Source organism: Balaenoptera ricei, chromosome 4 (genome assembly GCF_028023285.1).
Source record: "Balaenoptera ricei isolate mBalRic1 chromosome 4, mBalRic1.hap2, whole genome shotgun sequence".
Taxonomy (NCBI): Eukaryota; Metazoa; Chordata; class Mammalia; order Artiodactyla; family Balaenopteridae; genus Balaenoptera; species Balaenoptera ricei.
Window position 1 is genome coordinate 25,428,613 of NC_082642.1, and position 72,089 is coordinate 25,500,701.

At 39.8% G+C, this 72,089-nt stretch overlaps 1 protein-coding gene across 1 annotated transcript; it reads right to left on the reverse strand.

The window, feature by feature from the left end:
- Positions 1-16,328: 16,328 nt before the first annotated feature.
- ACP3 (acid phosphatase 3) lies at positions 16,329-53,182 on the reverse strand. The gene is made up of 10 exons (XM_059921927.1): positions 53,051-53,182; positions 38,597-38,692; positions 35,778-35,864; positions 35,186-35,338; positions 30,795-30,893; positions 28,056-28,148; positions 26,604-26,736; positions 22,066-22,148; positions 20,017-20,120; positions 16,329-16,518 (listed from the first exon to the last, which is right to left on the reverse strand). The coding sequence occupies exons 1-10, from the start codon at positions 53,168-53,170 to the stop codon at positions 16,329-16,331; spliced, it is 1,158 nt and encodes a 385-aa protein (XP_059777910.1). The 5' UTR covers positions 53,171-53,182.
- Positions 53,183-72,089: the final 18,907 nt, after the last annotated feature.

Here is a 72,089-nt window from a genome sequence, read left to right on the forward strand (position 1 = left end):
TGACTTTTGACCTTTAGGCCTCAGCTCTTCCACTATAAAGTAAAGGTAATTGACTGAAGTATTTCTGGGGTCCTCTTTCAGCAATAACTTCATGCATTTTTCTACAGTTAAAATTATCGGGCCTCCCTTGTGGCTCAGTGGTTAGGAATCCGCCTGCCAATGCAGGGGACATGGGTTCGAGCCCTGGTCCGGGAAGATCCCAAATGTCACAGAGCAACAAAGCCCGTGTGCCACAACTACTGAGTCTGCACTCTAGAGCCCGTGAGCCACAACTACTGAGCCTATGTGCCACAACTACTGAAGTCCACGTGCCGAGAGCCCGTGCTCCGCAACAAGAGAAGCCACCGCAATGAGAAACTTCTGCACGGCAATGAAGAGTAGCCCCCGATCACCGCCACTAGAGAAAGCCCTCACGCAGCAATGAAGACCTGATGCAAACAAAAATAAATAAGTAAATTTATTTTAAAAAATTATCAATTGTTCATGGTGTCAGGGTCAAAGAGAATTCTGAATACTCTACTGCCATCATTAATTGGGTCTAAAATAAATGGAATATCAATTTTTACTCTTAGAATTTAATTTTCAGTAAATATCTTTTAGAGAAGAAACCTGAGCACATGTTGACTATGGTAAACATTATTAGGATAACTGTGTACTATTGCTATTTTGTACCTTTATTTACACATATCCCTTTGATAGCTGACCAGTCATGAAGCAGATATATGGGGTTGTTTTTTATGAGATGCTATTCATTATTTCATCTGGAAAGCTACTTCTCCCACCCAACACACACCTTAGTCCACTATAGTATATACATCGTAAATATCAGATTGCACCATCTCTAAATGTATGTCTAATTTTCATTGTAAAAATATGGGATTGCTAGTTGGTTTAGGCAATAGGAGAGGAAACATATTTCTAATCCTGGCAGCCCTGTCTACAGGACCCTAGTGCTCCATGGAACACAGTTGAAAATCACATATTTAGCCTAACCTTATCATTGTAGAGATGAAAAAAAATGAGAAGAAGAGAGATTAGATCATTTGGCTAAGACGAAGCAGATAATTGCATTTGGGTTGAAATACATGAAGTCTTATAAGTCTCATGAGTTTAAAACCAATGACTAAAAACTAAAACTAATGACTTCCAAATATAAATCTTCCCCAAACTCAAGGCTCAGATATCCAACTGTTTATTCAACTCATTCCCTGGGATATCTAATAGGCATTTCAATCTCAACAAGTCCAAAACTGAGCTTCTAGTCCCCATGCTCCCCACCAAACTCCCCTGCCAAATCTGTTCTTCCTACAGCCTCCCCCATCTCAGTTGATGGAAACTTCCTACTTCTAGAATCTCAGCCCCCAAATCTTGGAGTCTCCCTTGATTTCTCCCTTTCTCTCACATTCTATACCTAATCTGTCAGGAAATCCTGTTGGTTCTACCAAAAACTATATCCAGAAACCAATGATTCAGCCACCAGTCTGGTTTGAACCACCATCATCTTTTTTTTTTTTTTTTAAGATTTTTTTTTTGATGTGGACCATTTTTAAAGTCTTTATTGAATTTGTTACAATATTGCTTCTGTTTTATGTTTCGGTTTTTTGGCCACAAGTCATGTGGGATCTTAGCTCCCCAACCTGGGATCGAACCCACACCTCCTGCACTGGAACGTGAAGTCTTAACCACTGGACCACCAGGGAAATTCCCAACCACCATCATCTTTTGATGGGATCAGTACCATGCCCTCCGACTTGCTCCTAGCTTCTATCCTTTCTCCCTACAATCTATTTTCAACACAGTAGCCAAATGGCTTCAAATCAAATCATGCCACTCTTCTACTTAAAACAAAGTCTGCAATGAATGCTCATCTCACTCAGAATGAAAGCCAAAATCCTGATAACAGTTTACGAGGCTCTATATCATCTTGCCTTATTAACCTCTTGGACTTCCTCTCCTATACTCTCCCTTCACTTACTCTCTTTTGGTCACACAGGCCTTCTTGTTCCTCAAACATGACAGGCACTCTCCCCCTTACCACCTTTGCTATAGTTGTAACCATTGCCTAGACGTTCTTCTCACAAATCCCTGAACCAGGTAACTCCATCACCTTCCTTGCTCAAATCTTGTCTTCTCAACGAGGGCTTTCTATTTAAAAATGCAACCTATATGTCCTCTCCCCGCACCCATCCCCACTTGGCACTTGTGATCCTCACCTTCCAAAATACTTATTTATTATGTTTATTATTTATTATCCATCTCTCCTTCCCTCTAACAGAATGTATGCTTCATGAGGGGAGGAACATTTGTCTTTTTTGTTCATGAACATACCACAAGCACTTAGAACAGTACCTCACACATAGCAGGAGCTCAGTAAATATTTGTGGAAAGAATTAAAGATCTAGAACTTATAGGTTATCAACTCTTAGTTCAGTGTTTTTCTCATGATGTCAGGATGCCTCTTGGTACCATGAGAAGGTGAATATTAATCAAATTAGATCTTGGTGGCCCAGTGCCATTAGCACTGCAGATGGAGTTAATGTAAAGTTGGAGGGAACTAAACAGAATTGAGGAAGAAAGGAAAGGACTAAATGAAAATGAGGGAAGAAGGCAAGAGACAAATGATTCTTTAAGATGAATGTCCATGGATGACTTTCTGTATTTGGAAATTTATTTTCAATTTATTTTTGTCCATGTTGTCATATGCTTTCCCAATCTTTTCTCTTCCTTTGTTCCTTCCTAGATATGCAGTGAGCACACACCATATGGCAGGTCAGCTGTGTGTTGGGTTCTGGGGTTTCATGATCCCTGCTCTTTTTTCTTTTAACATCTTTATTGGAGTATAATTGCTTTACAATGGTGTGTTAGTTTCTGCTTTATAACAAAGTGAATCAGTTATACATATACATATGTTCCCATATCTCTTCCCTCTTGCATCTCCCTCCCTCCCACCCTCCCTACCCCACCCCTCTAGGTGGTCACAAAGCACAGAGCTGATCTCCCTGTGCTATGCGGTTGCTTCCCACTAGCTATCTATTTTACGTGTGGTAGTGTATATATGTCCATGGCACTCTCTCACTTTCTCACAGCTTACCCTTCCCCCTCCCCATATCCTCAAATCCATTCTCTAGTAGGTCTGTGTCTTTATTCCCATCTTGCCACTAGGTTCTTCATGACCTTTTTTTTTTTCCTCTTAGATTCCATATATATGTGTTAGCATACTGTATTTGTTTTTCTCTTTCTGACTTACTTCACTCTGTATGACAGACTCTAACTCCATCCATCTCACTACAAATAACTCCATTTCGTTTCTTTTTATGGCTGAGTAATATTCCATTGTATATATGTGCCACATCTTCTCTATCCATTCATCCGATGATGGACATTTAGGTTGCTTCCATGTCCTGGCTATTGTAAATAGAGCTGCAATGAACATTTTGGTACATGACTCTTTTTGAATTATGGTTTTCTCAGGGTATATGCCCAGCAGTGGGATTGCTCAGTCGTATGGAAGTTCTATTTTTAGTTTTTTAAGGAACCTCCATACTGTTCTCCATAGTGGCTGTATCAATTTACATTCCCAACAACAGTGCAAGAGAGTTCCCTTTTCTCCACACCCTCTCCAGCATTTATTGTTTCTAGATGTTTGATGATGGCCATTCTGACCCGTATGAGATGATAACTCATTGTAGTTTTGATTTGCATTTCTCTAATGATTAATGATGTTGAGCATTCTTTCATATGTTTGTTGGCAATCTGTATATCTTCTTTGGAGGAATGTCTATTTAGGTCTTCTGCCCATTTTTGGATTGGGTTCTTTGTTTTTTTGTTATTGAGCTGCATGAGCTGCTTGTAAATCTTGGAGATTAATCCTTTGTCAGTTGCTTCATTTCCAAATATTTTCTCCCATTCTGAGGGTTGTCTTTTGGTCTTGTTTATGGTTTCCTTTGCTGTGCAAAAGCTTTTAAGTTTCATTAGGTCCCATTTGTCTATTTGTGTTTTTATTTCCATTTCTCTAGGAGCTGGGTCAAAAAGGATCTTGCTGTGATTTATGTCATACAGCATTCTGCCTATGTTTTCCTCTAAGAGTTTGATAGTGTCTGGCCTTACATTTAGGTCTTTAATCCATTTTGAGTTTATTTTTGTGTATGGTGTTAGGGAGTGTTCTAATTTCATACTTTTACATGTACCTGTCCAGTTTTCCCAGCACCACTTATTGAAGAGGCTGTCTTTTCTCCACTGTATATGCTTGCCTCCTTTATCAAAGATAAGGTGACCATATGTACATGGGTTTATCTCTGGAATTTCTACCCTGTTCCATTAATCTATGTTTCTGCTTTTGTGCCAGTACCACACTGTCTTGATTACTGTAGCTTTGTAGTATAGTCTGAAGTCAGGGAGACTGATTGCTCCAGCTCCATTTTTCGTTCTCAAGATTGCTTAGGCTATTCGGGGTCTTTTGTGTTTCCATACAAATTGTGAAATTTTTTGTTCTAGTTCTGTGAAAAATGCCAGTGGTAGTTTGATAGGGATTGCATTGAATCTGTAGATTGCTTTGGGTAGTAGAGTCTTTTTCACAATGTTGATTCTTCCAATCCAAGAACATGGTACATCTCTCCATCTATTTGTATCATCTTTAATTTCTTTCATCAGTGTCTTATAATTTTCTGCATACACGTCTCTTGTCTCCTTGGTAGGTTTATTCCTAGATATTTTATTCTTTTTGTTGCAATGGTAAATGGGAGTGTTTCCTTAAATGCATTTCCAGATTTTTCATCATTAGTGTATAGGAATGCAAGAGATTTCTGTGCATTAATTTTGTTTCCTGCTACTTTACCAAATTCATTGATTAGTTCTAGTAGTTTTCTGGTAGCATCTTTAGGATTCTCTACGTATAGTATCATGTCATCTGCAAACAATGACAGCTTTACTTCTTCTTTTCCGATTTGGATTCCTTTTATTTCTTTTTCTTTTCTGATTGCTGTGGCTAACACTTCCAAAACTATGTTGAATAATAGTGGTGAGAGTGGGTAACCTTGTCTTGTTCCTGATCTTAGCAGAAATGTTTTCAGTTTTTCACCATTGAGGACAATGTTGGCTGTGGATCTGTCATATATGGCCTTTATTATGTTGAGGAAAGTTCCCTCTATGCCTACTTTCTGCAGGGCTTTTATCATAAATGGGTGTTGAATTTTGTCGAAAGCTTTTTCTGCATCTATTGAGATGATCATATGGTTTTTCTCCTTCCATTTGTTAATGTGGTGTATCACGTTGATTGATTTGCATATACTGAAGAATCCTTGCATTCCTGGAATAAACCCCACTTGATCATTGTGTATGATCCTTTTAATGTGCTGTTGGATTCTGTTTGCTAGTATTTTGTTGAGGATTTTTGCATCTATGTTCATCAGTGATATTGGCCTGTAGTTTTCTTTCTTTGTGACATCTTTGTCTGGTTTTGGTATCAGGGTGATGGTGGCCTCGTAGGAGTTGGAGAGTGTTCCTCCCTCTGCAATATTTTGGAAGAGTTTGAGAAGGATAGGTGTTAGCTCTTCTGTAAATGTTTGATAGAATTCACCTGTGAAGCCATCTGTTCCTGGGGTTTTGTTTGTTGGAAGATTTTAAATCACAGTTTCAACTTCAGCGCTTGTGATTGGTCTGTTCATACTTTCTATTTCTTCCTGGTTCAGTCTCGGCAGGTTGTGCATTTCTAAGCATTTGTCCATTTCTTCCAGGTTGTCCATTTTATTGGCATAGAGTTGCTTGTAGTAATCTCTCATGACCTTTTGTATTTCTGCAGTGTCAGTTGTTACTTCTCCTTTTTCATTTTTAATTCTATTGATTTGAATCTTTTCCCTTTTTCTCTTGATGAGTCTGGCTAACGGTTTATCAATTTTGTTTATCTTCTCAAAGAACCAGCTTTTAGTTTTATTGATCTTTGCTATCGTTTCCTTCATTTCTTTTTCATTTATTTCTGATCTTATCTTTATGATTTCTTTTCTTCTGCTAACTTTGGGGTATTTTTTTCTTCTTTCTCTAATTGCTTTAGGTGCAAGGTTATGTTGTTTATTTGAGATGTTTCCTGTTTCTTGAGGTAGGCTTGTAATGCTATAAACTTCCCTCTTAGAACTGCTTTTGCTGCATCCCATAGGTTTTGGGTCATCGTGTCTCCATTGTCATTTGTTCCTAGGTATTTTGTGATTTCCCCTTTGATTTCTTCAGTGATCATTTCGTTATTAAGTAGTGTATTGTGTAGCCTCCATGTGTTTGTATTTTTTACAGATCTTTTCCTGTAATTGATATCTAGTCTCATAGTATTGTGGTCAAAAAAGATACTTGATACGATTTCAATTTTCTTAAATTTACCAAGGCTTGATTTGTGACCCAAGATATGATCTATCCTGGAGAATGTTCCATGAGCACTTGAGAAAAATGTGTATTCTGTTGTTTTTGGGTGGAATGTCCTATAAATGTGAATTAAGTCCATCTTGTTTAATGTATCATTTAAAGCTTGTGTTTCCTTATTTATTTTCATTTTGGATGATCTGTCCATTGGTGAAAGTGGGGTGTTACCGTCCCCTACTATGATTGTGTTACTGTTTATTTCCCTTTTTATGGCTGTTAGTATTTGCCTTATGTATTGAGGTGCTCCTATGTTGGGTGCATAAATATATACAATTGTTCTATCTTCTTCTTGAATCGATCCCTTGATCATTATATAGTGTCTTTCTTTGTCTCTTGTAATAGTCTTTATTTTAATGTCTATTTTGTCTGATAGGAGAATTGCTACTCTAGCTTTCTTTTGATTTCCATTTGCATGGAATATCTTTTTCCATCCCCTCACTTTCAGTCTGTATGTGTCCCTAGGTCTGAAGTGGGTCTCTTGTAGACAGCATATATATGGGTCTTGTTTTTGTATCCATTCAGCCAGCCTGTGTCTTTTGGTGGGAGCATTTAATCCATTTACATTTAAGGTAATTATCAATATGTATCTTCCTATTCCCATTTTCTTAAATGTTTTGGGTTTGTTATTGTAGGTGTTTTCCTTCTCTTGTGTTTCTTGCCTAGAGAAGTTCCTTTAGCATTTGTTGTAAATCTGGTTTGGTGGTGCTGAACTCTCTCAGCTTTTGCTTGTCTGTAAAGGTTTTAATTTCTCCGTCAATTCTGAATGAGATCCTTGCTGGGTAGAGTAATCTTGGTTGTAGGTTTTTCTCCTTCATCACTTTAAATATGTTCTGCCACTCCTTTCTGGCTTGCAGAGTTTCTGCTGAAAGATCAGCTGTTAACCTTATGGGGATTCCCTTGTGTGTTATTTTTCCCTTGCTGCTTTTAATATGTTTTCTTTATATTTAATTTTTGATAGTTTGATTAATATGTGTCTTGGCATGTTTCTCCTTGGATTTATCATGTATAGGACTCTCTGTGCTTCCAGGACTTGATTAACTATTTCCTTTCCCATATCAGGGAAGTTTTCAACTATAATCTCTTCATATATTTTCTCAGTCCCTTTCTTTTTCTCTTCTTCTTCTGGGACCCCTATAATTCAAATGTTGGTGTGTTTAATGTTGTGCCAGAGGTCTCTGAGACTGTCCTCAGTTCTTTTCATTCTTTTTGCTTTATTCTGCTCTGCAGTATTTATTTCCACTATTTTATCTTCCAGGTCACTTATCCGTTCTTCTGCCTCAGTTATTCTGCTATTGATCCCTTCTAGAGTATTTTTAATTTCATTTATTGTGTTTTTCATCTTTGCTTGGTTCTTCTTTAGTTCTTCTACGTCCTTGTTAAATGTTTCTTGCCTTTTGTCTATTGTATTTCCAAGATTTTGGATCATCCTTACTATCATTATTCTGAATTCTTTTTCAGGTAGACTGCCTATTTCCTCTTCATTTGTTAGGTCTGGTGTGTTTTTTCCTTGCTCCTTCATCTGCTGTGTGTTTTTCTGTCTTCTCATTTTGCTTATCTTACTGTGTTTGGGGTCTCCTTTTAGCAGGCTGCAGGTTCATAGTCCTTGTTGTTTTCGGTATCTGTCCCCAGTGGCTAAGGTTAGTTCAGTGGGTTGTGTAGGCTTCCTGGTGGAGGGGACTAGTGCCTGTGTTCTGTTGGATGAGGTTGGATCTTGTCTTTCTTGTGGGTAGGTCCACGTCTGGTGGTGTGTTTTGGGGTGTCTGTGGCGTTACTATGATTTTAGGCAGCCTCTCTGCTAATGGATGGGGCTGTGTTCCTGTCTTGCTAGTTATTTGGCATAGGGTGTCCAGCACTGTAGCTTGCTGGTCGTTGAGTGAAGCTGGGTCTTGGTGTTGAGATGGAGATCTCTGGGAGATTTTCACCGTTTGGTATTACGTGGAGCTGGGAGGTCTCCTGTGCACCAGTGTCCTGAAGTTGGCTCTCCCACCTCAAAGGCACAGCCCTGATGCCTGGCTGGAGCACCAAGAGCCTTTCATCCACATGGCTCAGAATAAAAGGGAGAAAAAATAGAAAGATAAAAAAAGAAAGAGGATAAAATAAAATAAAATAAGATAAAATAAAATAAAGTTATTAAAGTAAAAATATAAAAATAATTATTAAGAAAAGAAAGAAAAAAAATTTTTAAGTTAAAAAAAAAACCTGACGGACAGAACCCTAGGACAAATGGTGAAAACCAAACTATACAGACAAAATCTCACACGGAAGCAGACACATACACACTCACAAAAAGAGGAAAAGGGGAAAAAATAATATATCTTGCTCCCAAAGTCCACCTCCTCAATTTGGGGTGATTCATTGTCTATTCAGGTATTCCACAGATGCAGGTACATCAAGTTGTTTGTGGAGCTTTAATCTGCTGCTTCTGAGGGTGCTGCGAGAAATTTCCCTTTCTCTTCTTTGTTCGCATAGCTCCCGGGTTCCAGCTTTGGATTTGGACCTGCCTCTGCATGTAGGTCATCTGAGGGCGTCTGTTCTTCGCTCAGACAGGACGGGGTTAAAGGAGCAGCTGCTTCGGGGGTTCTGGCTCACTCAGGCCGGGGGGAGGGAGGGGTATGGATGCGGAGCGAGCCTGCGGCAGCAGAGGCCAGCATGACATTGCAGCAGCCTGAGGCGCGCCGTGCGTTCTCCCAGGGAAGTTGTCCCTGGATCACGGGACCTTGGCAGTGGCGGGCTGCACAGGCTCCCAGGAGGGGCGGTGTAGATAGTGACCTGTGCTTGCACACAGGCTTCTTGGTGGCAGCAGCAGCAGCCTTAGTGTCTCATGCCCGTCTCTGGGGTCCGCGCTGATAGCCGTGGCTCGCGCCCATCTCTGTAGCTCGTTTAGGCGGTGCTCTGAATCCCCTCTCCTCGCGCACCAGGAACAAAGAGGCAAGAAAAAGTCTCTTGCCTCTTCGGCAGCTCCAGACCTTTTTCGGACTCCCTCCCGGCTAGCCGTGGTGCACTAGCTTCAGGCTGTGTTCACGTCGCCAACCCCAGTCCTCTCCCTGCGATCCGACAGAAGCCCGAGACTCAGCTCCCAGCCCCCTCCCACCCGGGCGGGTGAGCAGACAAACCTCTTGGGCTGGTGAGTGCTGGTCAGCACCGATCCTCTGTGCAGGAATCTCTCCTCTTTGCCCTCCGCACCCCTGTTGCTGCGCTCTCCTCCGTGGCTCCGAAGCTTCCCCCCTCTGCCACTCACAGTCTCCGCCCTCGAAGGGGCTTCCTAGTGTGTGGAAACCTTTCCTCCTTCACAGCTCCCTCCACTGGTGCAGGTCCTGTCCCTATTCCTTTTTCTTTTGCCCTACACAGGTACATGGGGAGTTTCTTGCCTTTTGGGAGGTCTGACGTCTTCTGCCAGCGTTCAGTGGGTGTTCTATAGGAGCAGTTCCATGTGTAGATGTATTTCTGATATATCTGTGGGGAGGAAGGTGATCTCCGCGTCTTACTCTTCTGCCATCTTCTCCCGGTACCCATGATCACTGCTCTTGAGGAGATCAATATCTAATGTGAGAACCAGATAGATAATTATGAGATGATGTGATAAATAGTAAAATAGCGGTGTAAAAGATATGCCATTTGAACAGAGAGAAAGTTGAAATGAACAAAAAGTGTTCTATTTGGAAGAGAGTTTGGAAAGTCTTCTGAGAAAATGATAAGATTTGAGCTGGCCTTTGAGGTAAATAAAATTTTGTCATGAGACAGAATGAATTGCACGAAAGTGTCTTTGGGAAATAATGAGCAATTGCCTGTGCCTGGAATATAGGTTGTGGCGAGGTAAGACCAGATATGTAGGTTGAGGTTCAGGTTTTAGAAGGTCTGGTTTATCATGGGGCAAATGGAAATCATCAGAAATTATTACACATGGAAGTGACATGGCCCAGCAAAACTGGAAAAAGAAAAGATGGTGGAGATATTCTCGGCCTGATAGCTATTTAAATGCCTTTAACAAGATATTGAGGGCTCAGCACTGGAAGTGCGGCCCTGAGAATGCAGATGAGGGAATTCAAGAGATACTGCTAAAGTAGAATTGAAAGGCTTTGTCATGGACTAAATATACTGGTAAAGGAGATGTTGTGGTCAAGGCCACCCCATGGGTTCCAGGTTGGGTGAATGAGAAGATGATTAGGCTGTGAAGTGAGATTTAAAGCACATTAGAAATGATCCATATGGAGTAGAGGAGATAATAAAATTTGTTTCAAATGTAGGATTGAGATGTGTTAGTATCCTGGTAGAGATGATCAGTAGGCAGCTGGAAAAAAACAGGTCTAGAATTCTATATATAGATACGAAAATAAGGATTAGAGAAGTAGAAGATAGAGTCCTGGGTAATACTGACGCATGGTGACTGGAATGAGGAAACAAGGGACACCATCATTTAGGGGGTTTGTGGAAGTTACCAATCCAACAAAAACTCAACAAAATTCTGAGTACAAAAAGACTCAGAAGAGGTTTTTTTTCTCTCTCTCTTTCCTTCTTCTTCATGCTTATTTTTTAAAATTATATGCTCCCTTGTATTGTAAAAGATTTTGTGAGTTTGATAGAGGAATGTCCTGGAATCTGAGAAAAGAGAGTGATTAATTGTATCTTACTTCAAAGAGGTCTAATGTGGGTAATGACTGACAAGATGTCCTACTACATGGGGACACATGAAAGCTGCTGAAGGTAGTGTGAATTGGTACTACTTTTTGGAAAACTATTTTGGCAGTATGTGTCAAAATCCTCTTCCTGGTGCCATTAATCCCCAAGTCCTGTCTACTCTACTTCTTTTCTCCCTTTGAATATTTTTGCTTTTCTCCTTCACTTTTACCAAATTTTTGGGATTATTTCAACAGCTTCCTAACTATTCTTCCCTCACCCACTTTTCTTCAATCCATTCTCCCCACTGGACCCAAAGAGGTCTGTCTAAAACAAGAGGCCAGTCACATCATCTGTCCGCTGCCTAAAATCTTTTAATGACCAGAACTACTCAACTTGACCTACGAGACACTTAATGCCTGCCTCTTTAGCATCTTTGCACTCTCACTAGACATACTTTTTCCAGTACCTAAAATGCCCCATGCTGTCTTTAGCCTCTTGGCCTTTATGTATTTTCCCTGTTTGTCTATAACATTCTCCTCTCTCCTCATTTCCACTCACCTAGTTAATTCCTTGTCTCCTTCAGGTTTTTGTTTAAACATCTCCCACTTTGAAAAGACTTTTCTGACCCCTTAGAATTAGGCTAATTGTCTCTGCTATATGTTTTTATAGTTACCTGTGTGTTCTTCATTATAGTACTCACCATGCTGGATTGTTTGAGCTTGTCAAATTCTCTATCTCTGTCTTCCTTGCCTGCCTCCCCACATCCGTATCAAGGTCTACAAGTCACATGGGGAGAATTTTCTGGTCTTGCTGCTGTTTCCTTATCAAACTTAATGCCTGCTACTTAGGCACATATCAAGTACATAATAGGTACTGAATAAATATCTATTTTTTACTAAATGTTCATATACTTTGACCCACTAATCCTATTTTGAGGTATTTGTCCTAAGGGAATAGTTCACAAGACAGCATGGATGGAAAGGGAAGAGGATATAGTGGAAATATGGTGTTGGAGAGTGTTATAAGCTTGAATCTCGACCCTACCACTCATGGTTCTTTTGTGAGGTTCAATTTTCTTCCCTATAAAACGGGGATGTGTGATTTTGACAGGAAAAGGGAAAGATGCCACTGAATTAGGCATGGACGACTTTCAAAAGGGAAGTTTCAAAAAAGAGATGAAGGAAGGACGAATATCATTTTACAGAATAGTGCAGGAGTGAGAAGGAGAGGAGGAAATAGAGTTGGAGAATGTAAATTTTTAGTTTGAGAAAATTGGGATTGAAGAGAATGAGATGGAGCAGGCACTTGAAGGTGCTCTTGATGAGAAATTTGAACATTTTCTTAGCAGAGGGATCAGAGCCAGAGCAGAGGAAGAAAATGAAGCTAACTATGAGATTCATCGAGGTCCAAGGAGACTGTAGAGGTGGGATCATATGCCTGAGGAGAGGAATTAAGTTATTCAGGGAGGAGCATGTTTTCCTGAGGGACAGCAGGAAAGGCAGGTGAAAGCTACTGAGATATTTTGAGGCAGGGACAGGAGAACTGAAAGAGTTTTCAGTGGATTATTTTGATCTTCTCAGGACACCTCATGAGAATTAAAGAAGCCAAGATGGAATTAGAAGTTTGGGAAAATCAACAAGACCTTCCTGTAGAAAACAGGGAAAGAGTCCAGTAAGGGTGAATACATTTATCATACTGTGTTGAAAGATCCAGCTGAGGTTGGACTAGAAATGTCCACATTCATAGTTTGAAATGGTGATAATTGGTTTCATTCAGCTCCACTGAGCAGATCAGAACGCCGAAGCTGTGTGGTTGATTTGATCTAGGGGTGGGTATCGGTGAAGCAGTCAGGGTATGGGGAAGGCCATTATTATGACTGTCAGAATTGCCTAGGTTGAGGGCAGGAGTGGGGGTGATGAGTGAGTTGGGGTTTACCAAAGCAAGTTACCAATGTCACTAATGAATGATGAGACATCTCCTGGGAAATTCATGATAGTAACAAGGATGTGAAAAAGGTATAGTAATCAGATGGCCTCATCTCTGAGGAAGGAAGCGTGCTGGAAGGGATATCATTGAACAGGGGCTTTAAATAGAAATGGGGGAACAGGAGAATGCCAAAATGACTATGCTGGAAACAGAGGCCAAAGACACAGACACGGTGGTATAAATATACAGATATATAGTCAGTGAGTGGGTCTTTACAGTGCAGTTACATTCAAGGCTCATTCATAGCTTCTCTCCCCCATTTATTGAACAACTGAGATCCAGACTTCTGACATCCGGGCCCAGCCATGAGGAAATCAGGCTAGGTATGGAGGGTGGAACATTTGTTCAATTAGCAAATATTAATTAAAGGTACCAGGTTCTCAGCATTGCCTACTGGCTGAAGATTCAAGGAGGAAAAATGTATGGATCCTGCCTGTAAGAAGTTCATGGTTAAATCTTGGGCATGTGTTTACGTGCTATAGATTCTCCGCTTTACAAAGATTATGAGGGGAAACTGGAACTTCCTACCAGTAAATCTCTTTCCTACCAAATAACTGGAGTTGGAGATTGAGGTAGGGTTGGGAGAATGCAAGTGAAGAAAGTCCGACTGTGTTAGTAAAATTTTGGAATTAAAGAAGCATTTTCTAAAAAAAGAATTTTATTATTTTCCAGTAACATAGTATGAAACTAAGACTTGTGAATTTCTCAGCAAAGGCTCTGGTTAATTTAATTGATATGAGAATGAAGTTAGTTGGGCCTACCAGCACTAGGTGAAAACACTGCTCATAGGTATAAGGAGAATTTCATGGATGGAAATACCCTAAGGAGTAGGGTTGTCAGGCATTCTGTATATACAGGATATGTCCTGTTAATGGTTTTGTACTGCTTCCTCTACTGGCTTTCTCAGGGCACTATTAGTGTCTCAAATTCAGCTTTTTTTCAATAAATTATAAAAATTCAGCAGTTAGAGCTATTTATCAAATTTATCTGGGCATCCTGTACTTTTATTTGCTATATTTGGTGGCCCTACTAAAGAGTCATTCAATCATTACCACCTTCCATTCTTCAGCCTGCTCTGTAGAGTCTCTGCCAAGGCAAGTGGGCATCCACCCCAATGGACATTTCTGGTCCCAGGGATTGCCCAACATTGAACACAATCTGTCTTCCTGAAATGTTTACCTGCTGCCCCTCACATCACTCTTTGAGACCATATAGAACAAATCGAATCCTTTTTTCCTTAAAGAAGTTCAAATATTGAATTCACTTTGTTGGAGACCACTTCGTGTTACAAACTTTCTATGAACTAAAACCAGTGGTGTGCTAGTAAACTGGAATTTTAAAAAAACCCCAAAACAAAAACCAAAACTCTAATTTGTGTCGTATGCTGTTTTCTGTGGTGAAAATACTCCTATATGACACCATGACCAGCTTCAAACTGCCAAAGTGAAGTCGTTGATCTCAGAGTTGGGAAGTGATACATACTTTCTACACTTGAGATCTGTATGAGCTAGTTCCAGCACACCAATCCCTAAGTTTTCTTTTTATTAACATATTTTGCTGCTTAATTATATTTCACTCTACTTGGATATTGGATTGTTGATTTTGGTCTTTGGAGGAAAAGAATTCTACAAACATATTGCAGGTAGATTTGATAAGCAGAGGTGACAGATGGCTGTGGAGAATGAAGGAGAGAGTGATAACCAGATAACTCCCAGGTTACTGGGTATTGCTGCCAATCGAGATAGAAAGAGTAGGTTCAGGGAGGAAAGGTAACTAATTTATACCATCATGAGCAAATATTTATTGAGCACGAATCCATGCGAGGCACAGGCACTTCTGGGTGCTGAGAACCAATACAAGAGAGAATACCACAAATAAAAATCCTTGCTCCTGTGGAGATGACATTTTATCTCATTAAAATTGGCCCCTTGAAGGAAACCTGTGGAAATCTCTTTGGACCCTGAATCTTCTGCCAAGTAACTCCCCTATCCTTTCCAGCTTCAAGCCACTAGTACATTTGATAAAGGCCTTTTGAGCACCTTGTACCACACCACTAGAAGAAATCTCCATCCAAATTGATTCCATATGCTGTCAACCCTTGTAGGAAGCTTTCCCTGATGCTTCTTACTTCCTCCTTCCCTCCAAATCCAGGTAACTCTATTCCCATAGCAACCCCTGGAGTCATTAGAGTTAACCTTGTAATATGTATCTCTTTACTTCCCCACTACATTGTAAATTTCCAGAGGTTGTTTTCTTAGCCAGTTCCATCTTAAATAGATGAAGCAGAGCCATCCATCAGCTTAGCCTTTATCTGAAGTAGCAAAGTCCAAACTAAATACATTTTTAATTTAGAACATTCATTTAAACCAAAGACATTTTACTTTACATTAATATTTTCCCTCTTGTTACATTAAAATAAAACCCCAAATAAAAATAGAGCCCCTAAAATCTGCCCTTCAGGAATTTAATTCTAAGTAAACACACACACACTTTTTTTAAAAAAGCATTATAAAAAATAGTGCTTTTGAACTTCCTAAAACGACTTTATTCATTATCTTTCATTTGGCTTACATGCATGGAGGAGAAATGATAATTAAATGATGGCCCCAAGGCCAAATATTTACTTGGAAAAGAAAGAACACAAATAAACACATCAATTGATGTCGTATGTCAGTCATCCCATGACCAACTAGGAGAGAGAATGGCTTTACTCTAGACTCTGGCATCCAGTAGAAATCATCTCTAGAAACTGTTTCATCTTTATTCATGCTGGTAATGTAGCATGGTGCTCTCTAGGCGTGTTGCATCTGCACATGGCAAATCTACAGGACTCTAAAGGGTGTTATTTGAATATGATTTCTTCGTTTATAGTAAGTGGTTTCAGCAGGACCTATGAGTTTGCTTAGGTTTTCTGAAGATACCAGAATCGAAGCCTTATACATTCCTTTTGTCCTCAGAACAGATATCACACCCACACTTTCAACATTCCAATAAGTTTTTTCCTGGGAGGTATTCAGAACATTCTTACATTTCTAATTTTGTTCCAGTTTGATACATGTTCCCCAAATTGCAATTCTTTGATCCCAAGTAAATGTTTTCTGCTTCATTACTGCCTCCTGGGTTTATGTAGGTTGACAAGGTTTATGACAAGTAGGGGCAGGGCCAGGTGAAGAGGTAGGAGTTGCCTGAAGTCTCTGAAACATACAATTATCGCCCAAAACCTACTTCCCTCAAAGATGGGGTTGAGGCTAGTTTATATTCTCAAAGCACCATCCGTCTGGAGAAAGGGTGTTCTGCCCTCTCTGCAGAGCTCCGTGTGCACCCTAATCCATAGCGTCCTCAGTACCTTCATGGTTGCTCATGGCACACTCTGTGGACCAGTCTTGGGGGATCACAAGGGCAACCAGCTCAGCAAACTTTGTCAGAGGGCAGCTGGGGGTGCAGCCAGGCAGCGTGAGGGAATGTGGTTCGTGCTGCGTCTCATTCCGATAGTACATCTCTATGAAGTACTCCCTGGTGGAGGAAGGTAGAGGAACAGGAGGAAAGACCTCTGTTAGTTCTGTGTTGTTGAACTGTCATTGAATTTCTTTCTACTTAGCCTGTACCATGTCAGCTGAAGGACTAGTGGAAGAATTTATGGGAACGAATGGATATTAGCCAATTTAGCTGTGGGAAGAGGGGGACTGGGACAGGTGGGCCAGATTGGGAGGGTGGAAATGGGAGGGCTGGTTTGTTAAATGACCAGAGGCATGCGAGGCAGGGATCAGGATGCTTAGTCAGAGAAGGAGCTGAGGGGCAATTGTTGGGGGAGCTGGGGGTGATCTGGTGAACCTTCGAGTAAGAAGTGGGGCACAGGTGGGATGTTGCGTTTTCTTTCTCCTATTCTCTCTCTTTCATGCTTCACATTTGCTCTTTTCTTTTCTTTTTCCTCTCTCAATATTTCTTTCAGTCTTCCCCCTGAATGAATGTATCTTCCCTCTCCTTAACCAGGCCAGAAACATGGAACTGAATAATATATAACATATGTGCTTGAATATACAGCAAGACTTATAAAAATGATACCTCAGAAAGAGGGGGTGGATGTGTATTCAAGTCCTTACATTTGCTCATGTTGAGGAGGGATCTCTCACCACTTTATTTAAAAAAAACAATACACTGTTTAGGGAAGGACCACTGGCCCAAACCAACCTTGTAAAGCTAGTACAAGCTGCCTGCGGAAGTCATTTGCCAAAGAGACAGGAGAGAAATTCAAGTATAGTAACCTCACAGCTGCAATTTTTGGATGTTGTTATAAACAAGCCTTTCAAATAAATCACTTTAAGAAACTATATAAACAGTAGTAACCACAAATATTCCTTCATATGTTTCTACAAACTTCCCTAATATTATATGAATGAGCACTTATATCTTGGAATAACTTTTTCAGTGACAGTATCCTTTATCTCATGATAATATGGCAAAGATGACTAATAGTCCATCAAAATTCATGATTCTCTTTACATAGAATAAAGTTACAGCTGAGAAGTGAGTACACTTCCCAGACTCCCTTGCACTCAGGAGGGACCAAGTGACTAATTTTAGCTAGTATCGTAGAATGTAAGTAGAAGTGACATATGCCCCTTCGGGGCTGAGGTGCTTGCTAAGCAGATTGTCTTCTCCACCCTCTCATTCTTTCCTACAAGCTCTCTGCAGGTAAGCACAGCACTCTTGAAGACTGTAGGTCAAAAAGATGGAATCCTGGGTCCCCAAATCACCATGTGTGAATCACACCATGGATGAGTCACTTCTTATTGGCCAGGAACATCTGCATTGGACTGTTAGATGAATGAGAAAGAAATCTCCATTGAGTTAAGCTTTTGAGATTTGAGGTTCATCTGTACAGTAGCCAAAACTACCCTTATTAATTAATATATTTGGAAAACATTTTTAGGGGACTCAAAATTGGCTCTGGTGGTAAAGACACAAGTAAACGTTCATACAAAGAGTTTGAATAAAAGTGTTTCATAAAATATGAAAGTGAGAAGCACTATTTAACTTAGTGAATTATTTTATATAGTATATGATTTTAAGTTTATGTACCTAACCAAAACTGGAATAGTTTTAGAATATATTTAGCTATCTTATCTACAACCTTAAAAGTTTATATGTTTAAGGTGAATAAAAATCTAAAAATTCTCTTTTTCTATCTCTTTATTTTCTCGTAGGGATAAAGTGGGATCACCTTACACGGAGGATTCCCTAATTTGCAGGTATATACATATGCCTATATTTGTTAACTTGTATTCTCCTTGTTCCTAATCTATAAGCAAGCAAGTTTAACTTTCGATACTCTTCTGGAGTGTTAAAAAAATCTTAATATAACAACAAACTTGACTTCTGCCTGTGAGTGACAGTTGGTTACTTTTTTTTCTGTTGTTCAGTGTCTCTTAGTTGAAAAATACCCCACACTTGATTCATAATATGGATTTATTCAAGGTGGTGAGAGAGCGCTTCAGTGGGACAAAATGCTGCAGTGACCTAAATAAAAGCAGGCTCAGGACTACCGGGTACAGAAATCAGAGAGGAGGGAGGCTCGAGGAAAGTGGATAGTTTCTTTTGTCTTATCCCAAAGAGACAGTGCCTACTCCTAGAGCTGATCTTGGAATTTTCACTGGATTTATTAACTCTGTGCCTGAAGCCAGTATTGACAGAGCACTTGTTGTCCACAGTCTTCTCATTCCCATTTTCGGCTCTGTTTGGATTTTCTCCATGTTATGGGTATTGTCTCTCCATTCTGACTCTAGATATTTGAGAGCAAAACTTGCTAAGACCACATTCCAGTTCTATTTCATTGTGCTTGGCACCCAGTTAGAGGTTCAACAAAGGATGAACTTACCTTTCCCTAACTGTGCAGAACTCACTTTCTTTGTAAGCAGTGAAGATGTTGGTAGAGAATAGGCCTCTGTGTTGCTATTTTCCTACTCTACAAATTCAGGTGGCCAGAAACCTATAGCCAGGACTACAATTTGCAAAAAGGAATGCAGGGTGCCTTGTTTAAAAATTATTAAGAATTTCAGAATGGCGACACTGGGTCATTAAACCAAGCACGGGCTCTTCTGAGCACAGGGCCCTGTGTAATTGCAATCAAGATCGTCCTGACTGCGGCTATTGTGAATGCCGTAAGGGGAGAGCAAAATGCACCTCCCTAGCTAACCCTGAAACAAAAATTTGGGGTCCTTGCCCTAACTTAACCCCTGCCTTGTTCTTATTCCATCAATAATATTCAAGAGGTCTTTTCCTCCCAACGAGAATGCCAGTGTCACAGCAGATACAAATTTTTGGTATGACCTTGGCTATAGTGACCAACTCTTCCTGGTTTGCCCGGGGCTTTCCTGGTTTTAACAATGAAACTTACATGTTCTAGGAACCTCTCCAGTTCTGGGTAAACTAGGACACTTGGTCTCTCTAAACTTGGCCTTTCTAGTGGGCTTGAGCCAAACCTTGGTCAGCTGGGGAGGGCCACACCAGATTGCAAAGTGGTGAACACTGAGCAGAGGTTGTACTTTAAGAATCCTACCTGATGGATATGAATTGCCAGAAGCTGCATGGATATGTTTGACATCTTTAATAGAAAGAACATTATTTATAACCATCAACAAACTTAATTTTTCTCTTGGCATCTTCTACCAGCCTGTGTTTTCCAAGAGAACAGTGTAATGTCCTCATCCTTCTTAGAATACCTTAATCTTTTTTAAAAAAATGTAATTTCTGTCACTTAGGGTGGTTCTTTCAAATTTTTCGTCTACTGTGTCTGTACATTATTTCCCAATAAAAGTCATCATGAAAACAAAGAAAAAGGAAGTCATGACTAAGCAAAGACAGTGTTACTCACCACCGTTCTTCCCTCTGAATATAAAACCAAACCAACCAGATACACAGACAAAACAACTCTTAAGTCAGTAACAACAATAATGATAACAAAACCTGGAGTCCAGTGATATTAATTTTGAAAAACACCTCTTAGACACTTACCCCTTCTCAAAGTACAATTCCATCAAGTGGCAGGACGCATGGGGAGGAAGGATTCCGTTGTAAACATCTAGTGCCATCTGTAGGGCACTCACAGTAGTGTCATGCTACAGAGATTTGAAACAAACATTTTTGATCTTTATCTCTGGTTCAAATTTACAGTCAACAGATGTGTATCAAGCATTTGTAGAGCACCATGATGGTTTCTGATTCAACTAAATTTCCCATACCTCCAATGACTTAAGAAGTAGAGAGGGAAAGGACAAATTTTGATTGTGCATCTACTGGGTGCTAGGCAGTGAGATTTACAAACATATAATTATTTCCTTTCAAAAGATGAAGAAACTGAAATCCAAGGAAATTAAGTTACTTGGGTGGAATTCCCTGGCTGTCTAGTGGTTAGGATTGTGCACTTTCACTGCTGAGGGCCCGGGTTCAATCCCTGGTAGGGGAACTAAGATCCCACAAGCCTCGTGGTGTGTCCAAAAAAAAAGAAAAAAAAAAAAAAAAGAAATTTAGTAACTTGCTTTATGTCATATATCTCCAAAGCGAAAGAAAGTAAAATCTGAGCCAAGTCTTCTGATTTTGTCTTATGCCTTCCCCAGTAGAACATCTCTCTGTTTTAGCCTGTTTCATTGATTTTCATTAAATTTTAAAATAATTTGGCACACATTAATGCTAGATTATATTTTTTTTACAGATTAGCATCATCTGTGATTTTAAAGTTGGGGAAGAATATATGAAGTTACAAATGTTTAGACAGAATAAAATGTAAGGAAGTAGAGTGTGTAGCTTAAAAAGAATTGTTAAAGGTTTATCTCGGAATAGTTGGAAGGCATAGGAGACTGGTTTTCAGCCCCAGTTTTGCCACCTATTAGCTATCTAATCTTAAGAAATCCTCAATTTTCATATCTACAAAATGGGCATAACATTTGGTTTCCTAAACTCTATGGCAACATATACATACTCAAAGGGGTTAGAACTGATTTGCTAGAGAAAAAGAAAAAAAAGGAGTGACAGATTTATGACTTGCCAAAAGTCACACAAGTTAGAACTGGAAACCACATTAGACACTAGAAACCCTGAAAGAATCAATTAATTTCAGGCCTACTTTTATCAAAGAAGCACTGCATTCTGTTCCCTCCATGAGCTTGTTATCTAGTCTATACCATTTAGAACCCCAGATGATAAACTCCCTGTATCTTTAATAACCTCTTCCATCTTCTTACAGAATGAAACCATGGCTTTCTCCAGCCAGACCACATCTGAGAAATCCTCTGTCCCGCAGAAGTGGATGGGAGACCGACTTAGCACTCTATGTCCTGTTTCCCTGCTCATCCCAGACTCCAGGGACACCCATTTCAGTGCATAGTACATCTCTAGAATTCTCCCCCGACAATGTCTCTTTCCCTGGCTCCTACTCCGAGATAGATGTCTTCTCCAAGATCTCTCTCTTTCCTTTCTGCACCCAACTGTAGCTCTGACTTCAAGTTGTAGCTTTCCTTCCCTTTCCTTCTTTTATCCCCTTTACTATCTGAAGTTTCCTCTTGGATGCAGCTGGCATTTCAAACCCAACTGCCTAATGGTACATTCACCTGACCCATGACCACCTCTATTAATGGTTCCACCCTCCTTCCAGTCATTGAGGCTTGAAACATCACCTTCATCTGTGGCTTACCTTCCAGACCATTGCCCTCCGCCCACATTCCAATTCATCACCAAGTCTTGTACACTCAGCTTTCCTTGTAATTCTCCTATCACTTTCCCTCTCCTGTTCCTGTTCTGGTTTTAGTTTGGAACAGAAGTGATGTTTCCCTTCTCTGAGGCACCAAAGCACTGGCTTATATGACGCTGCGATTCTGCTTTGCATGGTATTTATGTGCTTACTTTTCTTCTTGTCAGTATTGAACTGTAAATTCCTTGAGAGCCAGAATTATGTATTTAATTTTAAAGAATTTGAACAGGGAAATGATGATGAAGAAGATGAGGGTCCCTCCTGAAAGAGCTCACACGCTTGAATAAACAGATGCTGAATGGGAACAAAATACTTACTGCAGAATACATAATGAGTTTTCTGTGGTTCAATGGCTGAGTTGCACTCTTCATGTGATAGAGGATTTCTTTGACCAGGACACCTTAAAGAAGATAGATCAACAATTGAGCTGAACCAAATATGGGCTTATATTTTAGTTCATAAGCTTTTTGCTCATACATACAGAGATTCTCTCTGCCAGGATTCTTAAGACTTAAGAAGAGAGGGCAAGAACTCATTTTGGTGGAGCATCTGCTGTGTGCTAATAGTGTGATTTGTATACATTATTTCACTGAATCCTGACTTCTATCCCCATTCATAAGTGAGGAAGCTGAGGCTCAGAGCCATTAAGTGACTCACTCAGCTGGGGAAGGAGAGCTGGATTGGCATGTTAGGACTCTAGTATACCAGATTTTGTTAAAACTCAAGTTAGGAGGTTGATGAACTTGGAATTTCAGACAGCTTTTTACAGATAGTTGTTAGCCATTGCTCTTGTCCAGGGCAGGTCTGAAATGACAGAGCATTTCATCCCTCTGGCAGCCACACCTGTGAGAGGCCAGGGGAGAAAGCAGCTCTCTGGATGTCTGCAAGGGTGCAGACTGTCTTCTGTGGACCATTGCTCCAGGTTACTCTGGGTGTCACTACTAGGGGGGCAGCCAGCACTTTAGTTTTCATCTGAGGGCTCCATCTGTCATCAGTAGAGGAAAGCTTTTGCTCTTTGCATCTGTTGCTCCTGAGGTGGTAAAAGGCAGACAGACACAGCAGAGTCTCCATCCCATCAGCAAACACTGAGGCTGAGGGTACCTCGTGGTGCAGGTGCTGTCCTGAGGACGTGCTGCCTCAGGGGCTTCCACACCATCCACCAAGGACTCCTTGTGTCTCTGTTGGTCATCTCTCTACAGTGCATGTGGTGTCTTCACTTAAGGATGACCAGTTTTCTTTTGTAATGAGCAGGGCATTGATGTTAACAGACTGATTATGATCCCAGACTCTGTGGTCCACTCAGCAAAACACGCACTGAGCAGCTACGATGGGTGAATCAAACATGGCCCCTGTCCTCAAAAAGCTCATAAAACAGTGAGAAGAGACTGTCTATTGGTCTGTGTACCAATAAGCACAATAAAAGAGGGAGGTGATCTGCTCATTCCGTGGATGCTGAGGCTTCCTTGACTAGGAATAGAGGGAGCTAGAGGCTACACCTCCCACAGGTCTGCATCTTTCTGCTTCAGGAAAAGTTGCCCTCTGGGAGCCCTTCAGAGCTTAGGCTTGATCTTCAGGCCATGATGGAACTAAACTCTGTGGCCTAGTTTCTGGGAGTCATGACAGCCACCTTCAATCAGCAACTTGTCCCTTGTCAGCAGGTGCCTTTGCAGCAGCTTTCAGTGTTGATGATGGAATAGATCAACTCTTGGTTCTGGGGTGCTTGTGCAACTTGTCCCAGGAGAAAATAAGGGTAACTATCATAATCATCCACAGGCTCTGGCATGCCAATAGTCATGTTTTATATGAGGGGAAACTGAGGTTCAGAGAGGTTCAGCAACTTGTCCAAGATCATACAACTTAAGTAGAGGGGCTGAGTTTCACTGAACCCAGCATGTCCAGCTTCAAAACCTTGGTCTTAATTATTAGGCCTCACTGTAGCTAGCTTCTAAGTTCCCTGGTGCATCATTTATTAAATCTGCATACACTAGACAAAATACTACTGATTTGAAGACATAAACTTCACTTCTCTCACTATTGGGCTATATCAGGAGTTGGCAAACTTATTCTATAAAGGGCCAGTAGTACATGCTTTAGGTTCCGTGGGCCAGGTGCTCTGTCACAGCATTCATTCTCAAGTGGAAGCACAAAAGCAGCCAAAGATACTACCTAAATGCATGAGTGTGGCTGAGCTTCAATAGTATTTTATTTACAAATAATAGGCAGCAGGCTGGATTTGGCCTGCAGGCTGTAGCCTGCTGACATCTGATCTACAGCGAGAAGCAGTTTTCATTAACAAAACAGGACCAGCCATATATTCCTAAATTAGCCTTAGGAATTAGCCTAGAGATTTTCTTGTGTGTATGAGGGTGTGTTGTGGGGGAAGGCAATGGGAGGAGGATATTACTGAACAGTGTCACCCTTTAAACCAAGTGATGGAACAGAAGTTTTGGCAAAGGTAAGAAGATGCTGGTCAAAGTCCTGATGTTCCCTTGTGACTCTGTCTCCCAGACTGTACATGCTTTCTCTGCAGGGTTGGGTTCAGGTGTTTCATAACAAGCGTGTAGTTGACAAATCTCTCTTGCCTTGCCAGATCTGAACAATACGCTGAGCTTGTGTCTTGGCAGGAATCACTAAGGAAACAATTTCCTGGTTTATCAATAGCACTGGGCTTCCCCTAGAAAATAGGAAAGGTGTGTGCATATGAGTGCCAGTCCTTATAGAGTCCAAGACCCAGAGACCACCTTAGGGAAGGACGCTGATAGACAAATCTAGTTTAATGCACTCATCAGACGGGGAAACTGAGACCCAGAGAGGGGAAGTGACTTCCCCAAATGCAATCTCTAGTAGCCAAAGGAAAAAAGTAAAGGAAATATGAAGCAAGCTGCTGGGAAAAACCCCATCTTATATTCAGATACAGACCCTTGCATTTATTAACAGATTCTAGTCAACCCCTATCTGGCTTTCCCTGCCCTTTTCTTCACCACCTCCTACATCTTGAGAAGTGCTTCTGAAACTTTATTGTGCATGTGAGGTATCTAGGGATTTCATTAAAATGCAGATTCAGATTCAGCTGGTCTGGGGTGGGGCCTGGGATTCTGCATTTCTTTCTAGGGGCTTGGCGATGCTGACATTGCTGGTCCATGGACTGCATCTTTAGTAGTGAGGAGATGAATTCCTGAGCCCATCATGACTAGGTTGGGGAAATGAAGTCTTGTCTCTACCATCTGATGCATTTGGCCACCATACTGCTGGTTCCCGCTGGTTAAGGAATGAGATCTGGTGCTTATGTGGCCAACGAGGCCCAACTTTCACCCTCTGTATCCTTTGTTGTTTGGTACGTAGGATTGAGTTGCATCTTGGGCTCTGTTCCTACACACAGTCTGTGTCCTGCCTGCTAATTTTTCCTAAGACACCAGATTCCATCTATGACTCATCTCTGGATGCTCTCCCATCCCCAGGGTCTGGGTCTTGTGGTTCATGTCCTCAGCATGGAGTGAGGACTTGTACATTCTCATCAAGTCTCTCTCTGTACCGTGCAACCAGGGCTCTGTAACAGCAGGTCTGCAACACTATCACATCATTCATGACCACTGTCCTAAATTATTTGTCCCAAGCTACTTTGTTCACCTCATATGAAATTACTCCAACCATCCTGACTTCATACCTCATTAGCTGTTCTGGTTACAGCTTATTTCACTCTTTATATGAGCTTTTGTAGCTATAATTGACTCCTCTCCTGGTTGGTGACTTGAATTCTTTCTCTAGCTCTGCAGCCCTGAGTGAACATCCTCCAAGTCTCGTCCAACCCCTAGGATGCTTTGTCTCTGTATTCTCCTGGGGGTCTGCTGAACCTGTCCAATCTCATGGTGAATAGCGTCTGGCAATTGTTGGAGTCCTGATGTGATTGTACTGTTTTCTTCAAAGTCTCTAGAGTATATGACTCAGAACATCTCCTGTGACTTAAAATTTCTTCATTGTTATGACAGCCTGGCATAATAGACTTCTTCTTTCTCTCCATCTTTAGTTTTAATGTCTACATTAACAACACCTGAACCTGTCATATCCTCAGGGGTCTTGGCCTGCCACTCAGCTGCCCTCAGAGCCTCAGCATTTATCGCCATCCTGCCTGATCTTGGCTTCTTTCTTCCACCCACCTATCCTGATTACAAGCACTGGGCTCCTTCATTATGATTGGATGTCCTGTTCTACAAAGGGCCAAATCCAGCTGAGAAGAGGCATCACTGAAAAGCAAACATCTTTCAACACCAATGGAAAAATTTATGCTGTGTCATAAGCTTGTCAGTTGCAATAGGGATTAATCTACAGGGCATAATTAGCCTGCAAATTAAACTGTATTAACTTTAACAGTGGCTACCACCAAGGGATTTAGGAAAACAGGCCACTTTTGCTATACCTCCCACTTGAAAAATTCACCCTCTAGGCCACCAGACACAACTGATTTTCATGTGGCTCAGATATAAAATCCATGATTCTTTGATCTGGAAAGGATGAAAAGTATCATTTAGCTTTGCCCAAAGCTTCTGTTTTCCAGATGGGAAAACTAAGGCCCAGAGTGAGTAATATTAATGATCATAAAAACACATAATGTTTGATAGTATATTATGTATCAGGTACTATTTGTGGTAAGCCTTTGGAATACATACATTCATTTTAATCCTTACTACGTAAGAAGTGGGTATTATTATTATCCCCAATTTGCAGAATGGAAACTGGTACAGGGGTGATTACGTGTCTAATTCAAGGTCACATAACTGATTAACGGTGGGACCAGGACTCGGACCCAGATCACTTAACCACAAGTCCAATATGCTTCTCTCATTTTTAAAATACTTACCCCCCTGCAGTCTAGATTTCTCTTTCTGCTTGTGAATTCCATAGAGGGACAGGAGGGACAATTCTGATATTTTTTTCAACTTAGTCATGCTGTCCTCTGTGGCCCAGGAGGGTAAAGTGAAATTGTGAACACGCTGTAGCAAAGAAAAAGGAAGAAAATGTATATTTTTATTTCTGACTGTCCTCTTTATTGACTTTTTAATCCCCCATCCCCCACAAAAAGTACTGGGTCCAGCCTTTCTTGGAAGAGAGGGAGAGTTCATGAAAGAGGAGACCAAAGTGAAGTAGCCTACAGAAGAATTAAGTGAGAGAGAAGTAAAAAAAAAAAAAAAAGTAATGTGGCCACAACTTGGAATAGCTCAGATCAAACTGTAGTAAGGAAAAAAAAACCCAAGACTTGAACCAAAAAGTGGGTTCTTTTTTTTATCAAAGACTCTTTTATAAGACCAACAAATCTTCCTTGAAACAGACGCTAATGATAAAGTGAAAATACTGGGAATGTTGCGTGTGCTTGGGTCAATGAACTCTAACATGGAGGGGTGGAAACTGTGTCATTTGCTATCAAGACGGAACTATGAAAGTAATTGTCGTCCCCAGACACTCACAATGACCTCAAAATCAGAAGTGCATAGGAGTCATGTGGCTGGTCAGAATTTTGCCCCAAGATTCAGTGAACTGGCTAGGAAAACAGGATTATAGAGTTTTCCTTTGGCCAGCAGGTGGAGAATGGTGATTGAGAAAAATATCATGAAGCCCTGAAAAAATAGTAATTTATCTAGCTAAAAAGGTTATTTCACATGCATTGTATAGCAAAAGAGAAATTCTTTCCTGATAAACCAATTTTAATAGCCTGGCTTAAAGTTGGCTTGCTTATTTCTATATCCAGAAATCAGGTAATTTTTTTTCTTCTTTCTGTACAACAGTATTGCTTTATTCATTAAAGTCTATTTAATGAAATGGAGCCCAGCGTTCCTGAGTGACTGAAAAATAAGTAAGTGGTAAGGCACAGAAAAAGCAATTTTGCCTAAATTTTCCTTTTTTTTTTTTAAGATTTTTTTTTTGATGTGAACCAGTTTTAAAGTCTTTATTGAATTTGTTACAATATTGCTTCTGTTTTATGTTTTGGTTTTTTGGCCGCGAGTCTTGTGGGATCTTACTTCTCCAACCAGGGATCGAACCCACACCTCCTGCATTGGAAGGCAAAGTCTTAACCACTGGACCACCAGGGAAGTCACTGCTTATAATTTTCTAAAGGGTGAATACATAAATAAGAAAGAGAAGAAGTCAGAATTTTTAAGTTAATATAAAGAAGTCTTGACTTATGTTTCAATGTCAAAGGAAGTCTAAATAATACATCTGTATAAAAGCAAAAGAAAATGTATTCATCTGTTTCAAAATAGGCATAAGTCATAAAATCAGATTGTAAGTTAATCTTTGATATTTTTTCTTTTACCTCACAAAATAAAGGGTCGTAGACTTTACTCCAAATTCCAAAAAGGTCCTGGTTATGGTATCCTGTAAATTTTGGCAAGATTTCTATAAAATCCTGAAACACACACAGAGGGAAAAAATTTTTACACCAGGGTCTCTCGACTTGGGCATTATTGATATTTGGGCTGGATACTTCTTTGCTGGGGGGCTGCCCTGTGCACTGTAGGATGCTCAGCAGCATCCCTGGCCTCTACCCACTAGATGCCACATCATCCTTAGTCCTCAGTTGCAACAACCCAAAATGTCTCCAGACATTGACAAAGGGTCCCTGTGAGGCAAATTTGCCCCCATTGAGAACTGCTTTTCTTCACATGAAAGTGCATCAGTAATACTGGCTATGATAATGCCAACCCAAAGATTTTTACAAATGCTAATTGATCATTTCTTATTATTACATTAAAAATGTGGGCACCTGCTGGCTTACTGCAACATGTTCCTGGTTTGTCCTGGAATCAGACTGAAGTACACTGCCTCAAATTCATCTTGGAAGTAGGTGAAGTATAACTCACATGTAAATGAGTGGAAGGTGAGAAGGGAAAGAATGTCTCAGACCAAAGCACCCCAGGAAAACACAACAGAAACTGGGTCTGGTATCTGTCTATAAATGTGGGATTTGGATGGGATGCAAACATTTCTCTAGGTTCTGTATTATTTTTGGATTGTCATGGTAATGAGACCCATTGGTCAGCTGTCTGCCTGATGAATTGGTAGCAATTTCTGGGAAGCCTTTGGAAGATACTGTTTGTCTGATGAATAAATTTTCTAGGAAAATATAATTTGCTAATATTAACCCAAATGGATTTCCATAAAATAAACAGAAATAATTATTAAAGAGCCCACAACCTCCCCCAACAAAACAAAACAAAACAAAACAAAACAAAACAAAACAAAACAAAAGCTCCAGAGCCAGATAATTTTATTGGGAAATTCTACCAAGATTTGTGCTATTTTAACTGACCTGGAGCATAAAAAAAGAAAGAAAACTTCCAAAAAATTTGTATAAGCATTGATACTGACAAAGACTGACCAGAAAAGAAAACTATTGTCCAAAGTTACTTTGAATATCAGTGCAAAAAGTCTAGGTAAAATATTAACAGATAATTCAATATCATACTTAAAAAAAAGGGGGCTTGAATCTAGACATGTAAAGATAGTTCAATAATAGTAAATCTATGAATATAATTAATCTTAGTAATTGATCCAAGAGAAAAATAACTTGATTTTACTAAAAATGTTGAAAAGACCTTTCAAAAAATTAAATATCAATATTGACAAAAACACTCAAGAAAATAAGAAAGATAGCTAATTCCTTAACTTGATAAAAATATATCTATTTGGTCCAAAAGCCAGAATGCTTAACAGGGAAATACTTCTAAAATCAGGAATAAGACAAGGATACCCACTACCAATACTATTATGTAATACTGGACTGTAAGTACTGGCCAGTACAAATAGGCAAAAGAAATCAGAGGTATAAATATTGGAAAAGTAGATGTAAGCCATGATTTTTTGCAGATATTATAAGCCTGGAACAAACTTAAAAATATATATAAAGACCTATATAAAGAAAACCTTAAAACAATCTTGAAGATAAGAACAAATAGGAAAATGTATCATGTTCTTGGAAAGGAAGACTCAACAAATTTGCAACAAAGTTGCAAATTCTCCCTAAGTTAATTTATACATTTAATATAACCCCAACAAAAATACTGAAAAGTTAAATGAAAACATACCCATGAAAACTCAGAAAAAGTAGAGAATGAGGGAGAGAATATGTAATATGCTTTAAATATTAAAGCATATAAAATTCGTAATAATTATAACAGTGTGGTTTTGGCTAATAAAATGAAAGAATAATTAAAAAGAATAAAAATTCTAGAAATAGGCCTTACACATATGGGAATTTTAATATGTAACAGCTCAAATTAGTGGGGAAAAGATGAACTACTCAATAAACAGTGATAGAGCAATTAGGTAATCTTCTGGAAAAAACTTCAGCAGGATACATACCTCACACCTAACACCACTATAAACTGTAAATGGGTCCAATATGTAAATGTAAAAATGAAGCTATAGTAGAATTAGAAGACAGCATTGCAGACTTCCTTTATTACCCAGGAGTGGTGAAGGCTTTTCTAAATATACAAACCATAGATGGCTATATCTGCACACTTACAACCATGTGGCAAAAACGCTGTAAACAAGTCAATAGGCAAACAATAAAAAGAGGGCCATTTGTATCTCAGAAAAAAAAAAAAAAGTTACGAGAGAGAAAGCTCCTAAAACTTTATAAAAAGAAGAAAACCAATAACCCAAAAGAAAAATGGTCAAGGGATATGAACAGAATAGGAAATACAAATGGCTTTTAACTAGACGAAGATACCCAAAGCTCACTCATCGTAAGAGAAAAGTACTACAGCACAGTGTTCTATAATAGTGATGATACTGGTCTTTCTTGTCTCATTCCTGATTTTGGAGGGGATGCCTCTAGTGATACCATCTTTCACTTACAGATTGGCAAATATCCTCATAGTTGTCTACACACTGTTGGGAAGGCTGTGGAGAAACAGGCACTCTTATGTATTTCTGATGGGAGTAGAAATTGGTATAACCTCATTAAAGGGTAATTTGATAATATTCAAATTGTCCCAGAGTTTCCACTATTTCTGCATACCACTAAATAACACTTTTTTTTTTTAACCTTATAAGGATGCAGCCTCTTTTGGAATTCCTCTGATTTCAAAGTCTTCCTCTCAAGTTCTTGAAAACGAGAGCAGTTCCTGAAAGGCAGGTATAGCAACTGAGGAAAAAGAGAAATCGTAAATCTTTTATTAGTCAAAAGAACTAATGAAGCTGCAGCCATTAGGTATAAAGTGACCTGAGTAAAAGTTTCAAATGTGTTTTGAGCTGAATGGAATTATAAAATTGAGGAAAAAGAGATAAATGATCTGCAGGTCTTAAATAGTAGGATATATACCCAGAACTCAAAAGCTTTCTTTTTCATTTCATGAACTTGCCTAAATAGAACTGTGCTATTGGTAAATATTCACACTTCCCGGGTTTCCCTGTGAAATGATAACAATAATCTTGCTTCCTTCCAGACCTCTTTCATTTCTAGCACTAGATGCACATCTATGTGCATGCGTGTGCACACACACACACACACACACACACACACAAACACAAACACAAGTATAGAGAAATGAATTAGAGGTTCCAGAAAGAATCTTTAGAGATCGATTAACCATTCACTGAAATATGTTCTTGCAAATTTGCAGACTGTTAAAATAAGGGAACATAATAAACACATAGAAAAATATATGTGAAAACCTATTATAAGGACAAAATGATCATCCAAAAATGAGTTTAAATTTGACAATCTTTTGTAGTTTTAATTATAATCTATAGGCTGGTGACTCCCAAGTTCATTTTGTTGCTCTTACTTTCCATCTGAGCTAGTCCTGTATTTTCAGCCTTTGGTGGCTATCACCAGTTGGATGTTCTCTTCATCCTCAAATTTGACATGTACAAACCTGAACTCCACTTCTTCATTTTTTAACCATTTCCTTTTTGTAATCTCTCTACTTTTGCCAATGACGAAATTTATCATCCTGCTTCATGGACTAATCACTTTTGCCTGTCTACTTTCAAAACTCAGTTGACCTTGAACAATACAGAGGTTAGGGCTGTTAACACACACACAGTTGAAAATCTGAGTGTAACTTCACAGTCTGTATCCACTGTTCCGCATCTGGGGGAGTCGACCAACTGGGGATCATGTAGTACTGTAGTACAAATTTATTGAAAAAATTTGCATATAAGTGGACCCGTGTAGTTGAAACCCTCGTTGATCAAGAGACAACTGTATATCCAAAATAGATCCCTTTTCTTTACCTTCATTGTCCCCTCCCCGTCCAGACCACCATAATCTGTGTTTCAAGTACTGTAAGAGCTTCCTATGTGATCAGTTTGCATCACACAGCAACTACACTAATCCTTTTTTTTTATTTTTGTAAATGCTAGTATCAATATTTTAAAACCATCAATCAGATCATGCCATTCTGTAGTTTATAACTTTCACTGGCTTTCCATTTTACTTGGAATAAAATCCAAACTCAGGCCCTAGTGACCTTTTTGTCCTGCTTTCCTACTGCTGCCCCCTCACTCACTCCTCTCCAGCAACACTGGGGGCCTCCTTGCTGTCCCCTGAACACACAGGCTAGGGGTCTCTGTGTTCCCTGCCTGAGACACTCCCCCCACTTCAGCTCTTCTAGACATCCTGCCCAGCCACTATCACATTACCTTGTTTTATTGCCTTCAAGGAACTCACTGCCATTTGAAATTATTGTATTTATTTTCTTCTTTATCATCCTATCATTCCTATAAAATATAAACTCGAGGATATCCAGGGTCTTGTCTATCTTGTTTACTGCTGTGTTTTCAAAGTCTAGAACAGGGCCTGGCATATTAGTACCTACTCAAAAACCATTTTTTTAAAATAAGTTGCTTCCTTGTCACCTTCTTCTGTGTCACCTTGTCTTACCCCGCCTTCCTTCCCCTAATGTCTTAACCATCTAATTTCAGGCCTTCACTTCCTCACTCCTGCATGACTTCAACAGTTGTTTTCAGAGGGCTCAGTATCTTCCCTCCAAGCCACTGTCAGACAAATGCCCCAAAGTACTGCTCATTGTGTGTGTGCACAGTACTGAGGGAGGTACACAGTTTTTTCTACGTCCCCTGCTTTACATCTAAATTTCCCTGCCTGGCTTTCACAATTTTCCATAGGAGAAATGACACTGTTGAGGGAAAAAGCACAGGACTGTTCATTTAAAGGTCTAGGTTTTAATGAATTACTTAACCTTTCTAGACTTTAGTTTTCTCATCCTACATAGTGAATCAGGCTGAAAATGGAATAATCACCTAAATGTCTGTCCAGAATTTTGCAGGTTACAAAGTCATTTCCTTTTCTTAACTGAGTTGGTTTTCACAAATCCCTGTGAAGAATTTAGGTGGGTACTGTTGTTCCCATTTTACAGAAAAGGAAACTGAGGTGCAGGGAAGTTACTCAAGGTCAAGTACCTGAAGTGGTAGGTGGCTCTCAGACTCAGGTTTTCCCAGCTTTAAATTCAGCCCTCCTACATTACGCTGCCTTTGTCTCAAGATTCCATCTGGCTATTAAATTTGGATTCTCTAACCTGTGCCCAACACACTTATTCAGTCTTATTTTCATTCTTTCTAAATATGAACTCTGGACACAGAAGGACAAGCACTCTACCTTGACTCAAAGCTAAGCTTTTGGGCTGCCTTGCTCTCCTTTCCTACCCTCCTCCAAGATCTGGTTCAAGTTCTCACTCTGTCTATGAAGGCTTGAATGACTGCCCTTTGGTAGCTCTGAGTATGTCTTATTCTCTGAATTCCTCCAGCATGTGCAGCTTGTTCTTGAAATCATTGCCCACCACTTGCATTGTATTCTACACATTTCACAAGTGTGAATCTTTTTCCATCAAATGGATTATAAATTAGGGAAGAAAACTGGCCTCATATTTCCCTTCTTTTTCTGTATAGCAGTTAGCAAAGTTCTAGGAATAACTTTGGTTGATTGATTGATTTTGTTAAATTTCCTAGTTGATGTTAGAGAGAATTGTTTTCATCTTAGTGAGTAGTAGCAGGAAGCCACAGGTAGACAATCTTGCTTGTTTCTTTCCCCCTCTTCCTCACTCTCCCTGTTTTTCTTCCTCTTCTAATAGCACCTGCATTCTCTTTACTATGTAATTTAATAATTATCTTTCAAGATTAAAGACCCTGGTCTATATTGGCTAAATTTGGTGCTTCCGTCCAGTCTTTATCTTTGTAGAAAAGGCTGTGGTAAAAGTGAAATTTTTTCTTTTTGGAAGAAAATATTCACAAGCTCCTAAGAACACTGATAAGCATAATGATTCCCTTCTGATTCTGTGATGGAAAGAGACATAAATAAATCTTTCCTGTCTTTTCAGGAAACAGCAGAAAATTTGACTGGAGTAGATTTACCTAGAGTGAGGTTGACAGGGTTAAGCTGTTTCTACAAAGCACTTGGGAAAAATTCTTAAGTCACCAGTTTCAGCAATTAAGCCAGATTTCTTGGTAACCCACCCCAGAGCTCTCTGAGCAACATTCTAAGTCTGGTAGTCATGTTAAGCCTCAGTCATAAAGAGAGGAGATGGTCATGTTATAATGTGACTGCAGGGGAATTAGGAAGGGTTCCTTGTCCCAAACTATTTCCTTCACACAGTCCTAAATTCCACATCTGGAAGATTAGTTAGATTTATTTATTACTATTTAAAAAAATAGCGATTTCTCTGAAAAGATAAAAGAGTTCTTGGTCAGTCCCACCTAGTGTAAATAAATTTGAGAATTTCTCTCAAACAACCTCATTTAGGCAACTTGGTTTATGGTACTTGTTCTCAGACTTGGCTGTCCACTAGAATCATCTAGGGAGATTTTTAAAAAGTACTGATGCCTGGGTCCCACCTTCAGAGATTCTGATTTATTATGGCATGTGCCCTGGGCATCAGGATTTTTAAAAATTTCCAGGTGATTCTAACAGGCAGCTAACTTTGAGAACCACTAGTTTACACTAAAGGAAACTGCTCTGGAATGAGATCAGCCTGGTTCTAGTCTCAGTAGTGATGTTTATCAGCTGTGTGACTTTGGATCTATTTTGTTTGACTTCTCTGAGCACTTTTTTCCCTGGCTGGAAAAGAAGGACAATAATATTGGCCATTCAAGGTTGTTATGAAAGGTAAATATGATGACACATATAACGTGTTGGGCACTAATTATGTAATTAGATCTTTCTTTTTGACCCTGCCTAGGAATGGGGATTGCCAAAATTTGAAAGACTTGCAAAACAAAGTGGATAATAAAGCTCTAAAGAGAAATTCTGTTCCTACTCCCTCCTGTTAGGACTTTCTATGTCCTTTGCACCTTTATTTAGGAAAGAATTAAGACTGCACAGCCCATGAAGTGTCCAGATTCCCAACTCCACAAGTCCTGAGCAACCTTCCTTTCTTCTTCCAGAACCAATGAAATCCCCCTGTTTTCCATAATACTGACCCGATCTTCAGAAACAGGGACTGTGTGCACCGGGATGGGCTGCCAGGGTAGGCTGGGATTCCAGACGCTGATACCTTCTGGGGGAAATAGGGCTGCAAGGTTTGTCATAGCACTCATCAAAGTCCGGTCAATATCCGTGCTTCGAACATAAACCTAGAGTGGGAAAATCAAAGCAGAATCCAATTGAGAGGAACTGTGGTTTTTTTTCCTATGGAGCTAATAGTGTATTTGAGAAAGGGCAGGACACCTACACTAAAATATTAGCAGACATTGTGGTAGCATCATGATCATAATACCTATTATGGAAGAGACAGTATTATGAGCATGCCATGGCATAAAACAACCTGGTATGCCAACAGCTGAATTAGCAAAAGAGACCAATCAAGTGGTGGCTACTTGCCAAGCCTAAGTATTTACCGTAGGTGTCCAAGTTGGACTTACTTATATTCATACTTTTTTTTTTTTAAGGAGTACATTTGTAAACAAGACATCTGACTTTTATAAGTTCTTTGAGAAAGAGGGAACTTTTACAAATACATTATGCTAAATTATTTCAAGGGACAAAGTTCCCACTATTAGCTTCCCAACTTACCTGTTCGTGTCTATAGGACTTGTTCAAGAATTTTTCATATCGTTTCCTTATATATTGTCCAAGTTCATAATGCTGCTCCATGCCCAGCTATGGGAACAAATAAAAGCAAAAATTAGTGAAAGTAAGTTCTGTGAAGCTATGTGTCTCATCTCTCCTCATTGATTATGTAGAGTGAACAATGGTGTACTTTAATAGTTACACAATAACAACACATTTTTAAATGAAAACAGGAAAAGAGAGCTGTAATCTTTCATCATGACTCCCTGAGAAAACTCAATTCATTGTCATTAACAGTTAACATAGAGCCTTGTACAGTTAATAACTGGTGATTGATCTAAGTAAATGGTTCATCTCTGGTGTGGTAGAGCATTCAATGGTTCATTTTTGTGGCAGAGAATTTCAAGGGCTGGTTACCATGTGGAAGAAATTCAACTATCTGATAACAGGTTGGACTTGATGAATCTAAAGATCACTTTCAACCTCTGGGTGCAATGATTTATTATCTGCACAGTTCATTTATGTCTGGTTCATGAAAAACTAGAGCCTGTTACTCAAAGTGTGGTCTGTGGATCAGCAATATTAGCATCACTTGGGAGTATGTTAGAAACCAAATTCTTGGGCCCCACCCTTGACCTACTAAATCAGAATCGTTGGGGGTGGAGCTCAGGAATCTGTTTTTAACAAGCTCATTAAGATTCTGTTGGCAATTAATCGTTGAGAAGCAATGCCTTAGCTCATTGATCCTCAAGCATTACTGTGCGTCAGAAGCAAAATTATCTAGGGTGCTTGTTGAAATGCAGATTCCTCAGCATTTCCCCCCAGAGATTCCAGCTCATTGGATCCTGGGTGTAGCCCTGGAACCTGCATTTTAACAAGTGCCTTGAGTGATTCAGATCCATGTAGTAGAGCACCATACTTTGGGAAACATTGCATTCTAGTCTGTCTCTAATCCAGAGCCTCGCCAGAGCTTCAGGAGTCAGAAAAGATGTGATCGCTGTGGCTTCTGCTTGGTCCCACTCCCTCATTTGTTTGTCACTCCTGGCTACCCTTCTAGATGGGAAAAGAGGTAGGAAAAGAATAATGTGTGCTTTGAGGTTTGTGCATTTCCTGAATGACCTGGATAGCTGAAGAAGCAGGTACTTTGGGTATAATTTGTTGTTCTAACTTAAAGCTAACTTTTAAGGAAGTAGTCATCTTCTATAGAGCAGTGGTTTTCAAACACTAGCATGCACAGAATCACCTGGAGAGCTCATTAAAAACAAAGATTCCCAGGAGTCAACCCCAGAGTTTCTAGTTCAGTGGGTAGGGCCAGAGAATTTACATTTCTGACAAGTCTCCAGGTGATGGTGATGTTACTCATCCAGGGACCACACTTTGAGAACCACTGAACTCAGAACAATTGCTTTGTCACTACACAGATTGAAAGTACCTAGTTAAGGGCAGGAATTTGAGCTCTAGAACCTTGCTACTTCAAAGTGGCCATGTATCAGCACCATGGGCATCATTTAAGAGTATGTTAGAAATGCAGAATCTCAGACCATGTCAGACCCAATGAATTAGAATCTGCATTTTGACAAGATCCTCAAATGATTCATTTGCACTTGGAAGGCTGAGCAACACTGCTTTAGGAGAAACTGGTGGCTAGTCGAGAGAATACCAGAAGAAGAATCCAGATCCCACAGTCTGGAAGAATCTTTTGGTTTTACTGGAACTTTGCGAGGGAACAGGAGTCTCGACAGAGCCCTAAGCATTACGAAGCAGCCCTGAGTTTTTATAACCCTTCTCTTTTTCAGGGAGCCAGAAGCAATGTAGTCTATGGTGGGAAGACCTCTGACCTGGGAGCTGGAAGATACTGGCCTCAAATAGCCTCTTTGCATTTTCTCCTCATTGAGACTATTAAGTTAGGGCAGTAATTCTCAGCCTTGGCTACACATTAGAGTCAACTGATCAACCAAGGAGTTTCTAAAACTCCCAATGTCCAGGCTGCACCCTAGATCGATTAAATAAGACCCTCCCAGGCAGACAACAATATTTTGTAAAGCTCTCCGAGTAGTTCCAATGTTTAGCCAAGATCAAAACCCATTAAATTTGGAGGTATCCACCTCTAAACATTCTATGACATTTTCTTAATAAGTTTAAACAATATTTTGGTTGGGACAGAAGCAACGCACTGGCCCTGTGGCTCCAAACAGAAGGGTAATCCACTCTTACAGGTGAAGGGGGCCAGGCACTGGAACATGACCACAGATGCTTTTGTTCCCCAGTTCACCTTCTTGGGTGCTCTTTAGGAAGTAGGGCTCCCTGTGTTTGATCACTTTTAAGGAAGGTTCAATCCCAATACATCCGTCTGACCAAAAATCAATTTCGGCAACAGCACTTCCAAAGGAATCATGTTTTTCCAACTCTGCTGATTCAGGATTATTTTCTACTTTCTCAGGTGGAGCCTGAGAAACTGGCTTGTAAGCAATTCTTGGCTCTCTTCAGCATCTTTAAACTCATGTATTCTGTTGTCCATGCACGACTCTTATGCTTTAACGAAGCCAACAGGGTAAAAAAGATAAAAACAGGCAATTCTATACAATTTTCCTACAGTTACTAGTCACTAGGGGTGACTTGATCATGATCAGAAATTGTTGAGGCTAATCGTTAGTGCTTCTCTTTCCACAATCAAAACACATTTTACACTTTTTAGATCCCAGGTAACTGTGCAAAACACTTTCCCAGATACGAGTAAAGTAGTTATATGGTTTCAATATGTAACAATCCCACAGAGTTTCCCTTGAGACTCATCAGTAACTTGTTGGTGAAATCCAACCAACCTGAGTGAGTTGGCCAAATCCTTGTGGCCATGAGGATTCCTTAATGGGGTCGTTAGGAAAGGTTTCGATGGGACTTCGGTCTCCATGCCTAAAAACCTGAAAATAGATTGAGGTAGTAATGTTACAAACTTAACTTAGGTGTTTTGCCTCTGCTCATAATGAAAGATTTTTCTTCTAAACCTCTGGTTCTCCACCTTGTCTATTCATTGGAATCACCTGGAGAGTTAAAAAATTTCTGAGGACTGGATCCCACATCTTGTGATTCTAGTTTAATTAGTTTGGGATGCAGTCAGGGCATTAGGATTTTAAAGACCTCCCCAAGTAAATCTCAGGTTAAGAACTGCTGTTCTAAGTTCACTAACACGTTCTAAAGGCTCATCATCTTGTTATTCACATTACATGAAACACAGGAAAACTGTTAGTGAACTGTTATTGTTTCAGGTAATGTGAATAACAAGATGATGAGCCATTAGTAGTCAGGCGACCCACACATGGAGACTGGTTTACACATCAGGTAGGGCAAGAAGGAATACTAAGCTTAGCAAGATCACTTTATTGTAGACAAACTCTGATGAGAAGTATTCCTTCCTTAATTATGATTACAGTAATAATAGTGTTAACTTTTAAACATATAATAATAGTGGCTTTTAAATGCTACATACAATTTGTGACCATCTTGAGCCAATGATTTATTAGTTTTTAGGAGGTTAGGGATAAAGGACTTGCCAGTGGAAGATTAGAAAATCTAATTTTCAACAATTTAAGAACATCCTACTGGATTTGTATGCATGTCATCGTGCTTTTTTTTTTTAACACCTTTATTAGAGTATAATTGTTTTACAATGCTGTGTTAGTTTCTGCTTTATAACAAAGTGAATCAGCTATACATATACATATATCCCCATATCTCCTCACTCTTGCATCTCCTTCCCACCCTCCCTATCCCACCCCTCTAGGTGGTCACAAAGCACCGAGCTGATCTCCCTGGGCTATGCGGCTGCTTCCCACTAGCTTTCGGTTTTTCATTTGGTAGTGTATATATGTCCATGCCACTCACTCACTTGGTCCCAGCTTACCCTTCCCCCTCCCCATGTCTCAAGTCCATTCTCTACATCTGCGTCTTTATTCATGTCCTGCCCCTAGGTTCTTCAGAACCATTTTTTTCCTTTAGATTCCATATATATGTGTTAACATACGATATTTGTTTTTCTCTTTCTGACTTACTTCACTCTGTATGATAGTCTCTGGATCCATCCACCTCACTACAAATAACTCAGTTTCATTTCTTTTTATGGCTGAGTAATATTCCATTGTATATATGTGCCACATCTTCTTTATCCATTCATCCATCAATGGACACTTAGGTTGCTTCCATGTCTTCGCTATTGTAAATAGAGCTGCAATGAACATTGTGGTACATGACTCTTTTTGAATTATGGTTTTCTCAGTGTATATGCCCAGTAGTGGGATTGCCGGGTTACATGGTAGTTCTATTTTCAGTTTTTTAAGGAACCTCCATACTGTTCTCCATAGTGGCTGTATCAATTTACATTCCCACCAACAGTGCAAGAGGGTGCTCTTTTCTCCACACCCTCTACAGCATTTATTGTTTGTAGATTTTTTGATGATGGCCATTTCTGACTGGTGTGAAGTGACACCTCATTGTAGTTTTGATTTGCATTGCTCTAATGATTAGTGATGTTGAGCATCCTTTCATGTGTTTGTTGGCAATTTGTATATCTTCTTTGGAGAAGTGTCTGTTTAGGTCTTCTGCCCATTTTTGGATTGGATTGTTTGTTCTTTTGATATTGAGCTGCATGAGCTGCTTGTAAATTTTGGAAATTAATCCTTTGTGAGTTGCTTCATTTGCAAATATTTTCTCCCATTCTGAGGGTTGCCTTTTCATCTTGTTTATGGTTTCCTTTGTTGTGCAAAAGCTTTTAAGTTTCATTAGGTCCCATTTGTTTATTTTTGTTTTTATTTCCATTTCTCTAGGAGGTGGGTCACAAAGGATCTTGCTGTGATTAATGTCATAGAGTGTTCTGCCTATGTTTTCCTCTTAAGAGTTTTATCATGTCTGGCCTTACATTTTGGTCTTTAATCAATTTGAGTTTATCCCAGGAATGCAAGGATTCTTCAATATACGCAAATCAATCAACATGATAGACCATATTAACAAACTGAAGGAGAAAAACCATATGATCATCTCAATAGATGCAGAAAAATCTTTTGACAAAATTCACACCCATTTATGATAAAAACCCTCCAGAAAGTAGACACAGAGGGAACTTACCTCAACATAATAAAGGCCATATATGACAAATCCACAGCCAACATTGTTCTCAATGGTGAAAAACTGAAACCATTTCCTCTAAGATCAGGAACTAGACAAGGTTGTCCACTCTCACCACTATTATTCAACATAGTTTTGGAAGTTTTGACCACAGCAATCAGAGAAGAAAAAGAAATAAAAGGAATCCAAATCGGAAAAGAAGAAGTAAAGCTGTCATTGTTTGCAGATGACATGATACTATACGTAGAGAATCCTAAAGATGCTACCAGAAAACTACTAGAGCTAATCAATAAATTTGGTAAAGTAGCAGGAAACAAAATTAATGCACAGAAATCTCTTGCCTTCCTATACACTAATGATGAAAAATCTGAAAATGAATTTAAGGAAACACTCCCATTTACCACTGAAACAAAAAGAATAAAATACCTAGGAATAAACCTACCAAGGAGACAAGAGACGTGTATGCAGAAAATTACAAGACACTGATGAAAGAAATTAAAGATGATACAAATAGATGGAGAGATGTACCATGTTCTTGGATTGGAAGAATCAACATTGTGAAAAAGACTCTACTACCCAAAGCAATCTACAGAGTCAATGCAATCCCTATCACACTACCACTGGCATTTTTCACAGAACTAGAACAAAAAATTTCACAATTTGTATGGAAACACAAAAGACCCCGAATAGCCAAAGCAATCTTGAAAAAGAAAAACAGAGCTGGAGCAATCAGGCTCCTGGACTTCAGACTATACTGCAAAGTTACAGTAATCAAGACAGTATGGTACTGGCACAAAAACAGAAATATAGATCAATGGAACAGGATAGAAAGCCCAGAGTTAAACCCATGTACATATGGTCACCTTATTTTTGATAAAGGAGGCAAGGATATACAATGGAGAAAGGCAGTCTCTTCAGTAAGTGGTGCTGGGAAAACTGGACAGCTACATGTAAAAGAATGGAATTAGAACACTCCCTAACACCATACACAGAAACAAACATTGTGCTTTTTTGATTGCACATTTTACTCTTTGGGGAGAGTCGTCTATACTTTTGCAACCTTGGTTCTTTGATTCTACTATGCTTTCTGAATAGAATACCAAACTAAACACAAAGCTATTTTATAAGCAAAAGATAAGGAAAGAAAAACTCAATAAATAAAAGATGAGGTCTGCACTGATGTCAGCAAATATTTTTAATACAGAGGAGGGCTGCATAACGACTCGAATTCTCTGAAATTTCCTGCACTTGTCACTCTTATTACCTGGCTAGAGTGCTCCATTGGAAAGAAAGCCAAGAGCCTACACTTTTTAAATCCTGTAAAATAGTTCAGCAGACACAGAAGTGTCCCTAGAACGATCTCAGACTTTAGTCATCTTTGAGATGGGATTCCAGGAAAATGAGGGAGGCTTCTAAAACTTGGAATGGTGTCTCTGGTGTCTGAATAAAACTTATCTTTTGGCCCCCTGAACTGGTGAGAAATTGAAATCTCAGTAGAATTGGCTATGGCAAACAGAGGGACAATGGTGTGGTGAATCTTAAGAAACTATTTTGGTCAGGTAAGGAATTATTGTCATGAATGGTCACCTCATGGCTGGAAGAAAGGCTGCATACTCTCTGATGAGCATCTACAGTTACTAGCCACTAGGGGTGACTTGATCAGAAATTGTCAAGGCTAATCATTAGTGCTTCTCTTTCTACAATCAAAACACTTTTTACACTTTTCGCATCCCAGATCTGAGTAACTAAGGTTATTATATGGTTTCATTGAATTATAAACCTCACATCATTTAGTTTCCAGGGTTTCTCAACCTCAGCACTGTTGACATTTTGGCTGTGGGGGGCTGTCCTGTGCATTGTAGGATGTTTAGCAGCGTCCCAGGCCCTTGCCCCCTAGATGCCAGTAACATTCCCCAGTTGTGACAATCGAAAAGTCTCCAGACATTGCCAAATGTCCCGTATGGGGCAAAACCACCCCTAGTTGAGAGCCACTGAGTTAGCCAAAGAGAAGTTGGATGAGAAGCATTGTAGTAAAATAATTTACAACACTTCCTACCAGCCTATAACCACAATAACCCCTCAATACTTTTTGAAGGCTTGCTTTGTCCTAGAAGCTGTGCTAAGTGCTTCTCATACATTTAATCCTCTTATCAATTATACAAAGCAGTTACTATCATTATCTTCATTTCACAAGCCAGGAAACTGACTTTAGTTAAGTGACCTGCCCAAGGTCACACAGTGTGTAAGTGGTAGAGCAGAGGTGCAAATACAGGCTGTGTGAGTCCAACACCAGCTTCTGAACCCATGCAGAGGCTCGCTTCTCTCTGCTCAAACATACCCCTCAGTGTCCCACCAGTGGACAATCTGGGATCTGGGGCTTTTTTATGAACTGAGATTGGAAGCTGTGTGTGTGTGTGTGTGTGGCAGGGGGAGGGTTATGTTGCATCAGAGGAAACCAAAACCTTGATGTAAGAAACATCCCCAAACATTATTTAAAAGATAAAACTGAGGTTATGCAACTAAATGACAGCATGGCCTGGGGAGAAAAATAAGTGCCGTCCCCTTAGAGGAATATTTTAAAGAGCAGAGCTGGAACAAAACCATGGGACATGGGCAAACTTTCCTGCTCTGTTTTTACAGGTCAGGAATAATTGTACTTCCCTACATTTCCATAGGTTTTCAGGGTTTCTGAGGTAGTGGCTCAAACATGCTATGAACTCTATGGAAGGGATGTTCCACAGAAACACTTAATAAACCATCTCCCACCTCCAGTGCTAGAAATCAAAATGTGTGTGTGTGTGCTCACGCGCCTGTGCCTTCAAGCACACGTAGGTAGCATTCTTGAGCTTCTGAAATCTCTCCAGTTTAGCTGGAGCCTTTGGACTATGCCCAGGCATTTTTTTAAGTCTGTGCAGGGCAATCTTCTTAACTGCTTTCCTGCCATATTTATAACCTCTGTTCTCAGTCCAGCAATCACACTCCAACAAATCCTTTAGAAATCTAAGACTATATTATTAGCAGTAGGACTATTTGCAGTACTGGTGGTAATTGCAAAAGGAAGACATCCAAGATAATAACAACCACTTATGTCTGTGCTACCCTCCATGGTTTTGTACAACCTGCCATCTCTTTTAATTCTTACAACTCTGTGAGGACAGGTCAGCACTATTGCTACACTGAAAAAATAAGGAAACTGAGGCTCAAAGAGATGGAGTTAGCCATGCAGATCTCCTGCTTCCCATGATTGCTAGCCCATTGTTTTCCCCACCACATCACATTCACTTCACCCTTTTAAATCACAGGTAACTTTTTAGAAAGAACCACGATTTGGTACCCATGTGACTGATCCTGCTCCATCGAGCCTGCTAACCAGATTTGGTGCACTGTGTAGGATGTGGAGACCCTGATGACTGGAGGACATGATGTCCAGTCCCCCTTCCCTGGCAACAGTCAAGTGCTCTTTTTAAAATGTCAATCAGAATAGTCTCTTGATTGCTTAGAACTCTCTAATATCCTCTCATTCTATTACATTTTTTTTTTTTTTTTTTTGCAGAAAATTAGAAAGATATAAAAAAAATAGAGATTTTGGGCTTCCCTGGTGGCGCAGTGGTTGAGAGTCTGCCTGCCAATGCAGGGGACACGGGTTCGAGCCCTGGTCTGGGGGGATCCCACATGCCGCGGAGCAACTGGGCCCGTGAGCCACAACTACTGAGCCTGCGCGTCTGGAGCCTGTGCTCCGCAACAAGAGAGGCCGCGATAGTGAGAGGCCCGCACACCACGATGAAGAGTGGCCCCCACTCGCCGCAACTGGAGAGAGCCCTCACGCAGAAACGAAGACCCGACACAGCCAAAAATAAACATAATAAATAAATAATAAATAAAAATTAAAAAAAAAAAAATAGAGATTTTTATAATGAGCCCCTATGAGTTCACCATTTGCTCCAAAAATGATCAACTCATGTGTGGCCAGTCTTGTTTAATTTATTCCCCCTCACTGTCAGACATTATATCATTTCCCATTACTCTTTGCATAAAATCCAAAGTCCTTACAATGGCTCACTAGACCCTACCCGATATAGCCCTGCCCACCGCCATGTTCTCCCCTTACATTCTTTTTTTTTTTTAATTAATTAATTAATTAATTAATTAATTTTTGGCTGTGCTGGGTCCTCGCCTCTGTGCCAGGGCTCTCTCTAGTTGTGGTGGGCAGGGGCCACTCTTCATCGCGGTGCACGGACCTCTCACTATCGCGGCCTCTCTTGTTGCGGAGCACAGGCTCCAGACGCGCAGGCTCAGTAATTGTGGCTTACAGGCCCAGCCGCTCTGTGGCATGTGGGATCCTCCCAGACCAGGGCTCGAACCCGTGTCCCCTGCATTGGCAGGCGGAGTCTCAACCACTGCGCCACCAGGGAAGCCCTCCCCTTACATTCTTTTTTTTTTTTTTTTTAACTTTTGAGTTTATTTATTTATTTATGGCTGTGTTGGGTCTTCGTTTCTGTGCGAGGGCCCTCTCCAGTTGTGGCAAGTGGGGGCCACTCTTCATCGCGGTGCATGGGCCTCTCACCATCGCGGCCTCTCCCGCTGCGGAGCACAGGCTCCAGACGCGCAGGCTCAGCAACCGTGGCTCACGGGCCCAGTCGCTCCGCGGCATGTGGGATCTTCCCAGACCAGGGCTCGAACCCGCGTCCCCTGCACTGGCAGGCAGACTCTCAACCACTGCACCACCAGGGAAGCCCCCCTTACATTCTTGCTAAGCACACTTAGCCAAAGGACCCTCTGCTGTTCTATCCAATACATTGTGTGTTCCAGCCTCAGGGCCTTCATGTTCAATATGCCTGGGATGTCCTGCTTCTGCATCTCCTGGCACTTTCACTCGGTCACTGAATTCAGGTTTGTCCTGAAAAGGCAACCTCTGCAGAGAGGCCTCTCTTGACCACCTAGTATCAAGTAATGCCTGCTCTATCTCTTTCTCATCACGTGGTTTCATTTTTTCCTTGATATTTTCTTGTTTTTTTAAAATTGTGTGTGTGCGTGTGTTTTTAAGTATCCGGCTTCCTCTCCCCATAAACTTCTTGAAAGCAGAATCTTTGCTGTCATGGACACCGCTTTATCCCCAAAACAGTGTCAGATACACAGTAAGTACACACGCAATGTGCTTTGTTTTAATGAATGAATGAATCTTGGGTTGGATCCAGCTACCTCTAGGTACATAATGGCTTTCTTTCCAATCTTCTCATTTCACAAGGGCTTTGAGTTTTCATCCCTACTTATTATCAAGGTGTGCTGTGTGCTCTTTTTTTCCTCCTTTATTTCACTCTCTTATCTTTCCTCTTATGCCCTGCATTTCTGACTTTGCTTCTAGAACAATGAGTCTGCCTCTAGATTAGATGGGAGTCCAATAAACCATCATGTCATCCTTCCAGGTTTGGAATTCAAGACACATCACACAACTTTGGGATGATTCTGGAAATTCTAAAAGGGACCTTTGCTCGTGTCATTAAACTCCACTCCTTATTTTGTTAGGTATGCTCATGAAAAATCTCTTGATGCACAAACCTTGCCATGAATCAAAGTTTATTTTATTTTCTTCTTTTAGGAACTGAGAAATAACTCTGTTAGTAAAGAGAATTAAAAAGTGAAAGAGTTCGGGTAGAAATGAATGAGTCAAGTAAATGAATGCCACTTCAGAGGTAAGAAGGGAAGCCGACTAGCTGTGAAAGGACTCAGGGTAGGAATATGCCCTGCACTCACCATGAGGAAGGCCGAAAGGCCTGGCATGCTAATGAGAGGTATCCAGGGCATAGGAGAATACAGAGGCCTACAGGAGAGGGGAGGGATGAAACTATGTGTTATATTGAGTGGAACTGCATGACGTCTCAGAAAAGCTCTGGGCTTGAGTCGGTTAGACCTGAGTTCAACACCTTGCCAGATGATCCTGGGAAAACGATTTAACTTAAACTTTTGCATGTCTCGATTTCCCTCGCTGTAAAATGAGAAAATCACTGTTTCCTATGCAGGAGGATCATGAGAATTAAATGTGTAATATATGCAAAGCCATCATCATAGTACTGAACACATAGGATGCACTCAGTACATGAGATTTGTTATTATGTGTGTTACTATTATTTTGGTTGTTGTTTTTATAAATATTATTCAGGCCTTAACTTAGCTACTTGCTGTATGCCTTTCCTGCTGGCAACAGTGGGCAGCATATTAGGGCAAATAAGAACTACCAGTTGAGCAAAGGGAAATATTTCTCCTTCAGGAAATATTTCTATTAATTTCTAATCATCTCTCTCCCACTTTTATTTCCCTGACTGAAAAGAAAAACTAATTCTTCCTTTGGATTTAGGGCACTTTGAAAGCTTTCAAGAGCCCATGGTGGCAAGCTGGCTGACTGAAATGACATGAGCCCAATATAATGTCCCTGATCTGTTCACCACATTCAAAATTTGCAAAATGCATTAGCATAAAAGTGGGAGAAGCCTGTGTAAGTAAACTGAAGTGACCCCCTACTTGTCCCAGCACCAACCCTCAGTTCACAGTGGTCTGTCCAGCAAATGTCTCTGAAAGACCTGTAGGTCCGCATGGATGGCTTCGCTGCTCTTTGGCCCTGGCGATTAGGGAGCCACAGTGCAGGGGAGAGAGATTGAAGGGCTGTTTGTGAGCTGAGGCAAGAACCCTGGTTTTTGCTTTCCAGGGGAGAGTTTTATCTGGTACGTCTTTTATAAGCCAGTCCACAAGTTGGAGATGTGCCACCAGAGAGTTACAGCACCCAGGACACCACAGCTCCTTTCCATTACTGTTATGTAATAACAAGACAATGTCACATGCCTTACTGGGTCATTTGGAGGATTCAAAATACAAAATGTAAAGAGCCTGGCATCTAGTGGATGCTTACAGTATGGTAGCTGTAACTGTAATTCTTATTTTTATAGAAGTGAAAAAGAGGTTTATAGGACTTGAGAAGTTTCTGTCTGTGTTCAAAGGTACTGTTCAAACAACAATGAAGATGAAGGCAAATAAAAGGGCAATCAGTAATCTATTCTAGCCAAAAGTTAAGAAGTACCAGTAAATCAGCCGATTAGTAAGTCAAACAATGGTTGAAATGAGTAAAATCTGTTTAACTTCTTGTCACGTTTCAAATATATATATTTTTCCAGTTTTTATTGTGCCAGGGGCCCAAAGCTGGGAAGAAAACTGATCAATTTTAAACGAAAAAAGACATGAAAATACTTCATCCTTTGAGAATAAAAGAAATAAACAGAAAAAAATTGACATTTTAATTAACTGGTTATGTGAACATTATGAAAGATACACGAGATAATTGTGTGACTGTTTATAGTCAACACAACACAATGGTTACAATGTTTTAGGCATTTACCAGATAGGCTTCTAAGTACTTTTGTGTATTAAATCAGTTAAGCCTCACAATAACTCCATGAAGCACTATTATCCCCATTTTTACTGATGAGGAAACTGAGACACAGGTAGGTTAAGTTACTCATCCAAAGTCACACAGCTTGGAAAAGGTTGAGCTGGTATTCAAACCCCGGTGGCCTGATTCATGAGCCTGTACTTTTAACCACTGTGCTGTATGGTATTGTGTAATACATAATATTATAAATTTCTTTGGTGTTTATATCCCTTATTTCGTTTCTTCTTCTTCTATTTTTTTTTTTTTTTTTTTTTGCTGGCACCGCGTGCCTTGTGGGATCCTAGTTCCTCAACCAGGGATTGAACCCTAGGGCCCCAGCAGAGAAAGTACTGAGTACCAACCACTGGACCGCCAGGGAATTCCCTCTCATATTTTTCTTTTAAGAAGTTCAAATGTTTAATGCCTTTCACGTACCCTATCTCATGGCTTCATCATTTTTCCAACAACCAAAATTAGAAAACAGGGTCATTTTGACTTCTTTCTCTTCCTTAATATCCAGAGTCAATCCACAGGGATTCTTCTGCCCTCACAATTTTTAAAAGAAACTCTTTTTTTCTTTTCCAATTCTACTGCTTTCTGATCCAACTCAGGTCTTCACTGTGCTTTTCCTGACCTGTGGTATTATCCCCTCTCTATTCTCCCTTCCAGCTTCTCCCCTCCTCAAGCCGTACTTACACACAGATGTGTGTCTCCCCCCAGACAAAAATACATTAGAATTCACAGGTGAGGGAGACTTGAGTACAAACAAGGTAAGCTGTTAGCCTGTGGTTCTAGAGGACATGATAACTATCTAATACCTTAAGTTTTCTTTGCTGAAAAATAATGAAGGATCATGTAGAACCTTAAGGACATTAAGTAAAATAAGCCAGTCACAAAAAGACAAGTACTGTATGATTCCACTTACACAAGGTATGTGAAGTAGTCAAATTCATAGAGTCAGGAAGTAGAATGGTGATTGTGGGGGCTGAGGGGGAGGAGGCTGGGGAATTGCTGTTTAATAGTTACGAAGTTCCAGTTTTGCAAGATGAAGGGAATTCTGGAGATGGATACTTTTAATGGTAACACAACAATGTGAATACACCTAATGCAATTGAACTGTACACTTAAAATGGTTAAAGTGGAAAATTTTATGTCCTGCGTATTTTACCACAATTTTAAAAATGAATAATTAAGGCTTACCTAGATTTTATCCAAAAAGTTGGAAAGTTTCTGTTTTAGACTGGTGACTAACAGCAGCACCTTACATTTGTATCATGGTTCACACTTACATATGTATATCATGCCATTTGAACCTAAAGACAACTTTGTGAAATAGAAATTATAGTTATGATCATTATCCCCAACTTTAAGTTTAGGAAATTTGAGGCTCAGATGGATTAAGTGACCTGTTCTCAGTCCTACACCTGGTAAATGATGCTAGAACTTGAATTAATGAAAGTTCAATATTTTCCTAGGTATGGCTTTGAACTTTTATTTTAGCACATAACATTAGAAAACTGGTAACAGTATTAGACTGCCAGCCTGAGCAGTAAATTGTCAATCTTTTGCTTTCCTAGGAGGATTGAGGAAGAACCCAGAAGGTCTGCCATCCCTGGAAGTGTGTGGTGGCCAGACCATTTGAGTTTACCTAACCACAGTATGGAAGTTACCCATCCCAGTATAGAGATGATGTGCTGAAGATTTGGAGGCTATTTCCATCAAGGCTATTCTATTACTTGAGCAGAAATTTTGCATGGTTAACCACGAAGAATGAGACTTTGTGACTTATCATCCCTTTCTTTGTAAAACCCAGGTAGAATGAGAAGGAATTGTTCTCTTTGAGATCACCTGAACTTGTGGTTTTTCCTGGCTTAGGGGAGAGAGAATGCTTTAAAATGGCATTTCCCTATTTATGGATGGAATAATGATGTATGGGATTACTTTTTAAAAGTCCATTAGGAGTGCATCAGCATATAGATGAAACAAGGTTGGCCATGAGTGATAATTACTGAACCTGGTTGATGGGTACCTTGAGACTCACCATACTTATTATTCTCTTTATAAATTATAAAACAGCAATTCTCTAAGGGTTTTCTATGAGACATTATGGAAAAAAGAGGAGGTGTATTCTGTAGTCAAAATTTAGGAAATATAATTTACTAGATCCTTTCCTTGAAAGCCACAGTACATATTAGAATATTAAAGACTGAAAAGTTCTGCATTTAAGAGACCTTTAAAAACATTTTAACCCACGTTTTCTTCTCCAATCTGATCTGACTATTGAAACACCTGTTAACAACTTGTCAAACTAGCATTCCAATGGATGTACATTGGTGAACCTGTTTCAAAAGAGCATGTGGTGACTCTGTTCATGAGAGAGAAAAAGAACTGGACAGTTTCCTGCTCTTTCTGCCAAGAACAGTTTTTCAGAACCGGGGAAGATTTGTTTTTTTTTGTATCACAGTAGAAAAACAAGGCAACCACTTGCTGACTATGAGTGAAACCAATACACTGGCTGGAGAAGCCTCAGCTTCATGTGCTGGGTTAGGCACACACAGCAGGAACAGAATGTGTCTAGTGATTAAGGGCAGGCTTCTGGGATCATACAGCTTGGGTTCAAATCCTAGCTGTGTGATCATGAGCAAGTTGCTTAATCTCTTTGTGCCTCAATTTCTTCATCTATAAAACAGGGTTAATAGGGTTAATAAGGTTTTTACAAAAACATTATAGAATGGTTTCCAGATTTAGCAAACAAAAATGCAGCATGCCCAAATATTGCATGGAAACATACGCATACTAAAAAATTATTTGCTGTTTATCTGAAGTTCAAATTTAACTGGGTATCCTGTGTTTTCTGGTAACCCTATTTTATAGGGTTGTTGGGAGGATAATGTAACATAATCCATTGAAATTTCAGAACAGTGCCTGGCACATAGTAAGCATTTAATTAACTATTGGTTATTGTCATTAATATTATCACTTTAATCAGAGGTACCTTTCTTTTTTTCTTGTTCTCCTAATAATTTTCTAGGGAATTTCCTGGGTATATAATTGAACCATTTATAGTCAGATATTCTCTGTAATCAGTAAAAAGAAGACAGTGGTATCTTCCGGCAAAGAAAGATGTATTAAGTTGCCCTTAATCTACCACTAATGGAAAAAAGTTGAGGTAGGAAAAATTGTTAACATTAGTCATGTGTGGTAATTGTTAAATTTTTTAGTTCCTAGAGAGTTACCTTTGTAAGGTATTTCTTAGGTATTAACTTAGTATTAACTTGTAGTCCCTGAACACATGCTAACTGAGAGTGGAGAGGGAGAAAGGAAACCCACAACAGTTTGGTAGCCAAGGGAAGTCAGCCTGAGCTGTTGTAAAACATGGAGGAGAGAATGGACCAGATGCAGTTAGCTGAGAGTTCACTGTAATATCCCAAAGAGGATTATCCCTCAACCAGCTTGTCATGGTGTTGACAGTACAATTCCTGCAGAGTCCCTACACTTGCTTAATGCACATGTTTGCAAGGAACACACTGATATAAGTAAAAGTCTAACTCACATGGATTTCCCTATATAAAGTACACAGTGTTCTACAGCTTTTTTTTTTCTTTTCAACACAGAAGTCTGACAGCTGGTGAATCATTCATAAATAAATTGATGATATATTTCTCTGGTCTCTCTCTCTCTCTCATTGTTGGCTCATGACCTAGTAAAGATTTATTGGACTAAAAATCATGATTTGCATAAACATATGGTTATGAAATTTTTCTTTAGAAGGTAAAGAAAGGAGTCTGAGTACAGCAAGCTGAGAAAAATAAGAACTTCATGTTTAATTTTTAAGTAAAAGTTGACTTTCCTTGAAATTATAAAAATAAAGTTTGGATATTCTTTCAGAAAGAAAATGTACTTATCAGCATACTTTCACTCTATCAAATGAAAAAATGTGATGAAGAAAAAGAGATCAAGAAAGACTGCAAATTGCAAGGAGAGGGTCAGAGGCAGAGACAGACAGTGAGTGAAACAGAAAAAAGAGAAATAGAGAAACAGAGAGAATCAAAGACCATGACAGAAAGTGAGAGATATAAAGGAATTAATTCCAAGACAGTTAGAAGTAGTAAATCCCCTTTACTTTGCAAACTCTCTCCCTATCTATTTTTTAAGGCGATGCTAACAGTATATTTTCCTTCCTTGACAATATACAGTAGCTGCCCCATCCCCCCTTTCCTAACTTGTCACACATACCATGGGTGGGGGAAAACATGATTTTAATGGTCAACCAAATCTATGTTTCAGGAAGTCATCCTACAACTCGAGTTTAGTTTTACTTTTATGCTTCAAAGACTGCTTATAAATATATCAGGAAAAAGGGAAGGGGCTACTTAATTCAGAAAATGACGGTTTTTTGGCTTGGCAACAAATAATCATTAAATTGAATGAAGCCAGTTTAGCTTCTGGTGCTAAACAGACCTAGAGGAGGTGTCTCCTGGCCTCGAGTAGCTATCAAAAGGAATCTACATTCAAGGCAGTTGTAAAGTAAGTGAATAGGTAAATAACATTGGCGAAGTAAAAACCAAACCAAACAGGCTTTTGTCAGGACATGTTCGCTCTTCATTATGAGGAACTTGCAAAACTTGCTTTCTGAGTTTGGTCTTCAGGAGACTACATTAGGGTAAAATGAAACCTGACACTTGGTTTTCAGCCCCTGCTGGTAACAATTTTAAGGGAAAAGCAATGAGGAAAGTCTACTCACCAATGTCACAAACCTCAGCTCCTTGGCTCCCACACCTCGGTCCAGCCAGAAGGAAAGCAGAAGCAGGAGGCTAAGGCGAAGGCTTGCTGCCTTGGCCACAAGGAGGGTGGCAGCTCTCATGCTGGGGTGAGCTGCTTCTGGCTGGAGTTGAGACGTGCTGCTTCCAGGGCAAAAGCCATTAGAGGGGAAGCTATTTAACCAAGGGATTGAAAGGGAAGTGGGAGGAGCCAAGCCTCGTGAATAGTAAAATCTCCAGGTGGCTTGGGGTGGGGTTTGACCTGTGTCTGGTCAGATCATTTTTGGGCTGGGTGTTAGAGCTTATGGTCTTCTGGATTAAATTAGAAGGCCCAGAAAGGGGAGAGCTGTTGCTCAAGGTCACAGAGCACATTACTAGATATTTCTTTTTTAGTTTATCTTTATCCTTTGTTTAGACGGGGTGTGATACCATGTTTGTTTTGTGGCTGTCACTTGGGAAAGGGATAGACCCTAACTTTGGAAACCTCAGGCCAGTGATTCCTAATTTTTTTGGCAATCCAGAATTATAGGGAGAGAAGTATGAAAGGAACTGCAGATACCAACATATTTTGGGTGTATTCTCCAGGCCAAACAGGGCTGCCTTTTCTAAAACTCTCAGGTAGCCCATTTTTAAGTAGAAGAGCAACTTTATTTTGAGAATTTTTAGTCACACTTTAAGATATTTGGGGCTCATCTGAGGTATCTCAAAATTAGGATTAGAATTACTTTACCTAACCTGACACGGTTTACAAACAACAACAACCACACACTAACCTACAGCTCTGTACTATTAGTCACCAACTCTGGCCGGGAGTCTTACAGTCTGGGCAAGTCACACCCTTGTTTCTCCAGCTGTGATCTAATCAAGGATGCTACAAAAGAGGATAATCCGGACTGAGGGAATTTAGATTTCCATTTTTCCCTACCTGTCAGCCCCATATAGGCTAAAACAGGATTTTTTGTGCAAAGCTGCCTGTCAGGATGCTCCCACCTCATCAGAGGAGGGAACAACCCATTCTCTGGTACATTGCACTTGGGAGACCTCTGTTGTTATGTGATCACAGGGTGCCCTAGAATGTGGTACATGGGAGAGCTGTTGCTTTTTCGAGTGTGGGGAAATATGTGTAGAGAAGGAATTCATGTATGGTTGGGGTTTGACATTTAAGGGGACTTGTGACTCTCTCTTTACCATCACATTCTCCACCTGCCAGTCCCCACTGTTATTTTTAATGGGTGAGATATTGAGGAGATGAGTGCAGGGAAAAGGGGATGAAAACTAAGAGGTTGTCCAAGGCAGAGATGAAGTCACCACTTGGATTCCTGTTACATGTACCAGGCAACCTGAGAAAGGAAGCTCCAACACCTACTTACCATCCACGCAGGCTTAGTTCTGAACCATGTGCTTTAAATTGTGTCAGATACTTGATTCTGTGCAATGTCTTATTTTCTCAAGAATCAGCCGGCTCCTTGTTCTCCTATTTTCTTCCTTGTCTCACCCTTCGATTGATACCTGGCACTATTCTGGCTATAGCTTTAGTGCTTCCTGATAATGGCTCTAACCTATCTGTGCCATCTTGTGCTAGGTTGGATAAACCTTACTTCTGACCCAGACCCTAATTTTTCTGTGTCACCTCTTCTGGACTTCTTTTAGCCTTCCAAGTAAGAACAACAATAACGGCAACAGCTTTTAATAGAGAGAACCAGAAAAAGGTTACTTGAATTGAATACATCTCAACTCAAACTTAAGTCAAGTTGGAATAAGTGAATGGCTTTTACTTCTACTCTATTTCAGTCATCATCCTAACTTCTACTTTGATCAACAAATTATAAAGGGAGCCAGAGATCATAAATGTAGTTCTGAATACCATGAAGTTGAGTCTGAAAAGTCCTCTAAATTCAGATGGATCTCATTTTAGAATCTTCTTTGGTCTCTTGAAACTTGAACTCATAAGGCCTTTGTAAAGACCTAAAATGTCATCTGGAATAAATATATGAATATGATATTATGGAAAGTGAGACTTGAAAAAATAGTGGGGTGTCTTTATTGACATCCCAATGAACATGGCAATCATTTTAGTGTTAATAAGTAGCAGAACTTACTAGCGAAATCACTTTTGTTCCTTGTGGTACTTCTTTCGTCATGTGTAAAGTGTTCAACCTCTAATTGGCCCAGTGTTAGGAAGTTCCATAAGCGAAGCAGGTTGGGCTCATCAGAAAGCAAACTTCCAGGTGGAGATTTGCATGGGGGAAACTTATTAGGGAGTGCTCTCAGGATCAAAAACAGTAGGCAGAGGAGAAATAAACAGGGCTGGGAAGAGAGAGAAGGCCTCAGCTGATGTTGCTAGGAATTCTGAAGCTGTGATGGCCTTTTGGAATTGTCCTGAATTGGGGAAAGTAGCCAGGCCTTTAATCCCTGCATTAGCCAGTTATGGGAGGCAGGCTGTTCCTGGCAGGGAGTGTGACTGTGGGTTAAAATGACTCTCTTCAGGAGGAGATTCAAGATGGCGGAAGAGTAAGATGTGGAGATCAATTTCCTCCCCACAAATACATCAGAAATACATCTACATGTGGAACAACCCCTACAGAACATCTACTGAATGCTGGCATAAGACCTCAGACCTCCCAAAAGGCAAGAAACTCCCCACGTACCTGGGTAGGGCAAAAGAAAAAAGAAAAAACTGAGACAAAAAATAGGGACAGGACCTGCACCAGTGGGAGGGAGCTATGAAGGAGGAAAGGTTTCCACACACTAGGAAGCCCCTTCACTGGCGGAGACGGGGGTGGTGGGGGGGAAGCTTCGGAGCCACAGAGGAGAGTGCAGCAACAGGGGTGCAGAGGGCAAAGCGGAGAGATTCCCGCACAGAGGATTGGTGCCGACAAGCACTCACCAGCCCAAGAGGCTTGTCTGCTCACCCGCCGGGGCGGGCGGGGGCTGGGAGCTGAGGCTCGGGCTTCGGTCGGATTGCAGGGAGAGGACTGGGGTTGGCTGCGTGAACACAGCCTGAAGGGGCTAGTGCACCACAGCTAGCCGGGAGGGAGTCTGGGGAAAAGTCTGGAACTGCCTAAGAGGCAAGAGACGTTTTCTTGCCTCTTTATTTCACGTTGCACGAGGAGAGGGGATTAAGAGCACCGCCTAAACGAGCTCCAGAGACTGGCCCGAGCCGCGGCTATCAGCACGGACCCCAGAGACGGGCATGAGACACTAAGGGCTGCTGCTGCAGCCACCAAGAAGCCTGTGTGTGAGCACAGGTCACTATCCACACCTCCCCTCCTGGGAGCCAGTGCAGCCCGCCACTGCCAGGGTCCCATGATCCAGGGACAACTTCCCTGGGAGAACACACGGTGCACCTCAGGCTGTTGAAACGTCACCCCTGGCCTCTGCCACCACAGGCTTGCCCCGCATTCAGTGCCCCTCCATCCCTCACCCCGTTAGAATGAGCCAGAGCCCCCTAATCAGCTGCTCCTTTAACCCCGTCCTGTGTGGACCAGAACAGACACCCTCAGGTGACCTACACGCAGAGGCGGGGCCAAATCCAAAACTGAACTCCAGAAGCTGAGCGAACAAAGAAGAGAAAGGGAAATCTCTCCCAGCAGTCTCAGCAGCAGCGGATTAAATCTCCACAATCAACTTCATGTATCCTGCATCTGTGGAATACCTGAAGAGACAACGAATCATCCCCAATTGAGGCGGTGGACTTGGGGAACAACGATATATATATATATATATTATTTCCTTTTTCTCTTTTTGTGACTGTGTACGTGTATGCTTCTGTGTGCGATTTTGTCTGTATAGGTTTGCTTTTACAATTTGTCCTAGGCTTATGTCTGTCTGTTTTTTGTTTTAGTATAGTTTTTAGCACTTGTTATCATTGGTGGATTTGTTTTTTGGTTTGGTAGCTCTCTTCTTCCTTTCTGTTTTTTATTACTTCAAATTTTATTTATTTTTAATGATTATTCTTTATTTTAATAACTTTATTTTATTTTTTTCTTTCATTCTTTCTTTTTTTTCTCTCTTTTATTCTGAGCAGTGTGGATGACAGGGTCTTGGTGCTCTGGCCAGGCATCAGGCCTGTGCCTCTGAGGTGGGAGAGCCGAGTTCAGGACATTGGTCCACCAGAGACCTGCAAGCTCCACGTAATATCAAATGACGAAAATCTCCCAGAGATCTCCATCTGAATGCCAAGACCCAGCTTCACTCAACAACCAGCAAGCTACAGTGCTGGACACCCTATGCCAAACGACTAGCAAGACAGGAACACAAACCCACCCTTTAGCAGAGAGGTTACCAAAAATTATAATAAGGTCACAGACACCACAAAACACACCACTGGACATGGTCCTGCACATCAGAAAGACAAGATCCAACTTCATCCACCAGAACACAAGCAGTAGTCCCCTCCACCAGGAAGCCTACCCAAACCACTGAATCAACCTTAGCCTCTGGGGGCAGACACCAAAAACAACGGGAACTACGAACCTGCACCCTGTGAAAAGGAGACACCAGACAGTGTCTGTAAGTTAAGCAAAATGAGAAGACATAGAAACACAGAGCAGATGAAAGAGCAAGGTAAACACCCACCAGACCAAACGAATGAAGAGGGAATAGGCAGTCTACCTGAAAAACAATTCAGAGTAATGATAGTTAAGATGATCCAAAATTTGGAAATAGAATGGAGAAAATACAAGAAACTTTTAACAACAACCTAGAAGAACTAAAGTGAAAACAAACAATGATGAATAACACAACAAATGAAATTAAAAATTCTCTAGAAGGAATCAATAGCAGAATAACCAAGGCAGAAGAATAGATAAGTGACCTGGAAGATAAAAGAGTGGAAATAACTACTGCAGAGCAGAATAAAGAAAAAAAAAATGAAAAGAATTGAGGACAGTTTCAGAGACTTCTGGGACAACATTAAATGCACCAACATTCGAATTATAGGGGTCCCAGAAGAAGAAGAGAAAAAGAAAGGGACTGAGAAAATATTTGAAGAGATTATAGTTGAAAACTTCCCTAATATGGGAAAGGAAATAGTTAATCAAGTCCTGGAAGCACAGAGAGTCCCATACAGGATAAATCCAAGGAGAAACACGCCAAGACACATATTAATCAAACTATCAAAAATTAAATATAAAGAAAACATATTAAAAGCAACACGGGAAAAACAACAAATAACACACAAGGGAATCCCCATAAGGTTAACAGCCGATCTTTCAGCAGAAACTCTGCAAGCCAGAAGGGAGTGGCAGGATATATTTAAAGTGATGAAGGAGAAAAACCTACAACCAAGATTACTCTACCCAGCAAGGATCTCATTCAGATTTGATGGAGAAATTAAAACCTTTACAGACAAGCAAAAGCTGAGAGAGTTCAGCACCACCAAACCAGCTTCACAACAAATGCTAAAGGAACTTCTCTAGGCAAGAAACACAAGAGAAGGAAAACACCTGCAATAACAAACACAAAACATTTAAGAAAAGGGGAATAGGAACATACATATCGATAATTACATTAAATGTAAATGGATTAAATGCTCCCACCAAAAGACACAGACTGGCTGAATGGATACAAAAACAAGACCCGTATATATGCTGTGTACAAGGGACCCACTTAAGACCTAGGGACACATACAGACTGAAAATGAGGGGATGGAAAAAGATATTCCATGCAAATGGAAATCAAAAGAAAGCTGGAGTAGCAATTCTCCTGTCAGACAAAATAGACTTTAAAATAAAGACTATTACAAGACACAAAAAGGACACTACATAATGATCAAGGGATCAATCCAAGAAGAAGATATAAAAATTGTAAATATTTATGTACCCAACATAGGAGCACCTCAATACATAAGGCAAATACTAACAAACAGCCATAAAAGGGGAAATCAACAGTAACACAATCATAGTAGGGGACTTTAACACCCCACTTTCACCAATGGACAGATCATCCAAAATGAAAATAAATAAGGAAACACAGCTTTAAATGATACATTAAACAAGATGGACTTAATTGATATTTATAGGACATTCCACCCCAAAACAACAGAATACACATTTTTCTCAAGTGCGCATGGAACACTCCCCAGGATAGATCATATCTTGGGTCACAAATCAAGCCTTGGTAAATTTAAGAAAATTGAAATCATATCAAGTATCTTTTCTGACCACAATACTATGAGACTAGATATCAATTACAGGAAAAGATCTGTAAAAAATACAAACACATGGAGGCTACACAATACACTACTTAATAACGAAATGATCACTGAAGAAATCAAAGGGGAAATCACAAAATACCTAGAAACAAATGACAATGGAGACATGACGACCCAAAACCTATGGGATGCAGCAAAAGCAGTTCTAAGAGGGAAGTTTATAGCAATACAATCCTACCTGAAGAAACAGGAAACATCTCGAATAAACAACCTAACCTTGCACCTAAAGCAATTAGAGAAAGAAGAACAAAAAAACCCCAAGGTTAGCAGAAGGAAAGAAATCATAAAGATCAGGTCAGAAATAAATGAAAAAGAAATGAAGGAAACAATAGCAAAAATCAATGAAACTAAAAGCTGGTTCTTTGAGAAGATAAACAAAATTGATAAACCATTAACCAGACTCATCAAGAAAAAAAGGGAGAAGACTCAAATCAATAGAATTAGAAATGAAAAAGGAGAGGTAACAACTGACACTGCAGAAATACAAACGATCATGAGAGATTACTACAAGCAACTCTATGCCAATAAAATGGACAACCTGGAAGAAATGGACAAATGGTTAGAAATACACAACGTGCCGAGACTGAACCAGGAAGAAATAGAAAATATGAACAGACCAATCACAAGCACTGAAATTGAAACTGTGAGTAAAAATCTTCCAACAAACAAAAGCCCAGGACCAGATAGCTTCACAGGCGAATTCTATCAAACATTTAGAGAAGAGCTAACACCTATCCTTCTCAAACTCTTCCAAAATATTGCAGAGGGTGGAACACTCCCCAACTCATTCTACGAGGCCACCATCACCCTGATACCAAAACCAGACAAAGATGTCACAAAGAAAGAAAACTACAGGCCAATATCACTGATGAACATAGAAGCAAAAATCCTCAACAAAATACTAGCAAACAGAATCCAACAGCACATTAAAAGGATCACGCACCATGATCAAGTGGGGTTTATTCCAGGAATGCAAGGATTCTTCAATATATGCAAATCAATCAACGTGATACACCATATTAACAAATGGAAGGAGAAAAACCATATGATCATCTCAATAGATGCAGAAAAAGCTTTTGACAAAATTCAACACCGATTTATGATAAAAGCCCTGCAGAAAGTAGGCATAGAGGGAACTTTCCTCAACATAATAAAGGCCATATATGATAAACCCACAGCTAACATCGTCCTCAATGGTGAAAAACTGAAACCATTTCCACTAAGATCAGGAACAAGACAAGGTTACCCACCCTCACCACTATTATTCAACATAGTTTTGGAAGTTTTGACCACAGCAATCAGAGAAGAAAAAGAAATAAAAGGAATCCAAATCGGAAAAGAAGAAGTAAAGCTGTCATTGTTTGCAGATGACATGATACTATACGTAGAGAATCCTAAAGATGCTACCAGAAAACTACTAGAGCTAATCAATAAATTTGGTAAAGTAGCAGGATACAAAATTAATGCACAGAAGTCTCTTGCATTCCTATACACTAATGATGAAAAATCTGAAAATGAATTTAAGGAAACACTCCCATTTACCATTGCAACAAAAAGAATAAAATATCTAGGAATAAACCTACCAAGGAGACAAGAGACGTGTATGCAGAAAATTATAAGACACTGATGAAAGAAATTAAAGATGATACAAATAGATGGAGAGATGTACCATGTTCTTGGATAGGAAGAATCAACATTGTGAAAAAGACTCTACTACCCAAAGCAATCTACAGATTCAATGCAATCCCTATCAAACTACCACTGACATTTTTCACAGAACTAGAACAAAAAATTTCACAATTTGTATGGAAACACAAAAGACCCCGAATAGCCAAAGCAATCTTGAGAAAGTAAAACGGAGCTGGAGGAATCAGACTCTGTGAATTCAGACTGTGCTACAGAGTGACAGTAATCCAGACAGTATGGTACTGGCACAGAAACAGAAGTAAAGATCAATGGAACAGGATAGAAAACCCAGAGATAAACCCATGCACATATGGTCACCTTATCTTTGATAAAGGAAGCAAGAATATAAAGTGGAGAAAAGAAAGCCTCTTCAGTAAGTGGTGCTGGGAAATCTGGACAGCTACATATAAAAGAATGAAATTAGAACACTCCCTAACACCATATACAAATATAAACTCAATATGGATTAAAGACCTAAATGTAAGTTCAGACACCATCAAACTGTTAGAGGAAAACATAGGCAGAACATTCTATGACATAAATCACAGCAAGATCCTTTTTGACCCACCTCCTAGAGAAATGGAAATAACAACAAAAATAAACAAATGGGAGCTAATGAAACTTAAAAGCTTTTGCACAGCAAAGGAAACCATAAACAAGACGAAAAGACAACCCTCAGAACGTGAGAAAATATTTGCAAATGAAGCAACAGATTAACGTCCAAAATTCACAGGCAGCTCATATCAAAAAAACAAACAACCCAATCCAAAAATGGGCAGAAGACCTAAATAGACGTTTCTCCAAAGAAGATATATAGATGGCCAACAAACACATGAAAGAATGCTCAACATCATTAATCATTAGAGAAATTCAAATCAAACTACAATGAGATATCATCACATACAGGTCAGAATGGTCATCATCAAAAAATCTACAAACAATAAGTGCTGGAGAGGGTGTTGAGAAAAGGGAACCCTCCTGCACTGTTGGTGGGAATGTAAACTGATACAGCCACTATGGAGAACAGTATGGAGTTTCCTTAAAAAACTAAAAATAGAACTACCATGTGACCCAACAATCCCGCATATACACTGAGAAAACCATAATCCAAAAAGAGTCATGTACCACAATGTTCATTGCAGCTCTATTTACAATAGCTAGGACATGGAAGCAAGCTAAGTGTCCATCGACAGATGAATGGATAAAGAAGATGTGGCACATAGATACAATGGAATATTACTCAGCCATAAAAAGAAACGAAATTGAGTTATTTGTACTGAGGTGGATGGACTTAGAATCTGTCATACAGAATGAAGTAAGTCAGAAAGACAAAAACAAATACTGTATGCTAACACATATATATGGCATCTAATAAAGAAAAAAAGGTCATGAAGAACCTAGGGGCAGGACGGTAATAAAGACGCAGACCTCCTAGAGAATGGACTTGAGCACACGGGGAGGGGGAAGGGTAAGCTGGGACAAAGTGAGAGCGTGGCATGGACATATATACACTACGAAATGTAAAACCGATAGCTAGTGGGAAGCAGCCGCATAGCCCAGGGAGATCAGCTTGGTGCTTTGTGACCACCTAGAGGGGTGCGATAGGGAGGGTGGGAGGGAGGGATGCACAACAGCAAAGAGATATGGGGATATATGTATATGTATAGCTGATTCACTTTGTTATAAAGCAGAAACTAACACACCATTGTAAAGCAATTACACTCCAATAAAGATTAAAAAAAAAAAAGTTATCAATGTGCAAATTTCAGAGACTAAAAAAAAAAAAAAAAAAAAGACTCTCTTCTCCAGTGGCAGTTCTCAAAGGAATTGACAGCTGAGTGATGTCAGACAACAAATTCTCGAGAGCTGGGGGGAATTAACTCTTTAGCACATGAAGGGAGATCTGGATGGTGTAACATAGAATCCATGACAATGAACAAATATTTATAGGAAAAAAAATTCACGATCCTTGGTAGATAAAGGGCTATAAAAGCACTAAGTGAGCCTCTGATAGCAAGAGTCTGGGTTGGAATTGAGATCCATCAATAGGTATGTTAGTTGTTCTCCGGTAGGACTGTTGTGTTTAAACTCTCTGACTTGCTACATCCTTACAATTCTATTATTTGGCTCTCAGTGCCTTATGGACTGTTGGACATGCAATAATATTGATTGATGATATTGATATAAAGCAAATTTTTGTAATCGAGCCTTGTTAAAATGTTAGCTGATTTGAGGCAAAATTTTATATAAGATTTGTTTACAGTAAAAGTTCTCCACCCCTCAACTGATCATTTTGTGGTCTTGTGTGTGTATATGTCTGTTGGCCCTTGGCATAAAATAACTATTTTACTGTTTAATATTTAGACAAATATCCTCTCATATAACCAATGACTATGTCTTTGTAATGTTACCAAAGTGAGGTGTAACTTTAGAGATCATCAGAACTTCTTTTCTGTATTCCACAAACTAGCCTGCATATGAATCACCTTAATAAAATACGAATTCCTGGGGTTCACTCCCAGAAATTCTGGTTCAGTAGGTTCAGACAAGGTTAGCAACAGTACCCTGCCAGATGTTATTAGATCCTTAGGCAAAAGGAAAAAAATCAGTCATACCGATCATGTCTTTATTTAAACGGTTGATAGTTTTTAAACTCTAGATTGTTTTACATTAACTTATTTTTAAAAAATATTGTGTTAAAATATTACTTATCTTGATTACAGAGATTTTTGCACCCCTTAAATTATGTGCCCAAAGTGAGTGCCTCACTGTCACCCTGGTTCCCCGGTGTGACTTTAAGAACTGGAAGATGAGAGAAAATTTTTTTCTTTTGAAATTAAATGATCTGACTTTCCCTTATTCTCTCTACAAGGAAGTGAAGGTTTGGGTGAGATGAGACCAGGTTTAGAGGACTATACTGAGGTGCTGAGAACTGAAAGGAACCAAGTACCATTAGACAGAACAAAGCTAATGCTTGCACTCCTTGGACTGTAATGACCTAGCCTCCCTCATAAGCCTTCCCCCTTGTAATAAAGCTGCTTTTCTCACATTTAGGACTAACTAACCTGAGAGAACAAAGCTGACAGTGACTCACAAAAGAGAAAGAAGAACAGGGATAGAGTCCAGTCGTTCTGAAACTGTCACCCAGAAAGGAGTCTCAATTGTTCAGGTTCCGGCAGGAAAGATAGGGCATACGTGTTTTGTCACAGTCCACCTTGCATGTGCAATATTGTAATTTACAGGAAAAATATGTATTTGGTGATCTGAATGACCAAATCTATATTTCCTCTATATATTTGATCTTCATCCACAGTTCTTGGATTACAGCTCCCCAAACCCTTGGAATTTCCTGAGGGATAAGAACAGTGGGATAATATATGGTCTCTTGTTCTCAGTTCCTGAAACTGTTTCAGGGAAGGTGACTTTTGGATCCTACCCAAAGGTATATATACGTATATACCACATCTTCTTTATCCATTCAACTATTGATGGACATTTAGATTGCTTCCATATCTTGGATATTGTAAATAATGCTGCAGTGAAATAGATATGCATTCCTTTAATATCTGCTTATAATAAATCAGCAATCTAGTGAGTAAAAGGGTTTTCCTGAGTTCTGTGAGCCATTCTAGCAAATTAATCAAACCCGAGGAGGGAATTTTCAAAACTTCCAATTTGTAGCTGGTTGGTCAGAAGTACAGGTAACAACCTGGTCTTGGAACTTGCATCTGAAGTAGAAAGTGGTCTGGTGGGACCGAGCCCTTTACCTGCAGAATCTGATTCTGTCTCTGGGTAGATAGTATCAAAATTGAATTGAATTGTAGGATACCTTACTGGCATCCAAGAATTGCTTGTTGGTGTGGGGAAGTCTCCACATGCATACAGGTTGCAACTGGGTCAAGAACTTTAGTTAGCTTGTCCCCTCAAAGTTCTCATTACTGGAATAACCAGGCAAATATTGTTCTATCGCTGTCTCACCTTTAATATAGCCTTACAGACTGAACACTATATTTGTTCTATTATATTTCATAGGTAAAGAACTCACAACTTACAAAAATATTACCCTATTTTGTACGCATGTATATTGAGGAAAAACTGAATGAACATCCATGACATTTTGATGGTGATTATTTTTCTGGGTGATATGATTAAAGTGGTTTAGTTTTCTTCTTTCTCCTTTCCCCTACTTTCCAAATTTATTACAATGAACAGATATTTCTATTAAAATCAGAAAAGAAAATATTTAATGTCTTATATTTACTATGTGCTATTTCTCACTTGATTATTGCGTACCCTCAGATTTATAAAAGGTGGACATGAAAAGTAATTCAGTTTATAGCATAGTTCACCTGCCTATTCCTAGTCTATGCCCAAGTCCTAAACTACTGAAGACAGAAAATTTCCTTTTTCCTGCCTCAATTTCTGCCCCTGTTTCCCTTGTCTGTCTTCTCATGTCTTGTATTAAAGAAATTCCACAACTTCTTGTAGTATCATGAAAACCGCAGAATAACACAATACCCATTTAGAAAGTTTGCCCTTAGAATTTTCTAAATCAAATCAGGTCACTGGCCTATGAAAAATCTTCTATTGGCTTCCTGCTACACTTAGAATAAAATCCCAAATCCCTCCACGGGCTACAAAGGCTCCTTTTGATCTCACTCCTGCTTCCTCTTCAACTCATCCCTATCACTTGCTCTCCCCTTGCTCACTCCATTTTAGTCACACTGACTTCATTGTTCCTCAGACAAACCACACAGGCTTCCACTTCACACACTTTGCATTTTACAGCTCCCTCTCTGTGCTAATATCTTCCCTCAGATGGGCTGATTCTCTCACTTTACTTTTTTAGATGGGCCTTCCTTGACCGCTGCAATTAAACTAGCAGCTTCCTAGCAGTCTGTATCATACCATCCTGTTTTATTTCTGTTATATCACTTTTTATATCTGACCTTATGTTGTATATTTATTTGTTTACTGTCTATCTCTTCTATTAGAATTTTAACCTCCATGAGAGCAGAGGCGTTTACTGCTGTGCCCCATTGGACAGAACAATACCTGGTACGAGGTGGGGGTTCATTAAGTATTTGTTGTGAGTGAAATGATCTTTACTAATCAACTCCTTTACCTAAAAAAAAAAAAAAAGTCCTAACACGTTTTGAAACTCTTTTATAATATCTATAAACTGGTTTTCCGTTTATTCCTTTACAAGAAGGATGGGAACAACTAATATACCTATTGATGGATCTCAACTCCAACCCAGACTCTTGCTAGACATTTTTACATCTTGGATGACTTGCTTTGGATTAGTAAAGTCGTGTCAATCTTTATCTCATGATTCTGATGCTTTCAAAGCTTTGTGATTTCCTAAGTTCTCTTCTCCAGCATTTGTCTACTGACCTTAGGCTCCCTGCTAAATTCTGTCAATTGGAATGTGTTTGGGAGGAATCAGCTGAAGGAGAGACATTTTTGAATCCCATGCTTGATCTGAAAATTAATATAATTTCTTCATTTTATGTGATAATGTCTGTGTTTTATTTTACTTATTTATTTCTTTTAGATCAACATCTTACCCTTTGTAATATACTCACAAATGTATACACAAATTTCATGTTTACAAGTACGAAAGGCAAAGGAACCTCAAAGAATCGAAGTAACTGTGTCATCAGGTACATTCAATAGTGTTCATACTGTTGTCCCCTGTCTGTGTTTATTTTAATAAAAATAATATTTTAAATTACTTATGGGGCACACACTCCATGATGATGTTACCACCACCCCTCCATCCTGTCACACACACACACACACACACACACACGAATGCATGCCCCAGGATAAACATACCCTCCCTAGGGAAGTGTGTGTCATTAATCATCCTCAAAGGGTAGTACTACAAGAAAACATGAGGACACTTTCTGATGCTTGATGGGGAAAGCTTTGTCATAGGCAGTAGGGTGGGAGTTCTATCATAGTGAGGTTGAGAGTAGGCTTCCTAAAACATTCTAAATATATCTAGTTTGCCCCATTTCATCCTTCTTCACTTCTCAATAAATTTATTAAATTTACTCAAATAAATTTGAGTAACGTGAAGTTCATACTCTACCTAACATTGCTCATAAGAAATGATGTTGAACACAGAAATATTATTCTTTGCATAAAACATTCAAGCACCTTGGTAACATGACATAATTTTGGATATCATATACATGTAGGAAATAAAAAGATTTTTATAGTCCCAATTTTGGATGACAAAGTAAATTCTTCAATGAAATTACTGTAGTAATGTAAAGATAATAGTCTATTGGACCAGATTATAAAGCCATAAGGTTGTTTCAATCAGGAAAGTATTGTGATTCAAAGGAAAACTATAGAAATCCTCATTCATTGACCTTGTATTTTCATTGTCAAAAAGGCTGACAGAAGACGAGTGTCCTTGTAGCTGAAGGATTTTAAATTTAGTGCTGCCAGGGAGATCAGCTCGGTGCTTTGTGATGGCCTAGAGGGATGGGATAGGGAGGTTGGGAGGGAGGCACAAGAGGGAGGGGATACCGGGATATGTATACGTATAGCTGATTCACTTTGTGATACAGCAGAAACTAACACATCATTGTAAAGCAATTATACTTCAAAAAAGATGTTAAAAAATAAATAAATAAATAAAAATAAATTTAGTGCTGCTACTGGCATTACGGAAAAGTAATGTAAAGGGTCATAAAGTGTATTCCAAAATGTCACTTGCTCAAAAATACCATTTATCTGTATTAAAAATACCTTAGCACAAACTATTCTGTATAAAATAAGTTACAAGCATATATTATACAACACAGAGAATATATCAATATTTTATAATAACTATCCATGGAGTATAACATTTAAAAATTGTGAATCACTATACCATACATCTGTAACATATAATATTTTACGTCAACTATACTTCAATTAAAAAAAATGTTTTTTAAAAAAGATGTATTCTAAAACCAAAAATAAAAAATACCTTAACTTAGAGAAGTTCTATCAAAAAATATATATTTGATTAATGTGTTTGGTACCATATTACAAAACAATGATTCACAACAAATGATTGCCAAGTCCACCTCTTCCTAATGATCCCGCTGGGACATAGTTTCTATGTTCAATCCTAAATCATAAGCCTTTTTGTCAAATCTATTGAACCCCACCCAAGACAGGATATTTTTGCCTGTATCATTTTGTTCAGATGAAGAATTACTATAAAACAGTGGTTCTCAAAGTGTGGGATGGTGGCTCTGAGCTCTTTCAGTGAGTCCCTAAGATCCTTTCAGAAGATTTCTGAGATCTATTCTGAGGGTCCATGGTGTCAAAACTATTTTTATAACAATCCTAAGATATTATTTTCCTTTTCACTCTCATTCTCTCATGAGTATCCATTGGAGTTTTCCAAAGGATACATGACATGTGATGACATCATTGCCCTTATGGCAAGTTGAATGTGTGCCTGTGTATTCTTCTGTTTTTTTGTTGTTTTTTTTTTAAACTTTGTTTCATGGCCTAGGCCTTAGTTTTTGTGTGTGTGTGTGTTTTTAATTAATTTATTTATTTTTTATTGCTATTTTTGGCTGAGTTGGTTCTTTGTTTCTGTGAGCGGGCTTCTCATTGCAGTGGCTTCTCTTGTTACAGAGTACGGGCTCTAGGCACATGGGCTTCAGTAGTTGTGGCACGCAGGCTCAGTAGTTGTGGCACGCAAGCTCTAGAGCGCAGGCTCAGTAGTTGTGGCACACGGGCTTAGTCGCTCTGCGGCATGTGGGATCTTCCCAGGCCGAGGCTCGAACCCATGTCCCCTGCATTGGCAGGTGGAATCTTAACCACTGCACCACCAGGGAAACCCTATTCTTGTGTTTTAAAATATTCTCAGTGTTAATTTTGAATACAGTAAATATCAATAGATATAACTCACAAAAACAAAAGCTGTTAAGGATTTTAATTATTTTTAAGAGTGTAAAGGGGTCCTGAGACCAAATACTTGTGAACTGTTTCTACAGGCAAGTTAGTGATTAAAAATGTGTTGAAGATCTACTATGAACAGGCCCTGGAACACCGAGTTTGAGTGGACTGAATCCCTTCCTAAGGAGCATCCTATCTTGTGGGCAAAAGCAAACACTTATAATGTGTTGAACCCAGTGAAACAAGCACAGAATATTTATGATTGCTAAGAAGAGGAACATTGACTTTTTCATTTGTTAGCCTGGTATTTAGGTCCACAGGAAAGTCATGAAAGAAGGAGAGAACATGCTACCTTCTGGGGAACTGCACGGAGTTGGATCAGGACATTTTGAGGGTGAATAATCTCTCTAAAACTTAACTTGTAGTTTCAGCTACTTTCATAAATTAGATGATTACTATTAGACCACATTCAAAATAATCCACTGAATGGTGTGTTGTGAAGGTTTAACAACTGCTCTGAAAAAAAAAATCTGATTTGTAGCATTTGCTAAATTCCTTGGTGTAAATATTCACACCACAGCCAATTTCAAGCTACCAACATGATGTCACTAACCACGGAGTTGGGAAGAGATGAGCACACCATTATATACGATTATAGAGTATTTCCATCGTACGTAATACACTTACCATAAGTATCAATCACCTCAAGAGAACAGATAATACAACGTAGTAAAATAATTCGGAAGTCATGAATTTTGAGTATTTATTATCTTTGTATTGTATTATAATTTATTTAATTTTACATATATAGTTTAATTACTATTATTTATTTTTAGGGAGAGAGAGAGGAAAAGACAGAGACACACAGAGAGAGGTAGAGCCAGAGAGAGAAAGAGAGAGAGAGAAGAGAGAGGGGGGAATAGAGAAGAGAGGAGAAAGAAGGAAGGAGAGAGAAAGGCAGAGAGAGAAAAAAGAAGGAAAGAGGGAGGGAGAGAGACAGAGAGAATATATAGTTTAATTTTGAATAATGACTGTGTTTAGCAAACAGCTTGTGAAATTCCTGAAAATTTAACAATTGTTTCTTGCAAACCAGTGTAAGTTGGCTCTAACATACCACTGAATCCACCATCTCATTAGCTGTATTGTTGATTATGGTGTCACTACAGTTTCCTCATTCTGGAGGGGGAGGAATATGGGACATCCTGACTGAGAGGCAAGTGGGGGATGGTAAAACTCAAGTGATGGGTATAGTTATGGGAAGGTGTGGATGGCAGACAGGGTGGGTGGGGGGCAGTTGTGCAAGGGTTCCAACAGAAGGGTAAAGAATGGGAATTCTGAAGTCAAGGTCAGAGAATGAACACTAGATATTAGACATAGGAGTTCCTTAGAGGGAAGGAGAGCATTCATATTTATGGGGTGCCTACTGTATGCTCTGAATGCTGCCTGGCACATCTGATCTCAAGTAATCACCACAACATGGCAGAAATGCAGATAGCTAAAAAGTACAGTGTAATACTTTGAACTCAGGTCTATTTAACTTCAAAATCTTCATTTCATCAAGCAAAGATAGAAAATTTACATGATAGTAGAATAGGGGTATATGGAAGCAGAAACTAAGGAGACAAATACTGAGGCCAGAGTGTGAAAGCAAGATCACAATGTGCTGGACTGGAGAAGGCTAGCTCTGGACAACGCAGTCTTCCAGCAGCCTGAGGCGGCTTCCTAAGAGGAATGTCTGTGATCTTTGAAAGACAGAACATACTCTTGTGATGAAAGAGGATTCTTCTCTCCTTTTTTAGGAAATGCCCAGACCTTTGTGCACTTATAGCCAGCAACATGAGAATCAGTGTGGTAGTTAAAGGAATTTTTTATAAGCAAAATGTAGGAATCCAGAATTAAGAACATCTAATTTGTGACTATCCATAAAAAGCCCCAAAAAGGGAGGAAGAGGAAAAGCCCCAGGGAGATGGTGTTCAGCTCTGCTTTATTCCACTACCGCTGCTGTTGGTGGCCTTCTGCAGCTTCTCTGCTGTCTCTCTGCCTTCAACAGAGGGTCTCAGCTGCCTGCCAAGCACAAACAGCTTGTTGCCCTGAAATCATAAAGCATGGGTCCTCCAGGAACCTCCCTTTTTCCATTCTGCTTGTGTCTCAGGCTCTCTTTCCTACATTGGCCCTCAGATAGCAAGAGGGCTGTTGGACTGGCCCTGCACCTGGTCAATATGTTGGTTAGGTCCTCTGGAAAGCAGATGCCAAGACAGAGTTGGAAGCACAAGCTCTTTACTGCAGATAATGCCTGTTAAAGAGGAAAGGGAGAAGGAGTAAGCAGGGAGAGACTTCAGACCATGATGCAGGTCCAATACTTGGGAAAAGGAGAAGTAGATGGAAGGAGCATTTGGTAGAAAGAGCCTCAGACTGTGGGGTAACCCTGAGAAAGTCTCCGTCTGCAAAATGGAGACTTCAGTACAATAGGGGAATCCTGAAATTCAGTATACCACCTTACTCAGTCATTGTCTGGGGGTTGCCAGAGAAGAATGTGGCCTCAAATGAAACACTACAGTGGATCCCAAAGGCATGGCAACTGAAGGCTGTTAGCTAACTGCATTCCTTGGAGCTTACTGGCAAGTTTGTTCTTGAAGGCTGGTCTGAACATCACACCTCCACACATGCTCAGAAAATTTGCTACTGCTGTTTTTCTAGACAGTGAAGGGCGGTTCTCATTGGCTTGGTGTTGATGGGAGGAAGAGCAGGGCCTCGGTCCAGGTCTCTGGTTCCTGATCAGGCTTTCCCCTGAATGTCTGATGTTAGAGCTTCCTTTGGGAGGGCACTTGGTACTCCTTCTGAATACTTTATCCACTTTATTATTCAGGATTCTTTTGGTGGCAAGTGACAGAAATCTAATTTAGTTCATCTTAAGCAGGAAAAGAATTTTTGGCCTCATGTAACTGAACAAAGGGAAGGGTAAAGATCAATAGGGACTTGGAACAAAAATGCCACTGGGATCCATCTAATTTATTTTTCTTTCTCCTTCTTGCTCCATGTGGCTTTAATTTCTCCACACCTCCACCTCCACTCACCACCCCAATTGAAACTAGAACCAAGGCTGCTTATAGTTTCACCCAAGAAGAAAGAGCTCTTCTTCTCCAATTCCAGTTCAAAAATCCTGGGGGAAAATCTAGTTGGTCTGGTTTTAGTTATAAGCCCATTAC

What these genes read in the sequence shown, in the direction of transcription:
- ACP3 (XM_059921927.1), bottom strand. Translation starts at nt 53,170, where the DNA reads ATGAGAGCTGCCACCCTCCTTGTGGCCAAGGCAGCAAGCCTTCGCCTT. An exon ending in AGTCCTATAGACACGAACAG is followed by an intron (nt 35,339 to 35,777) that starts GTAAGTTGGGAA and finishes TTCCCACTCTAG; the next exon opens with GTTTATGTTCGAAGCACGGA. An exon ending in AACTCATTATGTATTCTGCA is followed by an intron (nt 20,121 to 22,065) that starts GTAAGTATTTTG and finishes AAATCTCTGTAG; the next exon opens with CATGACACTACTGTGAGTGC.